At 38.3% G+C, this 71665-nt stretch overlaps 4 protein-coding genes across 6 annotated transcripts in view; 1 reads left to right on the forward strand and 3 right to left on the reverse strand.

Annotated features, from left to right (window-relative positions):
• The window catches only part of ptena (phosphatase and tensin homolog A), a 12181-nt gene extending 7260 nt beyond the window's left edge, over positions 1-4921 (reverse strand). For both annotated transcript variants that reach the window (XM_044137322.1, XM_044137321.1), the window contains exon 1: positions 4043-4921. In XM_044137322.1, the coding sequence (XP_043993257.1) occupies positions 4043-4121 (79 nt within the window). In that variant the 5' untranslated portion in view covers positions 4122-4921. The remainder of the gene's footprint in view (positions 1-4042) is intronic.
• A 4022-nt stretch (positions 4922-8943) lies between these two features.
• LOC122842975 (bifunctional 3'-phosphoadenosine 5'-phosphosulfate synthase 2-like) lies at positions 8944-21927 on the reverse strand. The gene is made up of 12 exons (XM_044137323.1): positions 21728-21927; positions 19783-19897; positions 19459-19694; positions 18677-18815; positions 18443-18561; positions 13834-13947; positions 13554-13665; positions 12828-13033; positions 12122-12257; positions 10573-10841; positions 10253-10482; positions 8944-9747 (listed from the first exon to the last, which is right to left on the reverse strand). Exons 1-12 carry the CDS (start codon positions 21752-21754, stop codon positions 9606-9608), a joined length of 1845 nt encoding a protein of 614 aa, XP_043993258.1. The 5' UTR covers positions 21755-21927; the 3' UTR covers positions 8944-9605.
• Positions 21928-24802: 2875 nt separating this feature from the next.
• minpp1a (multiple inositol-polyphosphate phosphatase 1a) lies at positions 24803-31945 on the reverse strand. The gene is made up of 5 exons (XM_044137324.1): positions 30312-31945; positions 30032-30226; positions 28445-28542; positions 26640-26770; positions 24803-25647 (listed from the first exon to the last, which is right to left on the reverse strand). The coding sequence occupies exons 1-5, from the start codon at positions 30892-30894 to the stop codon at positions 25266-25268; spliced, it is 1389 nt and encodes a 462-aa protein (XP_043993259.1). The 5' UTR covers positions 30895-31945; the 3' UTR covers positions 24803-25265.
• Positions 31946-35395: 3450 nt separating this feature from the next.
• On the forward strand, positions 35396-54232 carry LOC122842978 (phosphatidylcholine:ceramide cholinephosphotransferase 1-like). 2 transcript variants are annotated; one of them, XM_044137325.1, is made up of 6 exons: positions 35396-35530; positions 48248-49097; positions 50176-50293; positions 51781-51934; positions 52906-53072; positions 53491-54232. In XM_044137325.1, the coding sequence occupies exons 2-6, from the start codon at positions 48484-48486 to the stop codon at positions 53665-53667; spliced, it is 1230 nt and encodes a 409-aa protein (XP_043993260.1). In that variant the 5' UTR covers positions 35396-35530; positions 48248-48483; the 3' UTR covers positions 53668-54232. The 2 variants fall into 2 exon arrangements, with proteins under 2 accessions (XP_043993260.1, XP_043993261.1); XM_044137326.1 differs by having other exon boundaries at positions 35412-35530; positions 48251-49097.
• The last annotated feature ends 17433 nt before the right edge of the window (positions 54233-71665 follow it).

The raw sequence follows: 71665 nt of genomic DNA on the forward strand, positions 1-71665 counted from the left end.
AGAAGAAGAAACGCGATTTTTGCACAACAACTGGGAGGTTGCAGCACAGCGACTTGTGGATGTCGTCATGGAGCAAAACGTCGTCATGGAGCAAAACGTCGTCATGGAGCAAAACGTCGTCATGTTGCAGTGGCAAAACAAAACAAAAAAGAGATTCAGTTGCCGTGTGTGTATTTGCGTTATCGAATTTTGACTACTACTCCTACCTGCAACTGAAATCTGCTCGTTGCCATAAGATGCAAGATTTCACACTGTAACCACTAAATTAAAAGAGTGCCATTTCTCACTCTCTACAAGCCGAGGTGTAAAAACAAAAAGAAAAAAAGAAAAATTCAAATTTGATCTTTGGTTTACAAGCCGGTCAGAGAAATTATATACACACACCTGACGGTTTTTACACAATAAGCTGCACATAGACGAGTACCTGCACATGCAAAGACACAAGGACAACCCCTTTTCATGGTACGCTCAGCACGGACACACAGTTCATTGTTCAATCAGCAGACCTGCAGCGAGCCGGAGTCCAGAACGGGAACTCACAGTCAACTGTAAGACGAACAAAAGATTCAAAGTCCTCCATCTGGAACAAACCATAGTAATTTTAATATTTCCAGAAACAGGAAAGTAAACACGGAGTCCTATAAGATTCTTATAAAGTTGTGTAAAAATGCCACATCTTCACAGTTCTCGTTAAAAATACCAAAATAGAAAAGGAATCGTTATTTAAAAAAAGGCTGGAAAACCAACTCTTTCCCCTACGGCTGCAAAAAATATGGCCGTATATTACTTTAATTCTGATACATAAACTTGAGCAAAGACCAGCCACTCCAAATAAAACTGCTCATTGTGGAAACCATCAGAGCTTTTTTGTAATTCTGCTTTCTGCAGAGTAACAACACCTGCAGCTAATACAAGCTAATATGTGTCAGGCTATCTGCCAGGGCAGCCGCCCCGCAGTCAGCGGCTTAACACACACTGCAGCTTGACAGAGGTTTCAAAACAGCGTTACCTTAATGGTGGTGGGTAGTTTCCACCCCGTGACTGTCTGCTTTTGGTTTCCAGAAATACATCCAGACGAATTTACCCTTGCTGTTAGCGAGAAAAAAAAACAAAAAAAAAGTAGAGCAGCCACATTTCAGTCAGCTGATGGCCAGTGCGCAGCCAGACTAAACCCTGGTCACTACTTCTTCTTTCATCTCACTCAGCTCTGGAACGATGTGACACAATGAGCAGTTTTGAAACGGCCCTCTTTCAAAACCTTGATAATTTGCAACCGATAACTGCTTATGATCAGTGGTAGTTTTTGATATGGACAGTTGCCCAGGGCGGCAAAAAGGGTAGGGTGCCCACGAATGAGAAAATAGAATATACTTTATCTGTTTTGCCCTGAGCAAGATTGGTGTTAAGTACTGGGAGACTAAGTTACCAGTTTTCTGCAAAAAAAAAAAAAAAAAAAGAGGTCTAATAATTACTCACATTTTAATAAGTTGAGTGGTGAGGAGGGGACGGGGGTGAAGGGGGCGCTTGATAACCAGGGCATCATTACTGTTACAACCACCTCTGCTTGTGATGTTCGCGTACTTCAAATCCATTTCCATAAAGCACAACAAAGACATCTATGTGTTGACATGCCATAATCTTGTACATTAATAACACAAAGAGCTAATTAAAATCTGAATTCTGCTTCTTTCTTTTTTAACCCAGTTAATGGGCTACTCAAGCCTTCAATGTGAGAAAGAGAGAGAAAAAAAAAGTTCCCAGGAGAGCCTCAGTCCAAGGAATGGGTTGGGGGGCTTGGTTTCTGCAGCTGGGAAGAAATGCATACACAGGACCCCAATGTAAGCTCCAATAAAAAAAAAAAAATAAATAAATAAAAAATCTGCTGCTTTAGGCATGTCTTTTCTTTAAAGTCAGCCTTGCCTGAGCTCCATGCATACACCAAACCCACAACTTCCAGCAAAGAAGTCGAGGAGGGGTGGGTGAAGGGAGAGTTGGAAGCACAGAGCGCTAAGAGGGAGGAGGTGGGGAGGACAGGAAAAGGGGCAAAGCACAAGGAGGAAGAGCTGGAGTGGGAGTAGCAAAAGAAAAAGAGCAAAAAAAAGGAGAGGTGGTGGGTTGAGAGGACCAGAGAGAGAGAGAGAGAGAGAGAGATAGGGGGAGAAAGAAGGAGCGAGCACTCAGACAGCAACGCTGATACAAGATCACCGGCAACTCTATTTTAAGGGCAATTCCCAGAACTGTGATACTGCATTACATAACTGCAGAGAGAGCCCGTATTGTTTTTAGACGCCATGCCAGAAATGATAAAACGAAGCAACTTTAAAGTGCCCACATCTAAACAAAGGGGGTTGGAGGGGGTAGACCTCAAGCAAAAGATAGATGTCCCTTTTTTGAGCAGTGGGGGTCCCGCCCCCTCGTTTTAACACCTGCATCAGGGCGCAGGGAGCCAGACCGCAGCGATTTACCACATTATGAAACCAGGTGATAAAACATCTGACCCGATGCAGCAACGTATGGTGACACAGACGTCACATGGCACGGCCACTTTCCAAATACGGTGGCACGCAGCTGAATCAAGGTGCAAAGAAATCTAATTTCCCATCACACATAAAACTGTAAATACACTCAAGATTTGGCCAATTTCCCCCCCATGAAAGGCCAAATACTGAGAAAGAGTTGAGATTTTAATTTCTTTTCCGTCTATTAAATGCATCAAAACTGAGAACTTGGCATCACTTGATGCACTTTATTTGAGTTGAAGTTAAATCAGATGAAGGCTTTGAAGGATACATGGAGGATCATCTTATAACTCCTTAACGTACCGTTAGATTCAAACCTATTAACTCGCCTAAAGAACCTACTGCACAGTTTGATGGTACTTATGGGAGGAAAATAAATAAATAAAATGCAACTGGCAGGTGAGACCTCACAAAACTCAACATCAACCACGGAAACCCTGACCAGTGCATCTCTAATAAAAGCTTACATCGCTCCTGTGTTCGAGCTAATGACACAATGATGACTTCAACAGCACAGTATGTCCTTAAAAACTGGGGCTTGTTAATTTTTCATCTCTTGCAGCATGAGGCTTTCGTGGGTTTTTTTAACCTGAATTTGCCCAAACACACTTTCCTGGATGCATTTCAGCATCAGATTCAACAAAAACAAAAACTCTCTCAAGAGGATCAAAACAATAAAATTGACCTACATCTTTACAATGATAATTAGAATAAACTTAAATCTGTTTAAAAAACAACAACAACAAAAAACAGATGTGTTTAGCTGCTAGGCGTGCCATCATCAGCTCACTAGTAGCCCAATCTCGTCAGGCCTACAGTTTAATAATAGCCTGCTCTCTGCAATGTCAGACATTAAATTATCAATCTAATTGGCAACACTGCACCAGATCAGCTGTTAATCTAGTTTAATCGCCATCCAAATAAGCAGGAGGGCCATCTTAACAGCGTGATTTTTGAACTCTTTCACAAAGACCAACTACTCATTTAGTGCAACCCGCCATAATAAACCAGAAGAACAAGTAATTCAAAAGATACATGCGTTCTGCAACTGATACCAACTGCCTTGAGCGTCCAATGAGTTAATAAAACGATTAAACACTAATAATAATAATCTGACAACCTTAAAAATCAGCTCACTGCTGGGCAGACTGGTGTTCCAAATAAATTAATAATAATAGTAATAATAATAATAACAATAATAATAATAATAATAAGCCCTGTGCGGATTACAACAGATGCACAACAGTCTTGGTAAAAAATAAAAAAGAGAGGAGGGGGGGGGTCAATTTCCGAGTTAAATATTCTTGTGACATTTCTGTGTTGCTGCTTTGACAGATCCAGCGTCTTTCAAACATGCTGGCTGACAGCAAAGCAGCTAGCCGACAGCTAACGAGGGTAGCAAGGAAGCTCACCAACCTCACGTTCCTCTGCTGACGTTTCTGGCCCCGTTTCTGCAAATAAATACAACAAAGCCCCGCTACAAAGCAATGCAAAGGAACACCGTAGAGAACATGGAAGGATACATGTCAAGTCCAAGTCGAAACCGTCCTCCTGGTATCTCCTTTTGTTCCGACTGACCATTTCTTTTATAATCGCAGCCATTGTAGCAGGTAATAAGAGAGTCTATATGGGGGGGTGCAGGAGGGGGTGAGGGGGGGGTTAAAACAGGTTTATTTAGTATTCTGCGTCTGGTCGCTAACGTCGCAGTCGGTCCTCCTGGTCGCTGGCTGCTGAATTTTGCAGGTCCTCGCACGGAGCAGTGGCTGTCGGTGGGATTAGAAAGGCTTCCTCTGGACCATAAAGACGGGCCTTGCTCCACTCCTCGGCGCAGGCCCGACTTTCCCAATCCTGCGATTCGTCGTACAAACGCTCCCGGATAAAATACATGCAGTTATCCTCGGGTGAAACTTGTAAGATTTCCGACGCGTTCCAGGCGATGAGGTTAGAGAACTCACCGGCTCTCAAAACCAGTATCCAGTCACTGAGACGTAGCCAGCTAGCGCGGCTAATGCTACCTCCTTTTTCGATCCAAAAACCTCCTAACGATTCAACATTGTCATCGACTGATTGCCAAGAACACATTTGAGAAAAAAAAATAAAAAAGTGACAGGCTCCACCTCAGATGTATATAGACTATACAACGATCAGAAATCCGCCCGTACTGATTTGACAGTTTCGTCCCGGGGAATCATCTTCTTTTCTCGCTCCAGCTGAACTCTCAGGCTCCCATCATGGCCTCCAACCGAAGGAAAAAAAGAAGCTAGAGCAGGCTAGGATTTTACAACATGTACTCTGCCGCCGCCACAATATAGTCCCAACAAATAATTAAAACTCAGTCAGCCTAACATTACTGAGTGTTGATTTAAATAATATTACCAGTCTCTGTTAACTAACTATTTACATATGCAAAACAAAAAAACTGTCAAAGAGTTATTTCTTTGTGCGTCTGGCGGAAGGATAAAAGTGTGTCCTAATCGCTCCCTTCTGTCAAAAATGGTCACGTGTGAGTGTAATTAGGGAAGTTTCCAACATAATGTCACTTCTTGCGGTTTTAACTGTCATTTTACACTATAGAAACATGTCATTGTAATTGGTCAGTCAAAAAGACATCCGTTGTGTTTGAACGCTGTAACACTATTTATGTTTTTTCAAGTTAATTATGCCAGAAAATGAAATTTCACAGGTGCTTTTGGAAATATTTAAAACGCAGTTAATTTGTAAAATGAAACCTTTACAGTAATATAGTATTACTACTACATACATGTTTAAAAAAATGTTAGAACGGACTGATCTGAAATTTTGTTTCATAAAAAACATTTAAAACCCCTTATTCCTCTCCCACGCAAGTATCTGCCCCGTCGTCTTGGTAATGATCTCATCAGACACCTGGAACCGGTGCTGATCCAACTGTTGCCACTAGAGGTGACTATAACGTAATGAGTACACACACTCACACACACGCATACACACACATACACACACTAGAGGTGACGGTAACGTAATGAGTACACACACACACACGCACGCACGCACGCCCACACACATATGTATAAGAGAATATATCACCTTGGAAGTAAGAAGTATGTTAACAATTTTTCTAACAATAGTACAATTGTGAATAAATTTCCTTGATCAGGACTAATTCCAAGAAACCTACCCATCTATGTTCAGCATTGATTTAAATTATTGATGTATCTCTTCACTGCAACAAAAATAGGACACTTCGTACAGAAGATATACAGTTAAAAATAACTTACAGTTAAGTTAACCACCCCTACTGGTAGAACTTGTGTTGATAGGACTAATCAGATCAGATTACCTGTCTGAAAAATATTATTATTTTTTTTAAATGGCACATAAGAACTTAACTAATGCATAATTGTGCAGTTAATTTAAATGTCTGAAAATAAGTAACATGCTTTTTGAAACTGAATATAGACTTATTCAGTTTATGTATTTTTGTCATCTTACTCAGCACCATCACTTGTTCAGTGTTGCTACGTGGTTGTCGAGGAAGTGGGATTACTGGAAAGCCAATGACTCAATGCAATCAGATTGGCTTCTTTGGAAAGCTACCATTTTTACCATTTGGCAACTTTGATTATAGAGTTGATATCAGATATTTACATTCCCTACAAAGAAATACACAGTATGGCTGTGTTGCGTCAGTTACAATTGCCAGAATTATTTCTATTTGCTATGTGCCATGATAATATGAAATGATCTTTAAAGAGAATTTGCTATTGCTTTCTACAAACTCAAAAAGTACACAAAGTACCTAGAGAAATTTGGAAAAAGGCCAGAAGACGATGTTGTAGGTTTTAATTCACATTTTTTGAGTTAAATGGTGCCACACCTCTACACAAAGCACCAAGTAACACATCAAACACACTACTTCCTTGTGTAACATCAGTCAACAAGTCTGGAAGAAAATTTGGGACGGTTGCAAATGCACATTAAAGTATGTTAATGCGGAAAAGGACAATGATCTTAATTTTTGAAGACACATCTTGTGGGCTCATTAAACTACAATTGTTGTGTTTTGTCATCATGAGCATTGTTATGTTTAAAGAGGAAAAAAGAGGGGGAAACCTGCAAGATGAGAACACCACCAAGGGTGCAAGGGTGGAAACATCATTTTGTCTAGGTGTTTTGTTGCTGAAAGGAATGGTGCACTTCATAAAATAAATGGAATCATGAGGAAAGAACATAATTAAATATGGAAACAGTATGTCAAGACATCAGCCAAGGAAGTTAGAGCTTGCATGTATAGTGACGATATACAATTAAATTAGTCACAAAGTTTTAGTCTGTTGTTTGTCAATGCTTAAATACACATGCACATTTTCAAGTTTTTTTTTTTTTTTTAAATCAACCAGCTGAACATTCCTTTGGGCCGGATTATGCTATTTTTTTTAACAACTGCACATCATGCTGAAATGTTGTCCTCATTGTACTTTTATTTCCTATTCTGTTTTTACGTAGTTTAAATTCTATATTTGTGTGAATCTTCTTGCTTTGACTACCTGTCACTTTGTAGCTGTTGCACCGTAATTTCAACAGTGTGGACCAATAAAAGGAATTCCTATTCTAAAGGTTTAACGAGAGTCTCAGAAAATTTGTTGATGGAACTGAATAACTGTGTAAAAATCAGGAGGCCAGAACAAGGAGGCTATTGCTTGTGGAAAGCAACTAAAAATTTGACTCAGGCACTTCTACCAAATAATGACTTCAAGATCTGAAGTCACCTAATAAAAAAAAGATGAATGAATTTAGCAAGAAAACTGAAGATTTTACAAAGTTTTGAAGATGCAGCTTAGCAGGTTAATTGGTAAAGGTGATTGGTACATAAATAATGTGATATAATGTAAAGCTATGTAAGAGTAGGACTGTCTTTTAGAGTGGACACCAGTTTTCACTCGAATGAGCGTACCTAACAGCTTAAATGACTGGTGAAAATGATTCAGTGTTTGCCTAGGAGCAAGTGTTTGTTTATTTATTTATTTATTTTTTTTGTGACTCTCCTTAATTTGTCCAGGCAGTGTTTTTCACAACGACAACAAAAAATGAATGCAGACTGCAAGACACCCATGCGTTTGTCTCTTAAAAGCTGCGGCTGAGTGCACTGGTCGAGTTTGAAACCTTCATCAGCAGATGGCAGCATTGCACCTTTTCCTATGCACTGGTCTGAGAATCGTTTAAGAAGAAAATATTTGTGGCACCAGTTGCTCCAGTGCGAATGGACCCAAAATCCACAAAAAATACTTGTGAGAAACAAGGCCGTCTTTCACCGCTGGTGATACTGTATTTGTTACGTAATTGTAACAAATACTGAATGTAAACTTAAGCATTTGAAGAGTTTAATTGTATCTGCTTGCCTCGCAAAGTTCGTTGTGATAAGATGTGTTGTGATTTGTGGTCAGTATGAAACATAACCTAAAATTATGCACCACAAATCTGGAACAACCTTCCAGAAAACTGTAAAACAGCTGAAACACTGACTTCCTTTGAATCTCAACTAAAAACCCACTTGTTTAGAGTTGTATTTGAAACGTAATCAATTACAAATTTATTGACGGAATCTGACTTAATGTTCTGTTTTGATTGTTGATTCTATGTTGCATTGTGTTTTTCTGTTTGATTTCATGTAAAGCACTTTTGCATAGCACATTGCTGCTGAAATGTGCTATGCAAATAAAATTTGATTAATTGATTTTGATTGAAAATTGGGACCTGATGTGGAAATATTTATATGTAAAAAAGGTGTTCTGAAGTGCTGAATCCAGTTCACAAAGTATTGCAGATGAAATTTAACAGGTGAAAGGCGTTGACTGGAAAATAGATTAGATTTAACGTAAAGCTATTTAGGAGTTTGCTAAAGTGGACAGCAGCTTTCCCTTTAGAGGAAAACCCGTCTCGTAGAAATGAGCTTACCTGGCACGTTAATTGACTGGTAAAATAATCAGTCCTTCAAGCTTGCCTAGCAGCAAGTGTTTATTTTTAAGGCGCCGGTGGCTCTCCTTAATCTGCTATAAAGGATTTAGTTAAATCGTTTACAGTCAATGCTGTGTTTCTCACCACAATTATAAATTAGATGCAGCAAAAAAAAAAAAAATAAAAAAAAATTCTATATGCATTTGCATCTCGAAGCTAATGCGAGGAGAGTACTGGGTGAATTTTGAATGTTACAGACTGTGCAGTTTAATTCATGCACCATTCTTCACCAGCAGATGGCAGCATTGCAACACATGCAGGTCTCGAACGTGATTCACTTTGGTCTTGTGCCAACAGCGTGTACTTTGTGCAGACAAACGTCATTGCGAAGCATGTTGCATAACCCGCAGCACACAGACAATTCAATACTGAGGTATGTACTTTAGCTTCATAGTAAAGTACAAAACGTTCCATTATCAGGGATCCGTTGGTGATTCACAGAAACATTTTCGTTTTATTATTCAATGTCAAACACCGGCAGACTTCAGTCATGAATACACATGTCCACTTCATAATGCCTCACAAACCTTCAAAATAAACAACAGATCAACACCAGCAAGAAAGAAAAGTTACAGTTTCTGAATGACATGACAGGGAAAAGGCACTTTTCACATTATCAAAACAGCCATACATGTTAGACAGTTAGGCGTTGTATGCAGTGACAAAACTACATTCAGATCATAACAAATAATCTGGCATAATAGTTATTGTTGCAAATCTAAAATCTACTTTTAAAAAAAAATCATTTTTCCTTCAGATATGTAAATATTAAAACATAATTTCCTGTTCTTGGTACATATTTCTAAGCTTATAAAAAAAAGGAGTAAAAAATAATCCCATGTTAGCTTTAATTTATTAAAATATATAGCTTAAGTTAATATGCATTTAAACACATAATGAATTTATAAACTGTTGCACTTTAAAAGGGATGGAAAAACCATTTAACTTTAAAACATCAAAATGAAACCAAGAATACCCAATCGTTTATAGAAATCCATCCCAGATATAATACCCCGAGAAAAAAGGAGTGTACAATTGTCTATGCCCCACATACGAATAAAATTTGTAATTTGAGCGTGGACTGAGAAGTGATCAGTTGTTCTTCTGAACAGAAGAGTAGTACTCCACCAACACCTTCCAGGCTTTGGGGGCCATGAAGCCGTCGGGCGGGTTCTCTCCGCTCCGAGCCAGGTTCCTCATCTTGGTTCCAGAGATGAACTCAAAATCCGCATGGCTGAGAAATTAAAGAACAACAGAGGGGGGGACACGTCATTAGAACTATTAGATTAGAAATAAAAAACAGAAGGATGGTTTGGCTCGGCTTAAGACAAGGATTTGTGGTTTCCTGCAAAGTAATTCATATCTGCTCAAGTGTTCCATTTTCTGTCTGATAACCAGGAGCTTTTGTACGTTTGTTGAGATTTCATGTGAAGGATTTAAAATACCTGAAAATGAGCCACATGTTTGATTTAGGAGTATTAGGACAGACATGAATCTAACAGTTGCAGGAAAATGACCCTTAAAAGATTGCATGTGATGACACCTTTCCTATAAAGTATTGACTTAGGAAGCTGAATACAACTGCAGGTTGCACCTCTCAATATATTCTTAAAACAAAATCCCAATAAAATGCATTCAATTTCAGCTCTCTTCGTGACAAAATGCAGAAAAGTTCAAGACGGTATGAATTGTTTTGAGCGTCACTGTTCAATAAAGTTAAATAATCTGTCTTTGCGCACCATTCTGGGCTGTAGAAGTCCATGGCCTTCTTGGTCTTGTTGTAAGCAGCGACTCTGAAGGGGATGATCTCCACAGAGGTGAGGCCGGGGGCCATGGTGAGAACCTTTCCTCCGTGCGTGGGGTCATACATATCCTGCTTCGTCACAGGGTGAGGCATGCCGGCTGGGTCGCGGCCAACGATGTAAAAGTTCGCCCCGGCAATCATCCTGGCTCTGCAGTGCCATTGCACCTGGAAGACATCCAGACCGACGAACTCAGCCCCGACACGGATTCACCAGCGACTGGCAATTTAACCTCTGGCTGAACCATTTCTCTTCACCTCTGTGGGTCCAGCGTACATCATGGGCGAGGGGAAGATGGCCACGATGGTGCTGGACGGGTCCAGGACGCCCTCCTCCAGGACAGCGGCGTGCTGCCTCATCCTCCAGCTCAGAGGCACGTCGTCGTCTTTGGTCCAGCCCCCGAGAGGATGGAGCAGGAGGACCGGGTTTTTGTAGCCCCGATCCAGGAGGCGCCGCTTGGTGTCCTGCATGAGGAGGGCGTGACCGTTGTGCACTGGGTTGCGCAGTTGGAACGCAAAAATAGCATCTAAGGAAAAAACAAACAAAAAAATATATATATTTTAAGCATCACCAAAGCATTGCTGCACAACCAGGGACTCAATATATATGAAGATTATTGAGATTATTAATGAAAGTCACAGCAATCATGCTTATCATACTTTTTAAATGAGTCATATAGACTGTGGTGTTAAATTCAGCTTCACACTGCATGGCGGTTAGGGTTAGAGGCCCGCTTTTTATGACTGTAAACAAAATAAAGTAAACACCAGAAATGTTGCTGTCACCGTGGCTTTATTGCTCACTCTAATAAAGCTGTAAAAGGATGCAGTTCAACACGGTGTCGAGGTTAGAAACCATCCAGAGCCTGTGATGGTTTAAATCTTTTGTTGGATGTTTATAAAGAGGGAGAAACGTAAAGAAATACAGAAATGTAAGCCAAGACCAATAAAAACATACTTCCAATTGTATTATTGGATAAATTATTACATTGAACAATTTTCAGCCAGCAGCACATGCCACAGTGGATTCAAACGCAATCCAAAAATACTTTAGTGATCCCAATGGGAAATTACATGTTGTTGCAACTCATATTAATTCAAATTCTTCAAAGAATTATTGTAGAGAAATGAGACGTTCATCTCATCGTTTCTCTTTGATGATGCAGAACCTCAAGCATCAGAGGTGCTCATGCAGGTTTACATTTACTACCATTTCCCTTTTTGATCCGTTCCATTGTTTGTCTGAAAGGAGAGGAAAGAATCCTGGATTTCTAGGAATGAAAGAAGTTGGATGCAAAACCTCCTACTTTTATTGGCCTGTCTGGTTTCGACGTGTCCAAATACTTGAATATTAACTATTCACTTAATGACCCCATGATGCCCGTTTATGATACCTTTTTTAACAAGAAGCTTTGGAGAGTTTTCTAGCCACCCTTATCATCTTGCATACATTCTATTTATTAAGTATGGGAAGTTTGATAACTTCCTTGTGTCCATTTCCCAACTCCCTTTACATGAAAGGCATGTTCTTTGGTTTTTCCCAAAAACCAATTAGAAAAAGAGCACTCTTAGTCATATCACGCTTGCACTAGAAACAAATAGGAAAATCCTTGACAGTGTCAATACTATTCTGTGTCAAACACAACAAAGTATATTGTTTAGGTGTTGAAATTTTTCAAGTACACACTAAGTACATCTTCCCGTCACCTAAACTCAGTTGTGAGCCTAGACTTTGCCGGTACAGGGTTGATTACATGTAATCAGCTCGATGACTTATCCTCCAGAACAATAATTCAGACTTTCCAACCTGCTTGCATGGCTTTGAACTTCTGCTTGAGCTCCTTGGGAGTCAGGCGGTACTGATCCAGTCCATCGTTCCATTTGATCCGCTCCAACACCTCCAGGTCGCCGCCCACTAGCCAGTCGCCTCCTTCCATAACCATCTGCACAATGAAAACAGATTCAAAGTGAAGCACAGCAGAACATTGACCAACCACTAACCCCCTCACTAGGAGGTCTCCCAGTTTGATACCAGAACTTTGAATAGTTTGAATGTTTTCTCTGTGAAAGCCTTCCCAATGTCCAAACGTGTGTATGATCTCTGAATAGGTCATTTTAAATTACTGCTGGAGTATGTGTTCATGAGTTTGTTTCTCTGTAATAATAGACAGGCTGCACATCCGGGAAATTTGTTTTGCATTGCGTGGCTGCAAAACAGCCATGTAAAATGTTTCAGATCATCATATTTTAATAATACATCCTGCTCCCAAAAACAGATAAGAGCTTTGGAGTGATCCTATCAAACTCCAGAGTTAAATAAAATTAGAATGTGTGGCATGATCTTAAACAGGTTCTTCTTTGTTTTTTGTAAAAGGCCGAGACAAACACTTGATGGCAAGGCAAGATTTGCAGAACCAGGTTAGGTTTAGGAGCCAATCCTTTTTCCAACAGGGCCGGGTGGGTTTGAATAGCTTTTTTTTTTTTTCCTTTTAAGATTACTGCTTTCTGATCACCTTAATGTAAGGCTGCTGCGGACACGTGGTTCCCCACTGTCTGGCACAGCGTTCCTCCTTGCGATGTGCGTAGAACTCAGGATTCCTGAGGATGGCCACACGGGAGCCCTGGTACTCCAGAGCTATGGCTACACAACCGTCCAGCTCCTGCTTGGTCTCAGTGCTCACAGGTAGAACAATGGGAACCGACAAGTTGATGGTGCCGCCTGAAACAAAGAAGAAAAATAATAATAATAAAAAAAAGAACAGGTCAGCTACATAATAACCTATTCTCGGCCTCTTTACTCTGAAACCCCTAAATTAAATAAAGTGTAGTGGCCTTGGAGGTGTGTTAGAAGCAATGGGGATAAACACAGAAACCTATCAAAATAAAATAAACCCACAGAAAACAAATACTCAAGACAAATAGTCATTTGTACCCAATTTTGGATAAATGTGGAACCATTACAGAGTTAAGTTGAGAACAGCTTAATGGAAATGTGGAGGTATTTTAAGAAAACCATTGATAGTTATGAGGAAGGGGAAGAATTAGACTCTGTTCCTTACAGTGCTACATGAGGAGACATAAAAAACCCCACATTTCTATTTATGTAATGATTTACACTGTACTTATATTTTTGGCTGCTGACTACCAATGTATTCGTACGCACATGTGAACATCCATGACTGAGGGCTGCGTTAGAGACAGGGAACATTAAGAAGATTGCCAGAGTGGTCATCTCTCACCATCCAACAGGTTGCCAAAGTGCAGGACCTGGAGGAACTCTCTCTCCCTCATGAAGCCCTTTAGAGGACTTGCCCAGCCTTCAGCTAAGACCTGCACCCACTGTAGATCCAGCTGAGGATGGAGAACATCAGCATTACTCAAAGACCCAAACCCCAAACAGTCTGCTGAGAAAAAAAAAAGTTCACTCATTCTCCAAAATAGCTTGAGGGCACCTGGAGGAAAGCAGGAGAAAACTTTGTCAACAGCAACAGAAAATGCCCAAGCACTGTAAATAATCACCTTGGTGATGCTGATGGTGGGCAGAGTGCTTGCGTCTGCGACGGCTAGATGCAACTTGTTTTCCGGGACAAAGAGCTCATTCACCTCCTCCATGATCTCGCTTGGTACGATGTTCTGCAGACAGTGCAGGGAGAAAGAAGAATTGTGAATCAGCAAAAGTTTGTTTCATCACTTGAAACAGTTGTAAGAACATCCGGGGATTTTTTTTTTTGCTTTCAAGAGGATCTCATGAAATGCACGTTGCGGCATTCTTATCTCTTGATCATAAAGACGAGTTCTCAAGTAAGAAGAGCTGACGTGACTTTGATATTTCTGTCTGTCTCCCTTCTCTCCATTAAATATTTGCTTTGAAATTATTTCAGTTCATCAGACCAACAGATACCTACACCAAGCTAAAGAAAATGTGTAATGAAATGCCCAGTGTCATTTTTTAAAAATCGTATCTCTTTCCTACTAATAAACCATCTTGTACATGTTATCTGAATTCTTATCACACTTCAAAAGCCGGCTACGTTAATAATGTAATATTAATAACAATTGTAGATTTGTAGTTTCATAGCTGCTTAACATCCTGTCCAGTTTTAAAACATTAGAAAACATCATTCCTTCCCCAAGCTTTCCGCTGGTTGAGTTAACGACTGGTTCCAACATCTGATTACCTCTGACAGAGAGGTAGCTCACTGCTACGTCTGTCACTGCCGAAAACACCCAGCTAATAGCTTCCATAAACACAACCTGACCTTTCGCTGACATCATTTTCAGCTTTCATGAAGGGCTAAAGTTCAGTTCAAAGGGCTTGCTCCAGAAATGTTTAGCAGGCTTTGCAACTTAAAGAGAATATGTTATTTTATTTGGTTAGTTCAATATGGCAGATAAGTCTTCCACTTTAAAATGTAAGAAAACATGCGTAAATGAGCTATTAATTGGTTTTTTCTTTCTTTGTATAGCTGGTTTCCGTTCCTTTTTTGTGTTCACTTGCAGTGGTACAGATCCTTCAACACTTATTGGGCCTCGAGCTAATTTGTAAAAAGGTCGTAGGATCTATTTGCCATCACTCTCCTTATTCCTGGTTGGGTGTCTCTAACATGTTATTCCCTTTCACAAAACACAGGCAGGAATACTGATATCTTCATGTCTTTTGTGAAATAGAGAGAACATTTCAGGCGAAAGCAACAGTAGCATCCAATGTCATTGTAGCACTGAGAAGTCACCAGGAAAAACACTGGAGATCTCAGTCTATAAGAGCTGAGATCCATTTCTCCTGGATCCGAGCAAGCGAAGGACCGTCAGGCTCCCTGGCAACCACCCAGGTGAACAGGGGTAGGTAGGTAGCTGCAGTGCAGTTGTTACCTAACTAAATATGTTTCAGTATAACTAGGGAAATGGAATAGTAACATGGTCACTACCAGGAAAACCAGAATGTTATGTTTTCTTATGGGAACTGGTATATACCAGTGCATTACCAGAAAGCTCTCTGCAGTGTAATCATCACTTCACAACCTTAGTTGTAATAAGACTGACAAATATTTATACATATTTGCCAACCAAATTTATTTGGTATTAAAACCTTATTAGATATTATAAAGTTGCTGCTTCCTTTTTAAATCTTGCCGTAATTAGACAGAAGACAGCTGCCACTGACATGCGGGTTATTATATTTAAATAAAACTCAAGGAGTTAATCTTCATATCGAGTGTGCAACACTCAACTTGCAGTGTTGTACAACACCGACACCTGATTACTCAAGTCTGTTGAGTTCCAGTTTCTGTCCCCTGGTTCAGACTTTTTAATATGAAAAGTAGCAGGTACAAACACTAGTATTTTCCTACAGCAATTTCTCTTTTTAATGCAGGACAAGGTCAGGGGACTCGGTGATTGTCAGTGTTTGTAGTATCTGTCGGTCGACAGTGATATACACTGCTGCATTCTTCCCATTATATATTATGATTGATATTTTATGTCTTTTTTGTTATGTTTTATTGTTTTTTATTTTATTAATTTTGATACTTTGTCTTTTGATTTTTATACTTGCTGTAACATCAATCGCCCATTTGGGACATGAATAAATTTGAAGGCTGGATTTTAATAGGTTGTGTGAATGCTCGTGTTCAAAGCTGTTAACGTGTAATGGGACTAGCCACATTAATGCCAGATCTCGTTTAACCATTTGCCATGGTAATTTGGCCATGTTCAGAGGTCATGCATGGTCCTCATATTTATATTTATAAATATGAGGTTTCTGTCAGGTTTTAGGTTTATGTAGGTTTTCCCCCATAAACTTACATAGAAAATGTCTATGCTCTGTATAATTATCTGTGTATACTTAACACAGCGAATCGAAAAAGTCACAGTGACTCAACAGAAAATAAAATTCCTATCTCAGAGATATGGCTCTAAAAGTCTCTTGTGTTTACATATTTACCTTATCAGTAACCTATCAACCAGCACAGTTGAGGGCTAGGAAGGAGACTGAGGGTTGACAGTAATAATTCAAACACATGTAAGCACATGTAAGAAATAAAAATCAGCACTTGACAAATTAAAGAAACATCCACATTGTCTTTTACATATTTGGCTTCTCAGAGTTTCATTGTAACAAACATAAACCAATGTGCTAACAACACCAACACTCTTACAGCATCTTATTGTTATGTCCAGATCTATTTTTTCTTGAGTTGCAAGTATTTAAATTAGAAACAATTCCTGGAAGACCCATCCATCCATTTTCTGTTCACCCTTGTCCCTTAATGGGGTCGGAGGGTTGCTGGTGTCTATCTCCAGCCACATTCCGGGCGAGAGGCGGGGTTCACCCTGGACAGGTCGCCAATCTGTCGCAGTCCTGGAAGACCATCTGTGCAAAAAATGTTCTACACAGACATACAAAGTTGTGCAAAAGATTAAAAGCATACATTTGTTTATGTTTTGTTTTTGAGGAGCAAGGATTTCCTGTAATATTTCAGACTGGTCTTGAATAGCAATTATTGTCCTAAAGTCTTGCAACGTTGTTTTCTTTTAACGTTGGTTGTTCTTCTACTCCTTTTTGTTCTGTCATTGAACTTGATGACATGCAGTGAGCTCAAAAATTAAGGAAGTGAAAGAAAGAAAATCAACCAAGGCCAAAATATTTACAGCAAAAATGGGGGGAAAATTGTCCAAATCTGAGACATGCATAATGCTTCAATGGATTTCATATAAAAATATTTTAAGCTAATGAATCAATGAACCAGACAAGAGCTCAAGACAACTTGCATTAAAATAGCAAAAATACTTCAAACTCAAAGCTAAGCCTGTCCTCCAAAGCTCAATCCAGTTGGTGTATGACTTATATAAAGGTGACACTTTTATATCTGGCTTGGAACACGATATCCATGTTTGAGACTCTTATTTTGAAATACCCAAAGACGTAGTTCTTGAGTTAACCTGTTGTGTTGAGAGTTGACTAATGAAGACTTGACTTTGACCTGTCTAACAAGGTCTCTTACCTAACCAATAAAAGAAAAACTCTCAGCATTTTTAAGCTAATGGTTAGTCAGTCACAGCATAAGAATGCTGTGACTGACTAACCATTAGCCATTAGCTAACCATTAGCCATTAGCTAACCATTAGCCGCTAACAGAGCTAAAGTAGGCATCTGCTTCAGAGTTTTGAACTGATGCAAAACTAAACATACCATTTTATATATGTCAAATTATTTTATGTTTGTAATTTTTTAGAGTCAACCAAGAAATGGTGTTTTGAAATAGCGACAAGCTGCTGTTGAGCTAATATCAGATCTAAAATCTATTTGATGCGTCATCACAGCAGGGCTTCAGTGTTTCAGCGTTTTGCCTGTTTTATGTCTGAATGATTCTTAATTTATGTGGCTTAAAAACAGGATAAGCGACTTCTCTACAAATAGCTAAGCAGTGAACTGAAAATGAGTACAAAACCAACTTCAGAAAACATAATGAAATACTGCCTAATTAGCTCATTCTCAAATATAGGCCAGGCAAGTTGCTTGAAAGTGAACACTAAATAGGCAATACTTTCACAAAATAAACACAATGTACTTTGCATTTGAGGAATGTCTAAACCAACACAGCAAAACTAATAAGTCATAAGATTTGGCTTGTTTGTTGAGCTAAATAATGAGTCTTTGGCTCTCCGTATACTTGCCACACCTTGTATTATTTCCACATATCCACTGTTTGTAGCTTAAATACCCAACCACTCATTTTCCTGTTTCAATGTTTTCTCAAACAAGATTATAAAAAGGCTACCACGAAGTTCTCGTCTTTGGTTTAAAACATACAAATGTCGATCTTCCGGGGTCGTCGTGAATGTCTTCATGCCTTAATATTTTTAATTCTTTATTTTTCAAATGTGCCTGGCATAAAGTAGCCCCTCCTTGGTTATATTTAATTTGCTTTGTGACATCCACAAGCACCTGTTTAAACTGGGATATACATTGTTCTTTAATGTACTTATGTGGTTCTTTGGCCACGTCCCATCTGGGAACAATGTGTGCTGACAGTAGCTTTTTTGGAAGATGAAAAAGTAAGCTGATCCTGAAGGAGTACCATACGCTATCCAAAGGTAAAGTGCTCAAGATTCTTGCTCCTCCGCCTACCTGATCCTGGAGCAGCTCCAGCAGCTGATGAATGCACTCGTTCACAGTCAGCTCTCCAGTTTTTAGAACAAGCTCTGGTGACTCTGGTCGCTCATACTCTGAATCAATCCCAGTAAAACCTTGGAAAATATGTCAAACCACAGAAATGGTAGTTTACATAAACAGGGTTATGGGTATTAGCTGTAATAGACAGATTGTAAGGCTAACATCAACAGAAAGTGTTGCTAAACAGACCTTTAATCTCTCCAGCACGGGCCTTCTTGTAAAGCCCTTTCACATCCCGACTCTCACACACTTCAAGAGAAGCATGGACAAAGACTTCCAAAAACTTTAGCCCGGCACTCTCATGCACCTTCCTCGCCTCATTACGGTCCTGTGGATGCAAAGAGCATGTAGTCTCTAATTACACTCAGTTACAAAACATGTTAGTCCTGACTAACATGTTAGTGCTGACTAATATGTTCGTGCTAGTCAGAACATGAATGTGCAGAGCAACTGTTGAAGTGATTTTTAACATTGTCTGTCTGTATCCTCCCAGAAAGAAGATGTTTTCCAGAATGTCCTGTTTACTCTATTGTCACTTTCACAAAACTTAAAGGAATAATTTCTGGAATTTTCCAATAAATGTTGTCCAAAATTAATGAAACTTTCTACGTGGAATACTTCCCCAAAGCCTACAATTTTCCACTTCTAGACCTTCCTGAGTATTTTCAGAAAATGGGGTTTATATGTTGGGACTTATAGCAAGGTATTTTGCCAGAACCTAGTGTTCCACCTTAGTACTGGCAGGGTGAGTTCTGGAATTGACCAGCCTCTTGTTGTTTTTAAATGTGTTCTATTGATAAACTGACTTAAATTGACGTAACCTATCAGGAAATACGGACTGTATTATGTATTGAGATCAGAATGTGCTCTGGGCTCCCCCTTTCTCTTTCATCTATCTTTAAGTTTAGAATAGATCTACAGGTGAGATAACTGCTTTCAGCAAGTGACATTGTTGCAAAATGTCCTCTTACCTTGGTGAAAGGTGAGATGAAACTGGTAATGCAAACAAGTCCGGCGTCAGCAAAAAGTTTTGCCACTTCAGCCACACGTCGTATGTTTTCCTCCCGGTCCTCATCAGAAAAGCCTAAGTTCTTGTTTAGGCCGTGGCGAATGTTGTCACCGTCGAGTGAGTAGCAAGGAATGGCGTGGGATACGAGGTACTCTTCCAAGGCAAAACTAAGAGTCGTCTTGCCAGCGCCAGACAAACCTGATAGGGATTGTTAACAGAATGCACGTTAAGTCAAAGAAAAAGGAAAAAAATAGAGAGCAAAAGGGAAGTCTACACATCAATGAACCTGTGAGCCAGATGGTACAGCCTCTGAAGCCCCCCCGAGTGCCCACAACCTGCCCTCTCTTGTTCCGACTGACGTGGTGAGCCTGGTAGACCACATTGGTTGACCTTGTGAGGTCCTAAGATTGAAAACCAGACACAAAGAGGAAGTTCAATTTGGTTTGGTGGATAGAAACTTTTCAACATTACATTATGACAAAAAAGTGCTGCAAGAAAAATGAAACGGACTCAGTTGGACAGCATTTTTTCCCAAATCTAATGCCAATCAATCCCAGTGCAGTATTTATTCACTTGGAAGTACCAGTTTAATAGCGTTTACCAGTGCTCATCCGTGCCCAATGACAAAGCTGAATGATCGTAGTAAGATTGGTTTTATACGCTCAACTGGAAGATAATAACTGGCTGCCTTAAAGTTTGAATACACCATCCCACTGAGAAGAAGGAGCGACTTCTTCTCAGTGGGTGGCGTAAGGAGGAACAGCTAAAAGCAGGCAGGATGGAGGAAGAAAACTGAGACTGATGACACAATGTGACCAGTGTGCTGCTTTCTGCCCAGAGATGATGTGGCATGGCTTGTGCCCACACAGTCAGGCCGGAGCACCAAGTCTCCCTTCTTTCCTACATACATGGGCCTACAGCCCTTACACCTAGGGCTCAAATAGCCAACCATACTCCACCCTGCTCTTCCCTAACAGGACCTCACTGCTCTTCTGAGGAGATTTCCTAACAGAGTCTCCTTTCACATACAAACACAGAACTGACTCTGAGAGTCCATTCCTCGGACACGTCACACATCCCAGAGTGTTCTTTCTATCAAAGAAAGAACACTCTGGGATGACAGCAGCATTATGAAAATTACTTTTTAAATTACTCTTAATCCCTGCAGTAACTAGTCATTATCTGTCTCATTTACACCGTACATAATAGAAATATATATTTTATTGGGTGAAACTAAGAAGATGGGTTCTTAGACCCCCCCCAAGTCGTCTTTCTAGGCTTCCGTAGCAAGATTTTTTTTTTTTTTCATCAGTCATAGTCAGACTTCAAGGCATGAGGTCCAGATATGAAGATAAATACAAACATGTTTGCGCAATTATCCTATCAGTGTGGTCTTTCTTATCCATTTTACAAATTTAGATTTTGTTGGTTTTTGTTGAGCAAACTGTGAAAATGACCCCGTTGAAGTTTCTGTCCGTTAATGATTCAGAAATGAAATGTGTCACAATTTCCCACGAAAAGTGACTCAGTCAGTTACAGAAGCTACAGCACAAATATACCAGCGCTAATAGATTAAATATCTGTGTCAGATAAGTTTTTAGAAGAAAAGTTATCCCAGCAGTATATTGAAGATCTGTGGATGCATATGGTGCATCAGCGTGCTTTAATTGCATCTGCATGCCTTTCCGACTAAAATCTCAACATAAAGGCATGTTCTCGACGCCGGCAGCATTCCTGTGCTCAGTTCCACAGTGGCTTCTTTCTCTCCCTTCACAAAACACCCAATGTTAGCGGTGGGCCAGACTGACATGGATAAGTTCCTACTACAACTGGCCTATTCAGAGTCAAAGGCAAGGCTGTGACCATCACACCTGGGTATACAGTGAAGGCGCATAGAGAGCGAAAGCTGCTTTGCGGGAGAAAAAAACTAAACTTTAAATGAACAACTAAGTGTTACTGTGAGGCAAGACAACACAAAGAACATTTGCAAACAGGCTATCTTTACGATGATCACACAGACTGCAGACAGAGGACCGGGAAAGGAGGGCATTTCCGATGGTCAGTCTGCGAAGACTGACCAGAAGTTACTTGACGCATATTTTTTACGAGTGCTGGGCGTCTTTACAAGACTTATCCACCCCTGGAAAAAAAAAACATTTATCCTGGTTTCCATGGAAATAAATCGTATTTACACAGAATTTTCTCTCGCCGTTGTCTGCATGTCTACTCACAGTACGGAGCTTTTTCACACTGGACATTTCGTACCACCGACGTACAGCTGGACACCGGGCTCGAACCGCGCAGAAAGACAGCCGCAGGGCCTGGATGGTCGGGGACTTCGTAAAGTTCTTACCACGAAACTTTTTACGGCTGCCTTTAAACCGGAGGAGGGTTTTTTAAAAACCGCTTTCAAGACACGTAGCAATCGACTGGCCCAGCCCCTGGTACCTCCCTCATGCTCCGACGTCTAATATATTAGCATAATTGGCAGCTTTGCAAGAAAAAGCTCACGTAAAGGCGGAGAAAAGTACAGTGATTTGTCACGGTGCTGCTTGTCCAGCTGGATTGTGAAATTTATGAGCTGTTTCCTGGTCAAACAGTAGGCTCACGAGCGACTTATTAAGTTGTAGTTAACAGGTCGTTCACACAAAGTGAAGTTAATAACTGTTGAGGTAGCCTATTTATGAATTAAAGAATAAACTAACCCCTGAAAGGAAGGGAACGTTCTGGCCCATCACCCTTTAACCAAAATGTTCTAAAAACTTTCACTTTTTTATTTATGTATTTTTTTTAATAACTAATCTGAAATAGACAACCAGTTTCATCTTCAGTACGTATAAAATTGCAGAAGTAAAATAAAGCCCTGCAGGATTTGCCTAAAATTGGATCTATGTCAAAACGTTCAAATGCAAATTCAAATCAATATTTGGTTTTCAATTAGATTTCAAATCCATCTTTGATCTCACACTTTATTCACTCATCAGTGTTCAGCAAACAGGTCAGTAGTCTTTTTTCAAACACAAAGCTGCTCATTATGGGATGTGCAACAGGTTCTGCACATCCCAGGTTTCTCGGGAGTTTGTTAAAGAGCTGAGGGGGATAGAAATTTATTTCTGCCTCACCTGGTTTAATTCTGGAGTGGCGAACACTAGGAGTTCTCTGATGACCTCAGGGTTCTGAATGGTTCATATTTACAAAGCAAATTAAAAATATTTTTCAGCCTAAACCAGTATAGAGCTATTGCAGAAAGAAGCAGTGATATAACAACTCTTGCAATAAGATACATTAATTCTTGGTGTTGTTCAGGACTCTTGCAGCAACTTACATTCTACTACCCACTTTATTAGGCACACTTGTTTAATTGTTTTTTACCATAAACAGCAGCTCAGTCATCACAGTTCATAACCTCTGTAAAAAGTTTACCATTAAAAGTGGTAAAGGTGACTTGTTGGAGTTCAGCTTAAGAATGGATCCTTGTGTTTTGGGTTTTGCTTTGAGGGGATTTTTTGTATCTCACGTTTTTGTTGTTTCTCTGTTTTCCGTATTTCCCTTTTGGTGTTTATTTACCCATCCTCTCCCTGTCACCTTCTGACAGTATGCCTGTGAGCTGCATACATACATGTGCCTCCAAGATTACATGATCCTCTTGTGATGTTTCTGCCATGCACACTGGCTGATTCCTATTCTTCCCCCTTTAAGGCTCTTGATGGTTCCTTCTCCACGTTTGATCCCTTTTGCGTCCTTGTTTTTCTTATTTCCCCCTGTTTGTCTTGGATTTACTCCGATTCTGTATTCTACCCCACCCATCCTCCTATTCGCTTTGTTTGAGTCCCCATCAATAAAACATGAAAGGACTTCCACCGTGATGTAATGTTCCTTACATCTTAGAGTGATTGTCTCTTAACAAATGCGGTTCATGTAAATAAATAAAGTGTTCATTACTGCAGTTTGTTAGCAAAAAACTTTGAGCATGAGTCACTTTTACAGTGATCATACAATAATGAAAAAAAGCTTGTGGAATTAATCCAGGAAAATTTCCAAAGCAAATGCTGGTTTTAAGACTGAAATACAAATGAAAGCATAATGTACAGTTGTGTACAAAATGATCACAGTGTATTTCAAAAGGTGAATCTCAAAATCTTGCAATGCGTGTTGCTTTTAATCACAAAAGTGCATCAAGACCACACTTGTATCCCAAAGGAAAACACAATGAAAAAAAAAAAATCCAATTTGTAATAAAGTTACAAGAAGGGAAGAAAAATGGAAAATGCTTTTGCAATGAAATAGCAATGTATGGATCTTTCTTTCCAACCTTAATATAAATATTTAGAATCATATCTAACAATTGCTTCAAAAAAATCATTGTCCCAAATGTTTTACATGGAATCTACCAGCTTCTGGCTCCTTCCATCCATCCTTTTTCTATACTCACATATCTTTGCAAGGTGGTGCCTGTAATTGGATCAGGGCAGATCATTCTGGGTAAGTGGCCAGTTCATCACAGGCTACTGTCAACTTTAAACAATTATTTCAACACAGCATATTCAAAATTTCTTCCACGTTTGACCTCAGAATCACCTTATTCTGATATCAATCCACAAATTTTTGAGTGCAATAAAGTTCGGAGATTATAGGCTTGCCCACTCCAAAATTTTTATTTTGCTTTTCTGTGTGTTTGGAGTCAAACCTATGTTGAAATGTTTATTTTAAAGGCATTTTTGCATTAGGAAGGATGGGTTTTTGATTCATTCAAACTGACATATAAGCCCTGTTTTAAAATATGCTTCAGAAAAAGATCCAGATACAGACAGTCAAACCACGCGGTGGCAGAGCGGTGGTGCCTCACCTTTAGCTGAAATGAATGAATTCTGTTCTTCAGAAGAAAATCTTTAAGAAGAATGCCTGGTGACTTTAAGCTCAAGCACAATTGTGTCAAACAGTGAGACGATGATTCAGTCACACCAGCAACTCCACCTTTGAAGGGCTGAAAAACAATTAACCTTTTGGAGCATCCTAGTCTAAATCTGAACAAATACAAGAGGCTGTGTGTGACACACAGCCCGTTTAAGTTCTTTAAATAGTCCATTGAATCCTCAAATCTCGTCACTGTGACTGGACAGAAAATAGTTTTGCAAAGAATAACAAGCCAAAATGCTAACATAGCAATGTGAAAGACTCATTAAGAGTTACCACTTGAAAGTAGTTGTCGCTGCTCACTTCTCAGGCAATTCTTTTTTTCCCCACATGTGAGGTGGGTAGTTTGAAAATCTCTTTTTTTTTTTCATTTCGCTGAATGAAATCACGACTTTGACAGCTGCTTTATGTACCTTTATTGCACTTTAGCATTTGTTTGATGGCCTGAAACATTTAAGTGCAAGTGAAAACAGAACTGCACACATTTTTTTTTCACAACTCTAAATGCAATAAATTTATTAAACCCTGAATCATGAATCATCTTTAGTCAATCATAAATCACATGAATCCTAAAAAAATTCAACCGGTTTAAACGAAACAACATCCAAGTCACAGAAAAGCCAACTTTGGAAAAGCTTCAGTGAGGTGATCAGCTGTAATACTATATGGTAAAATGATCTAAATTTAATCTCCTAGGCAGGGAACACTTTGTGGCACAAAGACAACAATTAGCCAACAGTGAGGTATTAATGGCTTTCATTTTCAAAGCAATAAAAACAATATGTTGTCATCTGAAACACTGATTTGACTCCATTCTTCAAAGAAAAACATTAAAGCCAATAAAACCTTTGTTCCTTAAGGCTCAGCTGGTTTGAAAAGCTCACACACAGTCTCATAGTCACACCCGTTAAGCAGCTCCGCATACTGTCTTTTGACGTCCTCATAGAGCGGCATGGACTCCTGCCGGTCAGCCAGACCTGGGAAGACGACCGGCTGCTCGTTGACCAGAGGCTGCAGTCTGATGTCCCGTCCTCCGCAGTCGAACAGAACCAGGACCAAATTAGCAGCATACGGTAACATACGGCTGGTGCGGAAGGAGCGCTCTCTCTGTGAGGCGTAGTTGGCGGATGTCAGAGTTTCCCTGTCCTTGAAGAAGCCCAGGAGCGTGAGGAGGGGCAGGAGGGTCTCTGCGTGTCCGACCTGCACCGTCACGGCTTCAGTCACCGCCTGACCAGAACTGGAGCAAACAGAATCATCTGTGATTGAAGATGTCGACATGTTTTCAAGATGTCGATATGTTTTCAAATTGTTTTCAAGATGTCGATATGTTTTCAAATTGTTTTCAAGATGTCGATATGCTTTCAAATTGTTTTCAAGATGTCGATATGTTTTCAAATTGTGCTAGAAATGCCACTGCTGGTACCTTAACTGATCCAAGAGGCATTCTGGAATAAGTTTGATGTTGGCTTGATCAAACCCAATTTACCTTGGTTCAGAGTGCAAGTTGTGAACCAGGAAGACTTACTCGACTGCTCAGTGACCATGACTATTATCCAGAATACAAACTAATAATTTCATAATCTTGTATCTGGGTTGCACCCGGAGTTACAGTGGAAGGGTTTAAACCAAAACACTGACTCAGAAATGCATTTAATGAAAAGGGAAAACGCCCTCATGTTGGCCCCAAAGTCTTTAAGGCATCCCAGCTGGACTAGAGGGAGGGTTCTCAACGCCCCCAGCTTAGAGGAAAGGTTCTGACAGCATTTTTCCCCTTTTGCGCCCAGTGAGACTTGGGTGTAGCAAGTCATCTTGCTACATTTCATTTTCCTGTTGGAGGACTTTAACGCTTACGTTACTGCAAAAAGGGGTGACTGATCGGAACCAGAGATGAACTGTAGCTAGGTTTCAGTAAAAGACGCAGTTTGTCCATAACCAGGCTGATGTTTAAACATAAGGCTGTTCTAAAGGCACCGAATCCAAAGCCCATTACCCCCGGACTGTGATAATAATCATACTGCAAGAGAAGGAAGACTAAATTAACTTCCTCTTAAGATCCTAGGGACTGTATGTTCTTTGGGCAAATTGAAACCTTTAAGGAGATTTTATCTCAAAGTGGAAACAAATGGATTGAATGACTCTAAGCCAGAGGAGTTAGAAATGAAATCATTTTATTTTACTCCTAAATTTAAAAGCAGTTAAGCATGGCAGCCACCATTGTTTCACACTCACTTGTGGTCATGAACTGCTTTGTCCAGGCGACTGAACACGTCGTGGAACAGAATGCAGCTCGACTTGCTGTTGATGTCGTATCCATAGCCTCTTTTCCAGAACTGCTTCAAATCAAGTGCATACTCCATTACCTATTAGACCAGATTAAAAGGAAGAGATTATAAAGAATGAATGTAATAGCTGAATAACAGGGTCAGAGGTGAATATACTAGTGCCTATAATAAAAGCTTGCTAGTTTTTACAATTCTTATAAAAGAGTTTGAGCGATAATTTCTCTACTCTGTTCGTAAACAAATCTATCCTTTCCCCACAGACCCTCCTCATGATAAACATACACTTCAATTTTGAAGGAATTGTTCAATGACATGTTTATCAACCTGAGATACAAATAGTGCAGTGATAGTTCTCGCAATTTATTCATCTTACATGAACAAGTTGGTAAATGCACCAACATTACCAACTTGTTTTGAGGTGTTTCGTCAAAATTATGATATGACAACGATTTGAATGTGTGGTTTAATAACAAATGACTACTCTGCTGTTTGGACCTTCAGTCCCTATGTAAACATGCTTACTAGCCATCGGGTTGTTTCTGAGAAAGATTAAATGCTGTGCAAATTGTCAGAAGTACAAATAAACAAATTTTATTTGTAAGGTAACTGTATTAAATTTTAAGGTTTGCGTTGTTGGGAAATCTCTCGCTGTTACAGACTAAAGCCCAACTTCTTGGACTTCTAGAGACCTTTTGTTAATTTTTGAAATGAATAAATGAATATGTCCATTTATTAATAAACACAGAAACTACTATTGTAACTACTCCTGTCAAACTAAACATACCTAACTTGACGGCATATTTCTAAGTCGTCTAACATAAGAAAGTTGGCACTTTTCTCAAATAACTGTTGTATCCTGTACTTGTCTACTACCCACTAGTTGAAGATCGAAGTAAAAGAGAACTACACTGTTCTTAAAAGAAGATGAGTTTTCATGTGGTACAAAATGATTGTTTTGTGCCACAAAACAATCATTTTTTCTTTACAGGTAAAATAAGCAATTTTTAATAGAGGTATGCAACAAAAATAATTTGGAATTTCAATAAATCATTAACAGTAAAAAAAAAAAACGTTTTACTAAAAATTGTGTGCATTATAATACTTCAATTATTCAGGCATATTGAACCCATCAGTCCATAGGTTTTATTCTTATGGACGAATTTTTGCCATTTGTTTAACATTTACAACCAACATCTATTTGGCTGGGGAATTATAACATATCCATCACTATAAATGTTTACCTTTAACATAAAATATAGTAATCTGGATCAAATAAAAAAATCAAACATTTAAGATTTTGGAAAAGTCTTTTTTTTTATGATGGCAAACTCATAATCTATAATTTTCAAACTATGATTTGTTGTCAGGTTAAACCCAGCGGTGTCAATGGATAACTATGCTTTTATTTGTTTTTTGCCTTATAAATGTTTTTATGGCATGACGTCAAACACTGAAAAACTCCAAAAACGGAAAGTAATAATGAAAATGTTTTCAAAATTGGCAAATTTCAGTGATCCTTCTCTGTTGTGACAAAAAAAAATAAATAAAAAATGCAGAGACGAGTGTGAACCAAATCAGACAAAGGTGGAAACTGACAGGCTGCTCTCCTGGGCACACCTCGCACAGGGCGACGAACTGACCTGAATACTCTGAGCACAGCAAATCAGAGAGAGCACGTGACCTGAATCTTATTTGATGGTTTATAAAAGTCTCCAGCGGTTTGAGGGCATGCAGGTGATGGACAGGTCATACCTGTCCATCGACCTCGTCGAAGAGGCGGCACCACGGGGAGTTCACTGTCTTGATGGCAAACTCATAAGCACATAAGTAGAAGGCAGCCTCCACCATATCTGAGAGATAGAAGAAAATAAATTAATAAAAGAATATATGTGATTCACTGAATGTTTCATGTTGTAGCTCAATGTTAAAAATATCAATTGTTCAATTCAGAATTGTTTTCTGTCAAATTTCATGTTCCATATTTTACTCTGCAACCATCAGGCTCGACCCAATGTGCAATTTTTTTTTTAAACTTAGTTCCCTTTTTCCTCCTTCTTCTGTTATGTTTTTAAATACTGCAATCGTCCTTGGGGTATAGTTATCAATTTGCTGTAAACACAAATTCACAACCCTTCCTTCAGTTCAATACCATTTGGCACAAGCCAAACACAGATGAAAAAAATTTACCTGTAGCAGTTCATATTTGAGCATGTTTACTGCCAGTTCCTCCTACGGGTTTAGAGGTTAAGGGGTTAGAGGTCATCCTAACCCCTTGCAGTTTTACTCAAGAACAGGAGTAAAACTGCAACATACTCATGTAAAAATACTATTACAAACAATATATGATATTATAATATACAATATTATACATACATTAATGCATTATAAAAGGCAGAATCTATAGAGGAAAAAATTCTGTGAGGTTCTCAATGTATACACATAACTTTTGTCTTTGGACTTTTCCCTGTAGCTCATCGTCAGGGATACCTGGATGATTGGTTGTTCAGAGGGGTTGATGCTGCTGGTTTGGACTCTAAACACGCACCTGTATTTTGTTACATTTTTATACAAAAATCTTAATTTACAGGAACTCCTGCAGAAAATGCAATAGAGACGATAAAGGGTTAGAAGAATTAGATTAGGAAACAGCACCACCTACTGTTATTAATTCAGTACATCACGATCTAAAGACCTTCTCAATGTAAAATGTGAAATTAAAGTGGTACCTACTGGAGGATTCCTGCTTTTTTAAATTTAATTTAGTTCAATTTACATAGTACCAATTCACAACCAATGACCAATAGTTTTTTTCACTAAATAACAAAATCCATTAAGTTATAAAGTCATATTATATTCTTGCCTTTAATATTGTGTTGATCTAAAAAGCTAAGGTGCAGTCCTTATTACTTCTGTTGCACATTACTGAATTTAGTAACAAAACAAATATTAAATTGATAAACATAACTTATTGTGCCAAATATGTGTCGCAGATAATCCTTTATTGTGAAGCAGACATGGTGCTTCGGGAATTTTATTTTACATTATATTTAATGTCAGAATGGCTGCTTTCAAAATGAAAAGGTAAGCAAAAGTATTAAAAGTTTTGAGAACAAAAGACATAAATCCTGTTTTCAGACTGAAAATGTGTGCTCTTGGATTATGGCAGGAAAACTTCACCAGAAATGTGTACATCTTAGCTTTGTTTTTAAAATGTGTCCTTAATTAACATTTCACAAACTCAAATGAAAGGCAGAGACAACAGACCAACACAACACACACTTTCTGGTTTTAGAATAACTTACACATTCATTTATGTTTGCCTAAAACCTTACAACTCACCGTATGTGATGAGATGATATGGGACATTCAGACGGTCAGCGATCTTCTTCTGGACCCTCACCATCTCTGGTCCCTGTGTGAACTTGTCCATCTCTGTCAAAGCTGACGGGTTGTTGTCAACTTCCTGCACAAACTTGGTGCACTTGTCAAAGAACCTCATTAGAGCATCGTTCACTGCATGCTCAAACTCCACATCTGAAAAAGGGAAAAATAAGCCACCTGTTACACTGATCCCACAGAAACATCATTCTGTAATTAGTGTGGTTGTCATTGATGCTACCTGTGATGGCCCACGTCTCCATCAGCCCTGCTTTGAAGGACAGCGTGCTGTTCACACATCGGTGCTTGGAGCTGGTTATGAACTTGAAGAGTCCACCTCGAAGTTTCTCCTCAGAGACGATTGTCGGGAAGAGCTTTGACAACCTGACGGCCAGATGCTTCAGATCCTCCACACCTTTCTGGACCAGTCGACCGTCCATGTCCTCAGTGTACCACATCGTCCACTGGGTCAGGATATCTTGCAGCCAGCTCTCATTCCCGCGAGCGCTGCTCTGGACCAGCTTGTAAAGTTTCTGCATCTTCTTCACGTTTTTGCTCGTCGGGTATCGCGTCCCGTGTCTTATGACGGCCGTCAGATGGATTTCGCGACATTGCGGGGACGGAGGCTGCAAACCAGACCTGTTTACAGCGAGTATGTCCCGTATCAGGTAAGGGTTAACTTCCTCGTACCTTCCTTTCGTGCCGAAATACTTGGCGATGACCGGTATGTTTGGGTTTTCCTCTGGACTCGTATCGTTACGAAAACACCAGGAAAAGCCGGCTATGGTGGTAAAGAAGAGGATTTTGGATAGAAAGCTCGTCATGATGTCGCTTTGGTTTGCTCAGAGCCCAAATGCGTGACGTTATTCGTGTGGCATTCATCAGCCAATCAAATTGACGTGACATGCAGAGGCGGTTCTTGCCTTGACGAGACCGTGGGAGATCCCCTTCTTGTGCTAGAGGGGAGCTGGGTAAAGACCGCATGAAGACAAAGCACAAAAAACAAACAAACAAAAAAACCCACTTTAACCTTCGAGAGAGTTAAGCAATGTATTTAAAGCAGACAGATATAAGATAATCCATATCAAAAAGAAAGCAGACCACATGCTTTCTGGTTAGCATTGTCAGCTTGAAAGAAGACCTCTGTTAGGATCTGCTGCTGTTTAGTTGGATTTCAATCTTTTCTGTCCCTTTGTTCCTCTTTTATTTATATCAGTCTTGTTTCTGTATTATTTTAGTTTAGTTCTTCATAGTGTTTGTGGTCATGTGTATTTCTGTTCCTAGTTATTCTTAGTTGCTCTAGTAACAATGTTTGTGTAGCTGTTCTTTAGTATTACATTTTTTCCTAGTCCTCTGTGTTCTCTCCCTCTCTTGCCCCCCCTGTGACACTCTAGTTAATCCAAATTTGAAAAGCATTCTCTGCAATGTCAATATTCTAATCTTCACAAAGCAAACAAATAATATGTTTTCTTTGGTGAGCTCAAGGAGATTACAAACTTTCAAAAACAATATGTTAAATCATTCCAAAAATCCTTAACATTTTTACATTAAAACACAGGTTCTGTGCTTCATCAGATGTTCAGATTGGTAATTATAAAGATGAGATGGACTATTGTAGTTTTTAGCAAAAATTCACGGCTAATTAAATTTGCTAATCTTTGTATTGAGAGGAACAAAAAAGTATGACCTTAATATTGATTGTTCCATTCTTCCTAGTTTGGCTCAGATTAGTTAATTTCAACAGATTTTTATCTTTCTTTTTTTTAAGAAAATGAAAACAGTGCTAAACTTCAGCAGGATCATTGAGGCAGCTTGACTTGCTGTTGATGTCATGACCGTCTTTTTCAGAACACTTTCAGGTCACTTGCATACTCCGTAACCTGTTGAAGCAGAAAAAAGACACATGGAGCAATAATGTGAAGAAAAAGTCTAGAGTTCTTCAAATTATGAATCAGTTTTCTAACCTATGACCTCTTTGAACTTTTTTTTCCCCATTCTGACACATTAAAGGTAGAAACGTCATTGTATTTTCCAAATAAGGGTCTGAAAAGTGTGCTGCCAATTTGTTTTTGGTCAGCTGTAACAGTCTGACGGCCAGATGCTTCAGATCCTCCACACCTTTCTGGACCAGTCGGCCGCCCACGTCCTCAGTTTACCACATCGTCCACTGAGTCAGGATTTCATGCAGCCAGCTCTGCTCCTCTGTGAAATTATTCAGGACGATGTTGTGCAGCTGCTGCATGTCCCTGACGGTTTTGGCCGTTGGATATCTCGCCCCGTGTCTTATGATGGCCGTAAAATGGATTTCCCGACACTGTGACAATGGAGGCTCTAAAGAAGATCTGTTTACAGCGAGTATGTCCTGTCTGAGATATGGGTTCACTTCCTCATACCTCCCTTTGGTGTTGAAATACATAGCAATCCTTAACTGTCACGCGATGACGAACACAGAAAAATATCATAAAGCAGTAAAAAAGACAAAACATCGTTATGCACCTGTTTAGACTTGAAGGTTGCTCTCAGATAACACAAGCATCTGCTTGATGGACTGAGCAAAGTCCAGTTCAGTTTGTTTACTTTTGTTTCCTAACAGTAACCTGGGCAAATATGCTTCGCTCTATTTGGACATTGACAGTGAAGATAAAAAGAAACTTGTATAAATGGGAAATGAAACAACATGCATTAATACGTTGTTTCATACTAACAATATATTTTATGATGCTCTCTATCCATGAAGCTTTTTAATTTAATTATGCATGGCTTATCTTTGGAAAGCCTGTGAATATCATCTTTGCCGAAACAGATAAAGTTCATTTGTCAGATTAAAAGTACCTTTAAAAAATAACATTCAAACAGGTACGAACAGTGTTGGCATAGTTACTTTGAAAAAGTAACTTTAATTGGACTACTGATTACTCCTTGAAAAAGTAACTTAGTTATATTACTGACTACTTGATTTGGAAAGTAACTAAGTTACATTAAAAGTAACTTTTTAGTTACTTTCAGCAGCTGCTAACAACAACGCTCCACCTCCTGTGAAAATCACATTGAGCTTTGTCAATACTTTTTTGTAAGCTATTTTATAATGGTAACATCAGCAATGTGTCTCCACTGATAAGGTTGAACTGAAGAGGAGATTGTAGAAAAATAAAAAACGTGAGTAATTTGTGTGGTCCACTGTTGTCTGGAAAACTCTAAGAAGGATTTTAAAAATTAAAAATTTCTAATCTTAAATGTTTTATTTTCAATAGATGTAAGTGGAAAATCATTAAAATCAATAGAGAATTCTTGAAAACATCAGTCTTTGTGAAATTAATCTATAGAACCAGTTTCATTTTGTGAATTAATGAATGTTTTTTTTTTAAAATAGTTAGTAGTAGTTTAGCAAATGGTTTTGTATATTACATATTACAAATATTTAAAATATTGATTCAAATATGTAAAGTGTAGAGAAATGAAACTACAATATTAAGTTTGTTGTTATTGTTACTATACATTATGTTGCTTCAGACTACAAGATAATAACTTGTGTTCATTTAATAAAGTCATTTATTTATAAATACAACAGTTTGCTATTTTTATATCACTATATTCCCTCCTGAATTATTGTTTGATAAATAAATCCCACAAATACAACATTCCACCTGACCAATTTAAAAAAATAAATTAATAGTAACGCCTGAAATCACTCATTTATGTCTTTCTGCATTACTATACTGTTATAATTGTTAAATCATTCTGCTATGTTAAGTGTGGGTTCTGGGATGTCACATATTACCTAGACAACACAATACAAAAAATAATTCAATATATGTTTCTCACAGGAGTTGTGTATGCTTATTATAAGTCAAAGCTGATAACATTGTTAACATAAACAGTCCACCTATTAATGATGGTGTACCAGTCCAGTTATGTTTTGACAAACTTAATTATTAAGTGGAATTATGTATATACACGCCACATCTGTTTGCTCCCTGCATCAACCAAACTAGACTTTTATCAACATTAGAATTTCTGAAGGATGAAAAAAGGAAGACCAAAGGACAGTCGCATATTTGTTCTTGTACAATCTGTCTTTAAGGAGATCAAAGTTTCAGGTTTTTATTTTTTATTTCTTCATCAAAACGCTGCTGAAACATAGATTTATATTTAAGACAAGTTCTTACCCATTACTCATTCTCTTCTGTCCCAACAAAATCCTGCACAATGTCATGCTGTCATCTCACAGCAACACGGTCCTGGTTTATAAGCTTGCCTGGAGCCTTTCTGTCTGGAGTTTCCATGTTTTTCATGTGGATGTCTGGGTTTTGTCCAAGTACTCTGACTTTGTCTCCAAGTCCATTCATTGGAAATATAGTGACACTAAATTGCCCTGAGTGTGTTTGTTTATGTTAACTGTTTAGGACTGTTTCTAGTATGTCAACTTACTTGAGTAAAGTCTCTGGATACGCAAATCACTGTGAGTATCTTCACTAAATGAAGAACAAACATATTTGAACCAAAAAGGATGTACTTTACCCTGTTCCAACACTCCCTACAGTATTAGGGAGTGTTGGAACTCCCTAATACGTTTTACAAGGAAAAACATAAAATCTGGAAAAGTGTTTCTTCTACTTAAAATTTCTTTTTGTAATAATGTCATTTCAGTTATTTTTTTCATTTAAGCCTTTACAATACCTGAATTTGTACATGACTTTATATTTTTGTCCATCTGATTACACCATTTTAAGATATTAAACCAGATATTATGATCAGTTACAGTATTAAATATTTCCGTTATGAAATATTTTTACTCTTGCTTAAAATTTTTTTTAACTTCTCACTTCTACTTTATCTGTGTTGAAGAAGTGCAACTCATGAGTACAATTTCCAGGTACCGCCTCTGCCATTAAGTTACTTGTAAGAATAATTCTATCAGATACATAAATGTTTAAGTATACCTATGAGAATTTGAGAAATGGAAAAAGAAAGAGAAGTTACAAAATGTTCTTCTATTAGCTAACATTCTGATCAATCTATCTAACCTAAAACTGGAACAGTCCAGTCTTTTTAAAACTGAAATAGTTTGTGTGTAAATATTTAAAACCTGCGCCAACAGGTGGCTCCAGGCAAAGTGAGCCATCGTCATTACCTCCACGTGTAATACACATTAGCGTTCAAGTGAACAAAAGCAAAGAAATATATTGCGGTGTGTAATTTATACTACCGTGTATACTACGGTATACCGTGTATACTTACTTCTTATACTTCGTATTAGAAGTAAATTACGTCGCTGGATTTGACACTAGCTCAATTCTGTAACGGAAGTGGGAAATCCCACATTTCGGCAGGACTTGAACGCAGCAGGAATGACGCCTTCTTCAAACCGCCTACCCATGAAAACAGACTTTGCAGAAGAGGCTCCTTATCACTGTGCGTTGGGAGCCTGGACGTTTTGATAAGCCTCTCAAAATCGCAAAGGTAAGATGATATTAAGCAAAAACCTGCCACCGTCCTTGCCGGAAAGACAAACATTACATTTCCTGTTTGGTTTCTTGGCGTTGTGTGAGGGGGGCTGGTTTAGAAAACAAGTCGCATCGAGGTAGCTGTTAGTTATTGCGGTAACTATTTTATAGCACAAACTTATGGAATAACCATAGCCCGTATTGTGTTAAAGGCTAACCCCTTTATCGTTTACCCACATCAGAGCAATAGGCAATAGGTTTAGAAGGAAGGTACCGCATTAGCTAACCACTGCTCCTCATTGGCCTTGGAATGGAAACATTTCAACAGCTGCCGAAAAAAAACCCATCCCTTCATATCGTTACTAATCCCTATCCAGCCGGATTTAAGAGAGGCCCCAGCCCGAGCTGAACCTCGACTAAACTGACGTTTTCACGATGAAATACGATTTTTGTGGCACTATAGTTAATAGTTTGGTTGCTAGCACAGATACCTCCGACCCCAAATCTCGCTGTGAATCTGGATGGATTGTATTACAGCTAACATGCTAGCTGTGGTCATGAAGACTTGAGCGTTGCTATCTATTTTTAGACGGATGAGACTATAAGCCCTTAAAACCCCACAGTCTTACCACGTCCGATGCGTGAGCGTGAAGTGAATTGCGTTTTACACGCACTCACGTTTCTGCCAACTGTGTTTAGGAATCTTACAGGTGTGAATTCGTGAAAGTGACTGATTGCTGTGAACAAGGCTTACATTGTCTTTTCAGAGAGAGAGAATTATTTGATTGAAGTTCAGATTAAACAGAAGATAAAATAAGATTATCTCCATTTTTATAATTTTTTGCTTCTAATCTTTTTTATTTTATTTTAAACTTAATAAACTACATCGACTGACGTGTACAGAGTGGAAGTCTTGGTGGATGGTAAAGAATGAAGTGTAATGATTGCAACATGCCTGTTTTCAGTCAAGTCAGTTAGTTCATCTCATAAGTGATGCTTGTTTTATCATTTTTATACGTAATTTCTATGACATTTTCAATTGTACACACGCCATGCTTGTTAATTAAAATTGAGAAAAATTGCAGGATTTTCAATGAGAATTTTTGGTGTTACTACCCTAAGAAGAATAGTTATCATAAATACTGGGATAAGTTTTACATTACTAATTGTTTTTTTTTTTGGGGTGGAGTGACACGGCCTTGATGAGGTTTCTCCAAATGTTCTTTAACAAATAATGAAATAAATGCATTTAATTGACTTTAAAAAGACTTTTGTTCCATGCTGCAAGATTTTTTCTTCACAATAGAGAACAAGTAAGCGAAGACCAGCTTTGCTTGCCTTTTTTTTTTTTTTTTTTGTAAGCCAAACTTTTTGAGTATATTCTGAAAGAGGTAATTTTATGAAGTGTTATTTAATTGAGATAGGTTCAGAAACGATGCATGCTTTACTGGTCAATATATAGAATGCAGCATAACTAAGCATTAGTTTTAGCACGTCTAACATGGATACAGGGTTTTTGATCTGCTTAAAAAAAAAATAAGAGCTCGTGTTTTACATGAGCACATATGAAACAAATTGTCCCACATGTAAAAGAAAAACAAAACAGACAGGCCTTGGCTGTTTGCCAAGGTAATTTGTTTGTGGAACTGTAACAGCTATATGCAAAGTAGCCTTTCTTTTAAATGCATATCTAGCCCAACTCTCTGGCTTTCTAATTTTACTTCAGGAAGAAGCCCCAGGACCGGTTTGCAGTGTTGTCTTAAGAAAACATGAAATCTCCATGTTATTTCTTGGTATTGCATCGACATTGATCTGATTCTCATGAACCAAAGTTCTGTAGTTGTGCTGCGTCTTTTTCTCACTATGAGGTTTATGAACTTAGGTCCCAAACTCTAGATCATATTATTCTGTAATGCCGCTCTTCCAAGATATTAACGTCAGTAAAAAAAAACCATCCAACTAAAGTCTAAATGTTTTCTAATGTAAAGCTATGTAAGCACATAAAATTGCAGAATTGGTAGCTTTTTTGAGAAATTGTAAAAGCTGTATTCAAGGTGGAAACTAATATGGATTTTCTTGTAGGTTCCTTGATACATTTTATTTTAAAAAAAAAACTTTTTTGTAATTTGATACTGTTACATTCGCATTGTGTGTTTATTTTGTGTTCCTCTTCTGAGGCGAAAGAGGCAGATGTGTCAAATAAAATAGTTGTTGCATGTTTATTAGAACAACCTGATATCAGTGGCTAATTCCAAGACTCCCCCCGCCCTCACCCACACACCCACACCCACCCACACATGCCTCCACCCAAAACAAATCTCTCACACACAGACTGACAAACACAGATCAGTTGAATGAGGCTGTTATCTGAACTAACAGAGAGATGTCTGTGCAACGGGGAAACTGGCGAGAAAGCAAATCTTCACATTCGCAAACTGTGCGTGTGCGAGTGTGTGAGGCGGACGGTGTCAAAAGGGCAAAATGTTGAAAGGCGGGGTTATTGTTGTCACTGTATCCAGCCTGGAAAGCAGCGTTGCTGGCCCAAATCATGTCAGGCTCGGAGCGAGCGAGGAAGAGAGAGGGTCGCGCCGGACGAGCGCAGCACAGCGGCAGCAGTTTTAGTGGAAACAATGAGTTGTCTGTGTGCTGTGTGATTCAGCTCTGGAAAACTGTGTCAGTTGACAACGGCTGTTTTGACCAAACACTGACTTGGACAGAAAAGGAAGGGGAAGGAGGGAAAGAAAACAAACAAAAAAAAGAAGAACGGCTGTGTTTTTGTTTTTAACAGATCTTCTTTAGTCACCTAGTGTAGTTTCTGACCTCTATTGGTATTCAATCACCTTTATAAATGTATAGTATTTTTGTTTTAAAATTCCTCTTGCTATGTGGTCCATGTCTTGCTTGGTTTACATATTTGTCTGCTTCCCCAGTCTACGTGTTGAAACATCCTTGGGCAAGACATTGATTCTCGCAAATGATTCATGTGCGCGTGCGTGTGTGAGTGTGAGAGTGTAAATCTGTTACAGAAGCAAGTTGAGAGCACGGATTAAATGGTATTATAGCTTTAACCTTTTCTAATGGAAGTTTGTAAGAACAAAACGTGGCGTTGAGATGTCTCCATAATACATGAGAACTGCTAAATTTCGCCAATGTCTGGTCTTGGGTCTGTGTATAATGCACATGTTTTCTATAAATAATGTAGCTTAAATTATCCATAGGTGTTTGTTTTATACTGTATTAGCAGCAGTGGGAACAGTTGTTGCTTTTCTGTTTTGGGTACCAGCTTTCATTTTGAAAGAACAGCATTTCTAATCCAGACCAGATCCTGCTGCTTTTTTTTTCTTTTTTCTTTCTTTCTTTAGGTTGTTTACAGATGGCAAAGTGCTCCATTCTTTTCCTCTAATTAGGTCAGAGTTCAAAACAAATTGACATTTTAAAGCTAATGGGCTCATCTGACTCCAGATGCTTATTTTTTCCAAATTAAAAAAATAATTTTATATCAGCAAGTATGATTGATCCTCTGAACCGAAGCAGCCCTAATGGCTGTGATCTTTCTATGATTTATCACTGACTAGAGATGAGTTGAGCCGGATCCTCCGATGCTTCCTCCTCCATCATTAGAAACACATGTGGCTTTACCGTTAGTCACATGTTGTCCCAGTTTTATTTCTGTTGCCTCCAACTGCTTTTGGAGTGCAAGGCAAATAGGGCTTTGAGGCTTTTATATCAGTTTGCTGAATGAGTTCATGTCAGCATATGGAATTAAATTCAAATAAATGAGTAGGCGAGTCAGCCTGTTGGCTTTACATAGACAGTTGAGTATGAAAAGTAGATAAGCTGCACGTACTTGATGTGTTTAGTACAAAGAGAAAGTGATGTCTGGATGTGAGATTGCTAAAGCTTCTTTAATTCTCTCTAATACGGAGTCTCATTCTGAACTGATGACCGGCTTATTGTTCGTCCAGCTCTGTTGTCTAACCTGTTTGAACCCGAGCTCGGTATTTTCCCATCAAGATTTCAAGTTTGGAATAGTATCGCTCTGCTACACTGCAGCTAGCAGAGCCTGTTGTCAATGCTCAGACCAGTTGGCATGGTCACTGATGACGGCGGATAAGTGGTTTTTCTGTGACGGTGAGCTGTTTCTCTTCCATTAGCACATTTAGCAGTGAGTGCATGAGGTTGATTGACAGCGCCAAGACCCTCTGTCTGGTTCTGATTGGTTGCTTTGGGTCGGGAACGTTGCATTTCTTCGGATGGTAAACTCTGATACAAGTTTGTGTACTTAAGGGATATTTTGTTAAAAAACAATAAACATTTTGAAGCAGATGAATCTTGTCCTTTATCCAGTTTGTGACTTTTATATTGTTATTATTATTATTAACATAGGGATACAACTAGAGCTGCGTTGATCTGCTTTAAGGTCAGACCTGTTTCAGTTTCAGTTTTGATTGATTTTGATTTTAACTTGGAGGACTAAAGTTGTGCAATCTGACTAGTTTGATCAGTGTGCTAATTAAAGAATAATAGGTGCTGATAAAAGGTGTGTGAGGAGAACTTGAAATATTAAAATCTCTGCTTATTTGTCATTAAAGTAAGGACTCCCTGAGTGCACTCTCTTTAATATAATGAACTGTGGTTATGAAGCTTTATGCAATTAATCTGTGTTTGAGACTCTTCCTTTGGAGTGCTGAGTTCCTGCACAGTCCAACAAGTTTTAAAGTTTCTTTCACCATTTGCCAAGTGTGGATGAGTCTGGTGTGGTTAAAATGCCAAGTAACACTCTAAAACTGCTATTTCTCTGTCCACCAGTGAGGTACGTTTTCGAAACTCACGTGATTTGAATCTGCATTTATTGAACCTGCACTCATTGTGCACGGAAGGGACGTAGAAGCTCTTTTATCCCAACCAGATCATCTAATTTTATCTTTCGAAGCGTTTTTTTACAGCTTTTTGGTGATATAAAAGTAAAGTTAACAAATCAAGAATCGGTGATGTTTAACCTCAGAAGGGTGCTTAAGCAGACTTTACCTTTCACCTTTCACTTGAATCATGCAGGGTTGCTCATTTTTACCCAGCACGTGTGCAGATCTGGATTCAACTGGAACTTTCACAATTGAAACATATCGCTTTGTATGGTTTTATTTAAGGACAGCACATTATTTGAGAGCACAGGAAATCAAACAGACAGTTGAAGGAGACCACACCCTGCTTCCGTCCTCTGTGTTGCCGGAGTCAGATCTGTACTGTGGCTACTTTTTAAGGGCTTGTCACAGGAAAACACACTTTGATGTCTTTCCTGCTCGAGTCTGCTGAATGTTTAACTGGCTCCACGCACTCCTTTTGCGAATTTGTGTACTAACATTTCGTGTAAAACACTTGACATTCTCTGAGAATGATTCACGGCCCCGACTTCTGCTGCGTTCATAAAAACCCATTTTTAATAAAGAACACCTGTTCAAGATAATGTGCAGGAAAAGTTTCTCTGTGGTTTTAGTTTTTAGATAGTCGTACATGCGTTTAATAATTTCGACCTTGGTGGATGTTTCATGAAAAAATGGAGAGAGTTAATTATTGTTAAGATAACGGTGAGTGGAAAATTCAAAAAAACATGTAAGCTGCTAAAAGTTTTGAGGTGTTGCAGCACATGTTAATGAATCAGCACTTGATGTTATTTCCTGTTTTGGAACGGAGAGTTCTTGTGCAATTCAAGAATGTGAAAAAGTTATTTGGCTTATTAAGTGTGGTTTATGAAACTCAGAATTAAAAAAATTCTTTAATTAATTATTCGCATGCAAGAGTCAAAACTGAGGACTTTTTCTTTCCTTAAACATTTAATAGACTGTTAAGACTTTGAAGATTTTAATTAAAAATTAGAATCATTAAAGCAAAAAAAAAAAAAATGTATCAAGTGTTGTAGATCTCATAACCGTTAACCAGTTGTGAAAGATTCACTGGGAGCTGAGCTTCATTACAAAGTCACTGTGAAGCTGTCAAGAACAGCCTCTATATTCCACTGTTGTGGGCACTAAATAATCCACTGCTGCCTAATTATTTCCTGCTGATGGGTCCCTTGTGTGCCATCCTAGTTATATTTTCCGACGTCTATAAGCAGCATGCAGCTGAATGTTGTTAGGGGGGGTGGTAGTTTCTTTTAAGTGTCTGATGTTCTTTAAAAGTTTCTGAGAAAGCTGCAGGGGCATTTTTCTCATCAGTAGATGGTCTGGTTGTTTGACATCTTTGTTATGGTGCCTGTTGTGTGTTGAAATGAACAAGTCCTTTATTCTATTAATTAACTAGCATATTGTTTTGCTATAGTGGTTTAGCCTCCATGTGGTTACCTCATTGTACGATACTGGTTTTCTTCATTATGGCAAAAGATAAGAACAGAAGTAATGAAATGGTCAAATAAGATGATGATAAGACGTATATTTCCGCATATACCTTCAACACAGAGGCGAGGGAAAACAACCAGCTTTAACTTTCTGAACAAGGTTCAGCTTTCGTCAAGCCGTTGGTGTAAAAGGTGTAGGACAGCAAAGGAGTTATCCCAGGTTTTGACTCAACTTTTAAAGTTGGGGGGAAAAAAATACCAAAACAATCAGTTTATCTCATGATGATAAATTCTTATGGGATTATTTGTTTTCCAAGATAATGATAAACTTTACAAAACTGTGGCAACCATACTCGAAAATAGCTGGCCAGACATTTTGCATGAAAGAAACCAGATTTTTAGAAATATTTATGTAATATTTATATATTTATATATATATTAGTGAGAACCTGCGACCTTGAAATGTTTGGTGAATTACTAATCTATTGTTACTAATCAAAAGATTAATGGATAATCTTGGGTTATCCGTTACAAGAGCTTCCAGGCGTCCTCTAGGGTTTTTAATCATAACCTTTACCTTGTAGAAATGTGTTTCTCTTTGAGGACATTACTGAGGAGTGTGTAGGTTTTCCACAGAACTGCTCATCAGTTGACCAGTTTCTTAAATCCACATGTAATAAGATAATGTGTGATCTGTTGCTCGAATTAAACCTCAAGCAGCATGCACTTCGATTAAAGATTTCCATTTGCTCAAGAACTGTTCTTTTGTTTGTGTGATTTCTTTTTATAGAAGCCAGTCTTGGCAAATACTGAGGACACTGTGACTTTACAAAACAAGCTTTAACAGTGAATGAGTACCAAGTTTCTGCTTTAAACAGGCCCACGGCTAAATTGTTAAAGAATTGCGAGTCAAGGTGTCAGTTAGTTGCAAATGGTGAACTGGAGCTTCAAAGCCTTCTCAGAAAACACATTTCATCAGTAGATGTTGGATTTCGTCGAACTGGAAATGTGCACCAAAAAACAGAAAATGTGGACACACACTTCACTAGTTGTTGGTGACGTGTAACTGAGGAGCGACAAGTCTTTATAGGTTTATTTAGCTTAAAACTCCTAAATTTAAAGAGAAATGTCACCTGTCATGCAAACAGTCATAGTTTTTTATTTTATTTTCTAAGAAGTGGCTTTAGATGGTGACTTTACATTTTTCTGAATTTCCTTGGTGACTTCCTCAGCTTTTCTGCAGCGACATATTTTCATTCAAAAACTGTAACCGAGCCACTGTGTAAGTCACAGAAAAATACAGTTAATTTGTAACCATATTGTCTTTCACATAAGCCTGGCTGGCCCAGTTATGTCAATATTGACCTCATATTCTCCACGTATGCAGTATTTGTATGCCAAGTGTAAATGGATATAGGTGAGAGCGTCTGATTTACCTTTTGTTGGTGTGACGCAGTGTAAAATAAAAACTGAAAGTGGATACTAGTCAAGAAAAGGCCCAGAGCTCAGAACATGAGGTAGAAAGAGCAGCTGGCCTATTTGTTTTCAGAACAGGTTCATGTTGGAAGGAATATTATACGTGTGTCTTTAACGGGACAGAAATTGATAGTTGATTGTCCATGGTAATGTCTAAATGTCCGATTCAGATAACCACACAAGAATAAGCAAGGGATGGAAGTTTTCAGATGCTATGTATCAAATTGGCCTAATCAGGTGGCTGTTTCAAAGAATAGAGCAGGCATTGATCTCAGTTCAGCTCAGTTTTTAGCTCAACTCAAATCTCAAATGGAAAATGGTTTGCCGCAAATGTCAGAAATACAAAAAGCAGATCTCTGAGAAATGATCTTTGGTAATTACACTAAAGCAGTTTTTTTTTTTTTTTTAAATAAGTTTCTTTTAGAACAATCAAAAAAGCAATAAGTATTGCTTCGGAAATATTTGACGTAGTTTGAGTTTTTTTTGTGCAAGACTTAGTTTGACTTGCACAAAAAAATATAGCGCATAAAAGCAAAATGTTTTAATGGTATTCTTTTGGTTGAGTGCTAAATTCTCAACATATTATGTCTTTGCTCTTCTTTGTTTTATGGAGTCACAAGAGTGTTCACCATTTCCTGCATCCCATGTGTTTTGTATGAATTGTGTGTGTTCTGCAGACTTGAATTCAAACATCTTAAATGCGCTCAAGTTTTGAAAATAAAGGTAAAATGTGGAGATCTTTGTATCAACATGTACAACATTTACAACATTTCTGGATTCCTCTGGGGCGGTCAGTTAGTTGATTTGATAAATTTCTGAAAGGAGATTTTGGAACACTCTACTGTGACTGATGTGCCACTTTGAGCTCAAATTGAGGTCAGGTATTTTAGGAATAAAAGAAGTAGCGCTTGTGGCGGCGCAACTCTTGATTTCAGCCATTTTTATTGACTCTGTGTTGAACTGTAGCGAGGTTGGCCAGTCCCAGTCCATCTACTAAACCTGCAGTGTTTATGTTACTATCAGTTTGACGCATCATCGCACTTAAGTGGGATCCTCTCCTGATGATGTCACGAGTGCGGCTTCCTCTCAGCCCCACCAAACCTTAAGCAGTGGAGAATTTATTGGATAAAGTAGCACACTACTTCTGTTTTTCTCTAACTGTCCCTTAATGATGCTTTCTAGTTATTTCCATCTTGCAATGTTTCCAGCTATGTATTTACAATTATCAAAAGTCCTTAATATGTTTATATTTATAGTGTCAATTGATTAACTGCTCCAATAGTGTTGATATCCTTACTGCCGGTTTTATAAATCCTATTTTAAATCCTAAATAAACTATTAACTTTAAATTATAAGACATAAGACTCATGTGATGCTCTGTCCCAGTTTTGTCAAAATCTTATTTATCTCTTTAGGCACTTACTTTTTTTTTTTTTTTTTTCAAGATTTAAGAAAATCAAGGTTCAAAAAGTTTATTTTCACGAGGACATGAAACACCGTCCTGGACAAGGCAACAAAACTTCATTAGGTTTAGTTGTAGTTCATCAAAACTGCATTCAAACTGAGAATATGAACTACCAACAAATTCTTTTTTATTTTGACTTTTATTTATACATGTTAAAATTTCTTTGAGAAAATAAATGCTCAGACCCATTCAACATTATGTCAAAATATAATCTTTTTGTAAAGAAAAAAAAAAAGGCATTTATTATGTTCTGATTATAAGCTATGTATGGACCTTCATTGTTTGACAACCGATTTTTGGTTTTCAAAGCCCTTGTTCAACTAGTTTTTATTCTTCGTGTTTGCTTTGCTCTGAGGGTTGTACCTTTTTGCGGTGAGGCTGGGTGGAGGGAAAAAAACAGCGATTTCCTTAAGTAGTTTCAGCATCCGGGTCCACGTGAATGATGTCACTGCTGTAAAAAAGAACTTAGTATTCAATGTAAACATATTACAATAGAGCTCTTTCTATGTGTGCTTTAGTTAAACAGCATGTAGTAACAGGCAAAAGATGAGCGCTTCAGCGACTCAGTAACATCTTATTTAAAATGCATCTGTTCCAGATAGTTTGTCTTTAAGCTTTTCTTTCATTGTAGTGAAGGAATTTTCATTGGCGATGGTGATAAATAAAAGCTGTCTTGTGTAACTGAATTCAACAGTATATTATATTAAAATGTTTGGCACCATCTCTCCACCTTTCATACATTTTTCAATATGAATAGTCATAATAATATAAAATTGTATATTTAGCTACAAAGCACAACAACTGTAAATTTGTGGAACACTATACCAAAGTATTTTATTTATTTAATTTCAGGGTTTATTGGTTCAGAATTGGTCTGTTTTCCTATTCCTTTGAAGATTATTTCTGCGCAACATGCGTTAAGCTGATTCATAGACCAAAGGTCGTTCTCACAGCAGACTTGGTGACAACTAATCTATGATGTGGTAACAGTCAGAAGTAATAGATAGCCGTCACTCGTGTTCTTTATCTTCATTGAATACTGTTCACACTTGCTCACATTCCACTGAGTTCAGAGAAGCACCTGGACTAATTATATATATATATTTTTTTTTCTACACGATACTGTGTGATAGTACAGTACAAAGAGGTAATTTTCAATAGATACACACATGGGGACAGAAAGCAATAAGATAACAACTTGGTGTAAGGGTTTAGAAAGATAAACCAGCATAAAATGGGAAAATGTATAGGTAAATATTAGTAACTGTTACTTCTGACTGCCACTTTGATTTTGATTTTATTTAATGACAGTAGGACTCTAAAGTCTCAAGTGTTTAGGGGTAGGAGTTTATAAGTTCTCACTTCTTCCTACCCCATTTTGAGCATGATATGTTAACTGAAACAAAAAATCTGTATTTTCTCTTCGAATATATTTCATTTCATTTCATTTCATACTATATGCTTTATTTTTCCTGAATCCAGGAAGTTGCCACGGACATCACATTCTGTAAACAAATGAATGATATGCAACAGATGTCCTACTTCATCTCTGTGTCCACAGCTGTTGTCTAGAGTTTGGAGTGGGCCAAGCTACACTCTAGTTTCTCCTTTTTTTTTTTACTTTCTTTTCTTATATTTTGACTTTAAAACTGGGTGATTATGAATCAAAAATCAATTTGTTTACAGGCTGAAGAATTTGCAGACTATATTTTATTGTTTAAAATCATTTTAAGTAAATAGTTAATGGTACAGTCTGTAATGGATGTGAACATAATTTATGCTGGAAACCTTGTTTCCTTAAGTTTTATAAGAACTATTTGGGCGGAACTGAAAAGTAAATAGGAAAAATAAAGGACATTTCCTGTTTGAAATCATGAAGCGACTTATTGTGTAAAAAACAAAACAAAAAAAAGTCGACTAAAAGTATTCGATACTGCCACCTACTGAAATAAAGCTTAAGATTGAGTGAAATGGATTTCTTTTTGGTAAACATTATTTAGGATGGAAGCGTTTTTAAGTGGATAGGTTTGATCACATTAAACAGAAATGTGGATGGTTCTGAGTTTTGTTTTGAACCACAAAAGTGCACATGCCTGGCATGGTGAGCTGCTGAAGAAAGACAAAACCACCAAAGATGCCACCACAAATTTGGTTTTGAAGTCTCTGGCTGCACTCTCATTGTAGACATTTTGTCTGTTTACTATATTTTACTCCTTCAAATACTTGGAATTTGCTTGATTTATTGCGACTTGTAATGTGTAGGCTTTGTGCTGACGACCAAATCAACCCACTGTTATCACTGCTTTACTTTATATTGTTTTTTGTAATAATTTTGCTTTAAGAAAAATAATAAAGTAAAGTGATCTTTTTGGGCGTGATTAAAATTAGCTAACAGATTAAATACTAAAAAAGTGAATTGCAGCCAACTTGGCAGCCTTGAGAACACAATGTGATTTACTCTGTAATAAATTTCTACAATAACCGTTTCACTTTCTGAGATGACTGGCAAGAAATATTGCACTGCTTTTGAGATTTACCTTTATGTGTACAACATTAATATTAATGTATGTCCGTTTTGTACCAGTGTGAGTGAATTAGCTTAGCAGTTCATGGCTTCTTAAGTCTGCGTAACATCTATTTAAAAAGTAGTTTAGGAGGTTATTAACCTAATGACACTGACTGTATTATTTTTTTTTAATCTGACTACTTTTTAGTTTAATTAACTAATCTAAACATCCATTTGACCTCCTAATACCAAAAGCAAGTTTTACTTCGTTTACGCTTATTGCACTACATGAAATAAAATTTGAACAAACAATGAACTGAACAAAAAAAAACTGATCTGGATAGAGTGAACTAAATTTGCACCTAAAGCATGCAGGCATTATCTTCTTCAATCTGACATTTGGTGAAGTTATTAATTGAAATTCAATGGAAAATGTGGCAGACCACAAAACCATACAGAGAATCCAAACCCTTCATATGGAAGTACACCCATACTTTAGATCTTTTGGCCTTTGAAAATACTGGGAACCTTTTACAATCGGGCTTCTTTGACGCTGACTCTTGGTCTACCGTGTTGGTTTTGGAAATCAGACGGAGCCGACCGATGAAGATGGCTGACCTTTGCAGCTCACAAAGGCTCAAGAGCACCGCTGCAGATGCAGCAGGGGTACATTGCTAACGCACAGTAGTTTTAGGAAATTGGAATATCCCAGTTTCTGCACAAAAATATATTTCTCTATAACCTGTCTGACTTCTAATGAACTCAGGAAAATCACACAAGGGGGGCATTGGTACTGTTAATGTGTTTAATGAATATGTCAAACTGATTTTGCCTTTCTTTTTTTCCAGTATCTGAAATGAAAAAAATAGCTGGATTATTTGTTGATATTTATTAGTGAATTAAAGCTACTACTTTCAATCACTAAAATCTAACACGCACACGTTTGTCCTTTTAGCAGAGCTGCTTTGAAGAAGCTGCTGAGGTGAAGAAAGCCGTCTGTTCCTGAGAGTCCTGGCTGCCTTCCTTCTCTTTCAGACGTCAAGAGGAACCTGGACTCCCTCTGGATAAAGACGCACCATGTGTCAGAACTGCAGATGTCTTGCTACTGCCTCATAGACGGCCGCTCCTACAATAAACCTTTCCCTCTAATCTGAGGACTTTTCTAATCCTCACCGTTGTCCACTGTTCAAAATGAAGAAGGTGGCGGCATGGTCGACTAAAGATGTTTCTGATTGGCTGAGCAAAGAGGGTTTGCCAGAGTACACCGATGCCCTCCGTCAGACAGACGGCCCTGCTCTGCTCAGGCTCACCAAGGAAGATTTCAAGATGCCTCCTCTCTCGAGGGTGTCACCTGACGGCGGGAGTCGGCTGTTGGAGCAGATGGAGATCCTCCGGATAGAGACCCACATCGAGGATCATAAAAACGGTCACGCAAACGGCCACGTAGCGGGAATACCCAACGGAACTAGTAAGCCTCAGAGAAATGGCACGCTGGGGAGGAAAGACTTTGAGCAGGAGATGATCCACATTCCTATGCCAACAGTAGAACCTACTCGCTCCTCATTCCCTACAGAGTGGGGGAAGACAGGCATAGCATTCATCTATGCTGTGGTGTGCTTCGTCACCACCAGTGTCGTCATTTCAGTGGTCCACGAACGAGTTCCTCCGAAGGAGCACACTCCGCCGCTGCCTGATAAGTTCTTCGACCTGTTCGACAGGCGTGAGTGGGCTTTCTCCATCTGCGAGATTAACGGTATGCTGCTGGTGTTCCTGTGGCTGATACAGTGGATGCTTCTCAAGCACAGGTACAGACCGTCATGTTGCATCTCAGCATGTCCTTTATTCCTCCAAAATAGGCCTGGGTCTGTCAAAAGCCCACAGCTTCATGGTGCTTGCACAAAAATAAAAACATAGTCTTGTTGCTGTTATTTAAAATATTATATCTACAAGCCATTACCTGTTGTTTTTGACCTTAGTGCAGTTATATTAGTTACTGCAGTCCTTTTTCCTCTTTTCTACTGAAAAGAGGAAAATATATATATATTTTTGCCTTGAAGTATAAGAAAGTGAAAACTGAGTGTCAGACTTTATTCCTCATTACCTTATTTATGCTAAAAAAGTGAAATTATAAAGAATGGCTAATTTATATTTAGATGATGTCCTTTATCTTTGTTTTACCACCAGTTACTGATTACTACTATTTATTTTTTGACTGATCCATTACTGACACAAAAATGTGCAACGTCAGTATTTTTTTGACCTGTTGACCCATTTAAATCAGATCTTGAAACTGGACTTAAATTGAGTCTGGTTATTTAGTGCCAAACAATTCATTGGCACTAAATACATAACAGATCATAGAGTTGGTGAGACATCTTAAAAACTGTAGTTTTTTGGATTAGAGATCAAATTTTATGTGTTTTTGTATCAATACAAAAGTCAAATAAAATCTGTGAAATAATCCTTTATTGGAAGGCAGGCTTATACATGTTTTTTTTTTATTTTTTTATTTTTTTATTTTTTTTACTGCAACATACAAATGATGGTGCCCAACTCGGTAAATGTTTTCTAAATGTTCAGAATATGTTGGAAAACCTGTGAATTTTAAAATGGAAAAGTTTGAAATGTTGGGATTTTTACCTGCTTATGGAATTCAAAGTTTGAAAACACTATTACATTGAAGAGAGGAATGTGTGTGCGTTTCCATATTATGATTCTCCACATTTTTTCCTGTAGGAAATATTTTTTGATTCAGCCCAGTTTGTCTTTTTTTTGTAAAGATGTAGTTAAAGGTCATGAGCCTTTGTTGCGGTTTTGCTGTTGTGACTTCAGTACCTTTAATACTACTTGATTGTGATCATTTTTTTTCCTTTTTCTTCACAGATCAATTGTAGGCAGAAGGTTCTTCTTCATTGTAGGAACTCTCTATCTCTACCGATGTATTACAATGTATATCACTACTCTTCCAGTTCCCGGGATGCACTTTAAGTGCTCACCAAAGGTAGAATGTTTGTTTTGTGTCTCAAATTAAAATGTAAATGGCTTTAGCAACTTAAGGAAAAAAAATATTTTAGAAATATTTGTTCACAGTTCCCTTTTAAACATTTTTAAGTCATGCCCAGCTTCGGGGGCATAAACCTTTGAGCTGTTGCTTCACGAGGTTTTGATTATACAACAGGTTTAATTGCTCCTAGCTACCTGTATGGGTTTCTGTTTGCTTGATTGCACATATTTACTGTTTTAAAGAGTATTATTTACATAACACCTTGGAGCAATGTTCATACCTTTGAACCCTGTCACCTTTTGTCACGTTACACCTATAAACTGCTGTTTTTTTGTTGTTGTTTTTTTACTGAAGAAAGATAAACAAGATAAACAAAAAGCAGTGCATAACTGTGAAATTTTGGTTTTATTTATTTTTTTATCAAGTAAAAAGCTTAAAATTGAGGTGTGCATTTATTTTTAGACCTGTGGCCTCTAGTTAGAGGTCTTTTGGTGTAGATACGTCTGTAGACTAAATCTGGTTCCTATTCTTCTGTGAAAAATGGCTCAAACTCTATCAGACTGGATGGAAAACAATTTCAGGGTTTCCTACCTATTGTCAATTGAATTTATGTCTTCACATATGCTCTTATCTAAACGCACAGGTTGCCTTTTTAAATTTTATTGATCAGATTAAAAGGAGCTGAATGCAAATACAGGTCAGCTCAGATGATGATTTTTTTTTTTTTGCTCTAAAATTAACAGGAAGTCATTATCAATTCATTCAGCTTCATAGTTATGCAGTATTTTGTGTTGCTTTATTAGAAACAATCCCATTTAAAACAGTGGTGTGTGATTGTAACCTGAAGAAATCTAAAAAAAAATATTAATACGAAAATACTTTTCTAAGGAACTGTAGAATGTTGCTATGAAATGAGAAAAAAGTTTTCTTAAGATGCATTTACTTTACATGGTCATGTTAAATCTGAGTTTAAGGCATCGTCTATTTGGGATGAGGAACATGAAACTAAAGTGGAAATGCTACTAAGGTTCAGTTCCTGGTTAAGGGTGAAGATTTGAACCAGATATTTTAGCACTGAAATCAAATGCTTCCTTTTTATTTGTCCCATTTCATTGTTTTCTGCTTTTAAGAAGATTGTGCAACTTTGTTCTTTATAGAAGATGTTAGGAGGTCAATCTCAAGAAAAAACCCCCACTTCTTTTTGTCCGGCAACGTTTTAAGTGCAGCATTAACTTGATTTTTTTCATCTTAGTTTTGATTGTATTGCATTGTCAGGAATAACATCTATTGTAAGGGCACACATAGGAGAAATCCCATAGCTCTTACTGAAAAAGATGCTTTTGAAATTGAGATGTTGTCATTTAACCCATAGAAAATGAAATCAAACATCCTTATTTTGAATTGTTATGTCTTCATAGTCTTTATCTGTTTTTTTTTTTCCTCTCTTTGAATAACATTCTATTGTGTGACTTTGTGTGTTTCAGCTTCTCGGGAACTGGGAGGCACAGATGAGGAGAATAATGAAAATGATTGCCGGCGGGGGCCTCTCCATCACAGGCTCCCACACCATGTGTGGAGATTATCTATATAGCGGCCACACTGTCATGTTAACGCTCACGTTCCTCTTCATCAAGGAGTGTAAGCTGCTTTGTGTCTATGTATTTGTCAGGACTGATGAGATGGAGGACATTTAGCTTCTCAGTCATCTTTGACCTCTGTGTACTTGCATACAGCTTGGTTTAGAAATACTTCATCACAATCTAGCTGTTGGACTTTTTTGTGTTTTAAATATTTTAGCACATGAAGTTTAATAGGCTGGTGTTTGTCCTTTTTTTTTTTTTTTTTTTTAAAGTACTTTCACTGCCACAAGTGATGCTCATGGTTTCAGTTTGACTTTGCTTTAGCAACAGATTTCACGAGGAAGTGTAGATGTAGCAAAGATAGAGAGGAAACGTTGCGCCACCAACATACTGTCCTTCCTGAATTGGTTTCGGTGTGTCAGGATTGCACTTTTTCTGTAACCACACATCAAGCCGACACACTTTGTCGTTCCTCGTCAGACCTTTTTCAGTGTGCAGTGCTGTGGGGGTTTGGTCTGCTCTGTCTCTTTACTTCAGTCCGTCTTCGTGAAAGAAAGCTTCAGCATTTGAAGCTTCTTGATATTTTAGATTATCATGTTTCACCTTCATTTGTGATGTTGAACGCCGTCCTTTTTTCACTTTTTCACAGGTTTTATTGAAAGGAGGTCAAGTAGTCAAGCACGAGTGTCCATAAATCTAGTTGATGCAGGTCTGACATCTAGTGGTTAAAAAGTAGAACAACTTTTAAGTCATGTTGCCGTTGTGGCACTATACAAGCTGAACTTTTGGTATAATTTATTCACTTATTATTTATTTATTACTTCATTTTGAGCCATAAAAGGATAAAAAAATGCATTTTATAGTCTTTAGTAGGTTAAAAAAGGAACAAGCAAGGAAAATATATCCACTTACACACAAATGTGTACAGCAGTATACATAGCGTAAGAACAATTAATTAGTAATCGTATTAGTATTCCATTGCTGAATAAAATTCCTCTTCTGTGTGCGTTTGATCCGTGTCCCTTTCAGATTCCCCCCGGCGCTTTTGGTTGTACCACTGGGCCTGCCTGGCACTGAGCGCCATTGGGATTTTCTGCATCCTCCTGGCCCACGACCACTACACTGTGGATGTGGTCGTGGCGTACTTCATCACTACCCGCCTCTTCTGGTGGTACCACACGATAGCCAACCAGCAGGTGAGTTCACAGGGTGACTCCTGATCAGTTTGAGTTGGTCGTGATGAGCCTTCAAACCTTTTTGCCACAGTTTTATTTTTTATTTTAAAATTTACTGCTATTGTTTTTTGTTTTTTTTACAAAGCCGCAGTATATTTCTGATTTGTCATTCACAGACATAAATGTATCTCTAATATTCACAATAAAATTTAATGCGACACAACTCAGCTTCCAGAAGATGGAACGTGTGCGTAATTTCATGTCGTTCAGTGAAGGTTGAGAAGTTTGTTAGAGACCAGAGCGCCCTCTGTCAGTCCTACGCTGTAACAGCTGAGGAAGAGTTAAACTGTGACATATCGGCTAATTTGTCAAAGATCAAATCCACATCAGAGATTTTGTGACTCCATTGACGGCCTTCGTGTTTGTCCGTGTGTTTCAGTCGCTGAAGGAGACGTCACAGAGCAACCTGTTGTCACGGGTATGGTGGTACAAACTCTTCCAGTATTTCGAAGAGAACGTGAACGGCACAGTTCCTCGGAATTACCAGCTGCCCCACGCAGTGCGGGCAATGCACTGGAACCGTGGTGTGAAGTACAGCCGACTGGACACGCAGTGACCCCCGTGGAGCTGAAGCATGCAAGGACTGTGACTTAAACAAGTGCTATGTTTGTTTTGTTTTTTTTGAATCTGTGGAAGATGACACCGTTCCATGTAGAGCTGTCCTTTTCACCCTTACTAACAGGAGTCTCCCGGTCTAAATGGGTAGCACTGTGACCGTCTAGACATTTTGTTTTTTCTTCTGTTGTACCTTTTTCCATTTCTGTTTTTGTAAGCACACTAATTTATTTGATTTTACTTCAGTGGGAATGGGTCACAAACATTTCTGCTAGTGTTAGCAGATGTATCATTTTAATAAACTTGTAAAGCTCAATTTTTTTTTTCCCTCAGCACAAAAGCATCAACAGTTTTCTGTTTCTAGACTTTCTAGTTCAGTCGGTGTCAAACAGATGCTTATTTGAGAACCAAAATGCCATAAGTTTTACTTTCTTTTTTTTTTTTTTTTTTTATAGCTGCTTGCTTTTGGTAAACTCTCCTTGCTGAAATGAATCAAAGGTGCAGATGATATTTTTTCTAAATATGTCAAACTTTATTTTTCAATAGCAAAATGATCTCTAGCTAAAGAAAAAAAAACAACAAACTTTTTTAGATTTTTATCTTTTTCAAGTTGGATAGTGGATGGATGGAGCGTAAGAGTCTCATGTGGTATAACACAAACCCAGTGCCTTCCTCAGCCTGATTGTCAAACGGTTTAACTGCAACATGTGTTGTTGTCCTGACCCCGTCGCGGTCCCCTGACCCCCCACACCCCCTGTAACTGCAAGTCCTGTTCTTATGAATGTATAAAAACCAGATGACGCTTAGCCTTATCAGAAGATTGATCTTCCCAAATATAAGTGCAGTGATTTCCGTGTTCTGATGCTTTATCACACCCATTTAACAGAAGAAAAAAAAAAAAAAAAAGGACTGTTAATTGTATTTTGAGTTTAGAACATGTCTTCTGTTTTTGTTTTTAACCAGTCAGTCTTGAACCAGCAGGAGCCTTGTTAGAAAGCCGGATCGCGGATGCTAATTTTAACTTTCTTTCTCAGACGAGCTTATCTGAAAATCACCACTTCCTAATTGGCCATCTGATGAGAGATGATCTCCCAGGTGCCAGAGATAAGAGTTGTTGTCCTGGAGCCGGACATGTCTTGTGCGTCCTTGCAGCGGAGCCCCTCCTCCACTCCCCAGTCGGAGTTTCAAAGCAGATCATTGACGTGCAGAAGCCGAACGCTTTTAAAGCGACGCGAAACAATGGAGCTTGGAGAAAAGTTTCTAAATGTATCCATGTAAATTTTGAGCTTAGTTTATATGCATCTGTCTTCTTTTCGATTTTTGTGCATCAACAATCCTCTGGAGTTTATTTGTGGGGAACAATCTTAAACTGCTGCTGCATAGAACTGATCATTTATTTAATCATAAATGTCTAACGTGTTTTTTTTTTTGTTTTTTTCCTCAATGTGAAAATGTGTCCATATCCATCCAAATCATGTATTGTTGTTTGTTTTTCTTTGCTTAACAGACTGAATTGTAAAAGTATTACGTTTTTCTGCGTAGGGGAAGACTTGACTCATGCTGCAGAACTTTAATTTCACATTTTATTCAGTGGCTTTTAAGACAACGATGTGCACTAATCTTTAGATGAGGCAAATATTTAAATGAATATGAATAACAATTTGTACGAGTTCTTGTTGAACTAAATGCCCCTTGTTTTTAAAAGTGAAACCAGCAGGAGTATTATTGTTTCAGAGTCCGAGTCATTTCAATTTCACTTTTATTGAGAAGATTCTCTCAGCTTTTAAAGAGAACCAGCACCTTCCCCTCTAACCCCCTCACATGATAGCCATACTTTTAACTTCAGATGCCATTTAATCCAAACAGCTCTCCGATTTAGGTTGAATGTCTGGACTAAGATGAAAGCTATATTTAATTTGCCAGTCAAGTTTTTTTATTTTTTTTTTATGTTTTTGTCTCAAAGAAAAGTTAGTTGTTTGCATTTTTCTCTGTTCTCACCCACTTTATATCATTGTTTTTTTTTGTTTTTTTTTTTGTTTTTTTTTTTTGTGCAAGCCACATATTTGTAAAATATGTTAAGGTAAAGGAATCTACTCAGAATGTTTTTGAATAAAACATTTTACAATAAAGTATTTGTTTTATTATCAGCGTACTGTCAGGTTTTTGTTACATGACTTTTTTTTGTTGCTGTTTCGAAATGGATTTAATTGAAATTAGTTTGAAAAACAAAAGGGAATGTAGGTTTGTCACAAAAGATAGTCAATGTATAACTTGACTGTCTTTACATTAAATAATTGTTTCTGGGGGATGAAGTACAAATGCTGAACAATTTCTGCATTTCTTGTTTTTCAGGTTGACAGTTTCATCTAGTGTAGAAATCCCAAACATGAGGTGAGCCAACACATTTCTACTCATGCATACATAATTCAGAGTACAATGTATAATATAAACACAAATCTATATTATAATACATTTTCCAAAGGTCAAATTATGTCCGAGACATTTACTGGTTTCCATTTAGTAAGTTGTAAATTTTCTGGAACAGATTATCTCAATAATAGGATCTGAGAAAGTATGGATGGCGTCCCATGCATTTTACAATACAGCTATATTGTAAAATCAGTGATCTCTAAAATGTCAGTGCTCTTCACTGACTTTTCAGATTTATTTCCAGTTGCAAATAGAGCCAACCATTTTAATTCTAGCTGAAGTTGAAGGTTGTCAGGTTCTGATGAGAATGAATGAGTTCCTCTGGGATTACACCTGCAACCACAGTAAATTATTCAAGTAGAATTGTAAAAGTTGCATTTTGATGAAAATTTGTTTGGTACTTCATTTAGCAAAATGTTGAACTACATACCACATCCCTCTATACATTTATTGCCAAAATAGTAAATGCTTTGTTTGTGACGATGACATCATAACAGATCTACAAAACGCCAGTAGATGGGGACATTGAGTCACTTCAGTTACATGAGCTAATTCGGTAGAGTCGGCCGAGTGACATTGTTTGCTCTCTAGACCTCTTGGCATGTATTCTCGTAACATCCTCAGTGAACACATTTCAAATCCAATAATTTGTTGCAGTAAAGGTGGATTATCTTTTCTTTAAATTTTTTTATGATCATTGTACAGTACTATGAGGCTAGTAGATGTTTGTTCAGCTAAATGCATCACATAGCTTGCTGCTGTCGGAATGTGACTCCTGTTTGTTGTCAAAAATGCACAGGAATATTTGGATGCTGTTGCTGCCCTTCCAGAAGGTTACTTATTTTGATTGCCAACTCCCTAAGCGATGCATAAACTAAAAGTCAATTCTCTGAGCTACACTGAATCAGTATAAGGACTTTTAAACTGAAGTGATGGGCTCTACTTTCCTAGCTTTAGTGAAAATGTGGGCAGCAGTGTCCTGGATCAGCTGTAGCTGTCTGATTGATCCATGGGAGAGTCCCGAGGCCAAAACCACTGCTGAGCAAAAAGAACAGAAAAGCCCGTCTGCTATCTTATGTGGCTAACCATAATGACACTAGTGTAATTCTGCTCGCTTCTAGAAAATTGTGAAGGAGAACGATCAGCAGTTTATGATCTTAAACCTTAAGCTCACTTGAGTAACACAGCAGGCCAATGATGCAAAGCACACCAGCAAATGCTCCTCTGAATAGTTAAAAAAGATCAAATTCAATATTAAACTGGATTAATGTGGTATAACATTAAACAGGCTGTACATACTGGAAAGGAGCCTAAAGAACCAGGGATACATTTAAGCAATTCTTCTAAAAAGAGTTGGTCACAGTAAAGGAAAAAGCTAATTGCCAGTTATCACCAACTGTTTTTGCTTAGTAAATGAAATCATCATTTGGCAACTAGTTTTTGTATTTACTTGATTTGTTTGATGATAAAAGTTGTTTGATCGTCATATCTAATCAAATTTTTATCCTTCTCTGCACTCCACTTTTGAATAGACTCCTTTCATCGTCTGAACTATACCTATGTGCGTATTAAATTTATAATTGGAAAATATGAAAATGGAATAAAAAACAGCATATTGCACGGAAAGGTCAAAACTTCAACATATATACTGTGCAGTTATTAAAAAATATTCTACTCATCTCCAAAGGAATGCATAACTGAGTAGATACCAGAAGAAATGTTATTCAAAGTGAGTAAAACCGTGCAAATACCTGCATGTATGCAAACAGAGAGAGATGCCATTCTTGCCATATTTCCATTTAGCAAGGAGTACAAAAATGTGTCAGAAGAACTTTTTTTTTTTTTTAAAAGAAGCAGGTAATAAATATAAATAGAGCTGCTGGCCAGTAGAGTTGGATTCTGGAGGGGAAAAAATTTAAAAGGAGAAAAGATGATACAGAAGGACGATGTTTGTCATTTTTTTAGGAAGGGTTTTCAATAACAAATTCATATTTCCTTAAGTGGAAAATATTAGGCATCAAACAAAGTTTTCCTTTAATTTGGCCTGTTTTTTTTTTGTGGTCAAAGACAGACTTGGGTTCACTGATTCAACAAATTCTCCTAAATACATTGAGGATTTCTGAAGAAATTCTCATTTTAGTTGCTTGGAGTTGACAAAAAAAAAAAAGTAAATCAAACCAAAAGAAAAGGAAACATTTCACCCCAAAAATGAAAGAGGAAAAGTTAAAGACTTTTTACTCTGTTGAAAGAGTGGAAGTCTTAAACTTTTTGTCCGGTGTACAATGGTTTGTTCCTTTCTACTTTGTTCCATTAAAATATTGTTTGTTTTATTTATTGCTGCACAGCAAAAAAGAAAGAAAACAGGTTTCAATAAAATTATTTTTCAATTTTCTATTGGATAAAAAGTAATAGTGTCAGCAGGGTGTGCAGTAACATTTGGATGTCACTGGACTTCATAATGAAAACCTTATTTATGTGATTAAGTTGCTTTTCTTTTGCTTCAATGTTTCTATGTGCTGCTTTGATTCCTAATGTGACATATGGATGATTACACGTTCGTTATTTGAGGCTGAAATAAACAAACAAACGCCCAACATGAAACAACAAGAACTCAAAATGTGTACATTTAATCTTAGAGAAAGGAAGAATCAACACGACATGTTTTTAACAATTCGCTAAACTCTGACTGATCTGGTGAAAATCTGTTTCCTTGTCATTTATTCCAAAGTCAAAAGCTACTCCAGTTTCACTCAGCCAATGTTTTTGAACTTTCAAACTGTCACAGTTTGACCTGTTGCTGAGTGATCTTTGTGAATCCGGACCGTGGCGGCCTCCCTAAATAAAAACTAATTAGAGCCTGACCTCGGCCGATGAGGAAAGTTTCACTTGAAGCTTTAAGTGGGGGATTGTGCAGATGCCTGCCAAAGGAGAAAGAAGTCCTGATGATGTCTTGGTTGAAAGGGGGCACATATTTATTTTGAGCTGGCTCCGCGGCCCACTGGAGATTTAGCTGGCAGCCCAGAGAGACAGGGCTGGCCTGTCCAGCCAAACTCCCACACACTACTACTGTACAAACTGAAACGAGGGAGGAGGACGTTTGTGCCGTGTACATCTTCATGCTTTAGCCGACTTCTTTAAGTAGGCCAAAGGCTTTTACGCTCACTGCATCTATCAGTTGCATATGGTAGTTTATAGTGCTGACTTACATCTCGGGGAGTTTACAGTTTAAATTTTAAGCTGTAAATCTCTTAAAAAAATAAAAAAAAATCGAGTAGTGTGATAACATGAGAAAGAATGCAACGCTCTGGCATCCGGACTGCAGCAGCATGTTCTCCAATCTGGCTACTCTGGGCGCTCCATCAGTCATATTACTAAAGAAAACCTCTACTTACGGCCCGTCGGTGTGTGTGAAAATTATTTTTCACGTTAACATGACAGTGTCATGTTCCACTATCTTTCAGTTAAGAGTAACCCTTCCTCTTTCGGTGCAACTCAGCGCCAGAAGCAACATCTGTCTGATTCATGGGCTGCAGAGGAAAATTCTCTTCTATTCTCAGCGGTGCTGTGGTCCTTCACCCCACTACCATACTTAGTCGGGGGAGATAATGTTGTTGGAGTGCAAATAGAGTTTTCTCTATTAATGGATAGCTCAGAAAGTGGGTGGTATGAGAAAGAGGGATTTGGCTAATTAAACTGCCACCGTGTGCACAATATTGTGTTACACGGCAAAGTTTTTGTCCGTGACAGCCAAGAGACAAACGCACATGGCTGCTACGTAAGGTTAAAGTGCAAGTGTCTTTGTATTTTGGAGGCAGAAAACATGCAAATCTGGAAAGCGTTAAACCTACATAAATCATATTCAGATGCTTCACAGCTCTCTCGAAAGATTTGAACGCCTCGTTTTGTGCAACAAGAAAAGGGTGTTTTGAGTCATGTTCACCAAAACTACACGATAGATGTGTGATAACAAAGCATCTGCAAAAGCACGCTCTGGAAATCTCTCACTGTAATGACAGAACAGACAAAAAAAAAAAAAAAAAGAGTGGAAAAAGCACTCTTTTATGTCCATTGGGTGAGAAGACAGAGAACGAAGCATGGAGTGAATATCTTTGCCACAACAGTCTTTTATGTAGGAAACATGTGAGAGCTACATGAAGGTGAAGGGGACATTTCATTTCTTGTCAAAACAAACAAAAAACAGTCTCTCTGGTAGGTACTTGTTTTTCCTCAGGAATATAAAATAATTGGAATCTTGGATTTAACAAGACACAAAAGGAACAACCCAAGCCTGAGGAAAGAAAAAAACAACGCAGTTTATGCTAAAACTACAGCAGACAGCTTATGCTGCAGGCGCACAGCCAAACCTGTCAGGCTTTCTTTAACAGCAGTACTTATATTTTTAACTTTCAGTGCCAAATGTCTGCTAATGTCGGCATGTCGCACGTAATAAACAGCTGCTTTCTTCAAACTTGTCCTCAGTGCTTAAATGTGTGCATGAGTGGGAAGAACTTATGTCTTTGTAATGTGTCTCTGAGTATCCTGAAAAGCACTAAATATGAGTGTGATGTCATTTCATTTCATTTTATTTACATGTTTAGCCACAATGCTTAGCTGCGGTTGAAATTTTTTGTTCAAATGCAACCAGTTATGTATTATTATCTATCAATAATAAGCAATCTCATGAGTAACAGAGGGTCAGATAGTAGAAAATTAAGATTCGTACAACTACAGCATTTCTAACTCATATCAAGGCTGTTCAATTGACATATATTTTGGAAGGAATGTGCTAATGTCTGCCTGAGGATATCAGAAGCAGAGCACAAAGGGCAACATCAGGACATTATCTGGACACTACTTTTCAATCCCTGTATGGGGTGCTGGTTTGGTAGGTTTCCAATTTATTCCTCTCAGACAAAATTTCTACTATCCTCCTTGTTGCTGAATAAATCAGCACACAGATCTGAATTTTATTAAATCAAATTAATGAAATAGTCAAATATGATCTGATGCTACTTTTGACATTTTGTTATGCACTGATTCCCCACTTTGAGTGTTGAACCATAAATGGGATTTTTTCTTTCCCGTTATTTATCCATTTCTGTCATGGAAACAAATTTAACTACCACGAGCTATGAGCCTGAACACACTAGGAAAGGAAAAGTTGTAGAAATCCCTCTAAACATGAGCTGCTTAACCCGACTTTGTGTTGTGCATCCAAATTTCAGTTCCCAGGCCTCAGGCAGCATGGAGGCTTTTACCCTCTTGCACTTTCATTTCGAGCTTCCCTCCCCCCTAGAGATGAGACATAATCGAAGTACTCAAAGTTCTGAATGAATGCGAGCGCAGGGGCTGAAGCCAATCGCAGCTGTAATGATAGCAGTTATTTTCATCACACGCATCGTTATCAGTGACAGTAAGATGCAATGCTTCACCACGAGGCTTTCACCGCTTCTCCAGAGGTCACGAAATGATTGAGACTTAAAGAGGTGGCTGCATCGCTGGCCGCCCACCTTGCCTGCCAACCCGTTGGGTTTGTCCTCCCTCCAGAGCTCGCTCATCTCGCCACGCTCTGTCAGTTGTGCCAGCACTTCCACCCTGAAGGCTCCGGCTGCTTGGAATTGCACAGCAGTTTTCACTGTAGCTAACACCAGAGAGGTGACTCAGTGACTCGCAGCCACTACTGCCAATATCACAAGGCGGTGATTTTCAGTGTGTGTGTGAGGGGGGAGGGTCTTTGTTCAAACCTGATTACACTGGTCTCTGCTGGTAAGTTGAGGAACTCTTTATTCTCATCCTAACCCCACCATCAGTGATCTTGCATTGCTTTTTTTTTTTTTTTTTTCCCTCCAAGCAGCAGTTGCCTCAAAGAATGACATGTTCTGTGATGTAACATGTCAAAATGTCAGCTCACACAAACTGAGGGGACAGTCTGATGACTGATGGAAATAGTTTCTGTGCCATCTGTCGACACCAGTGCTGGCAAAGCTGACATTGCAGTCATGCTGTCACTCCACCTTGAAGCATGAATTTGATGCGTCGCACTTGAACAAGCACATTGATCTCTGGCTCCCGAGCCAAAATCAACCCCAGCTCGTGGATAAGGCTGCAATTATTCAGATGAAGGAGTCGTAAATTTATGTGGTGCGTTTGCAACAACAAACAAACTCCTAGCCTACTACTAACAGAGTCTATATCTGTATGGCGTCTAGTGAGACAGCAAGAGAGAGGGAGATCTGAGCTAAAACAAAACTCTTTCCCCAACAATATTTTGCCCTTGAAGACATTTCACGAATATAAACATTATGCAGGATACCAGCAGCTTCCAACCTAAGATGCTGACATGATGAGCATTTTTTTACTGAGCCAATTTCAAGCTCATGAAAGCACATTACTTTGAGAAACTAACTTGTTATTTTGTTAAATGAATGATCAAGAGTCGACACTCATCTTCAAGAAACTGCTGATCAGGCCTGAAATCTGGATGTAGCGATGATGGACTCAAACCTGAACATTCAGAGACACATAAAGACATTTACAAAGTTGGCCTTCTATCACCAGACGAACATGTCCAGGATTAAAGGACCTCTGTCCCAACAATATCTTGAGAATCTCATCCCCATATTTATCGTTGGTCGATCTGATTACTGCAACAGTGTCTTTAGGGGCCTGCCTCAAAAATCAAACAGCTGTAGCTGATCCAGAATGCTGCTGTCTGTATTTTCACTAAAACTACCAAAAATATAGCATATCATCTATTTCTAACATCCTTCAAAATACTTTGGTTAGTTTATAAATCACTGAATGGCTTAGCACCACAATACATGAAAGACTTGTTGTCATAGTATCCACCTTCCAGACCACCCAGGTCTTGTTTTAAAAAAAATCTGTTCTACAGCCACAGAATCTGATCCAAACATGGAGATACAACCTTCTGTTTCTATGTTTCTCTGATCTGGAACAAACTTTCAGAAAATTGCAACATTGCTAAAACACAGAGTTCCTTCAGATCAAGGCTGAAAACCCATTTGTTTAGAGTTGCCTTTCCTAACTGGAACATAGATTAATTCTAGTCTGGATTACAGCATTTAGTTACTTCTCTCATTTCACCCCTGCAATGTAATGTTTTTGTTGATTGTGTTCACTTTGGCTGGACTAAGGGATTATTTTGTCTACATCATAAAAGTCAACTGACTGGCTAAAGTAGGCTGGAGTAAAAAAAAATAAAAAATACCTGTGCTGTTCAGTTATAAGTACAAAAAGTAAGAAGCAAAGCCCTTTTCTTTAGCATCAAATTAGTTTTAATTTGCTTTAAGCTCTCCTTTTACTCTCCACAACTTATGATTTGTGAATATGCTTCGTGTTTATTACCTGTTTGCTTTGTTTACTGTGTGGAGACATAGGGTACAGATTGATGGAGCTTTTCCATTGACAACATTCACCTGTTGTGGTTTGCCACTGTGCTGTACGTGCTGGAGGCGACCCAGTTCCAGGTGTTAAAATGTTCTGTTCTTTTTCAAAGGTGCAAAAAGCAGCCAACCAGGTTCCCCTGAAACCCGCTAATGAACACCTTAACACTCAGTGTTATATTTGTGCAGAAATCCGAGAGTGAGTGTAGGGGTGTTATGTTCAAACCTGTTTCACTATTCCTGTATTCATCCACTATATATAAAGCTGACATTTCTATGTAGGATTGTAACTTGTGCATTGACCCACTTTATAATTTAAGGCTTCATTGATTTCTCAGTGCAAAATGTATTGTTTATGTTTTCTAAAACAAATATTCTTGTTTCCAGGTGTGTTGAGTCCGAGCCTAAATAAATGTCTCTCATAATGGCAGCACCTCCCGCTTTGATTTCCCCCAGATGTGGTGATGCTCTGCAGCAGCTTTTGTTTTGTGATGCTTTACATTCCGCCTCACTCCTACACGTGGCTCATTTTCAGGCTCCAAAAGACTTTAACAGCCGCAGAGGGAGGGAATTCGTCTTTGAACTAAGACAACGATGGGGCTTTTTTTTTTTTTATCTATGGGATGGCATTTGGAGTGAATGCAGGTGAACAGGGAAAATGTCAGCAAAGAGCAGAGACTCTTATGCAACCCTGTGTGTGTGACTGTCATGTTTGTTTGGTGAGCTGCAAAATTACTCAAGACAAAATAATGACCAAATATAGCGAGTGCAGCTGAGCCTGTTACAGCGAGCAGCGATCCCACCCTGCATGTTTGGTCCCTCAGCAAATCACTAGATAACGCCCAGCTTTATAGAATAGAGTTAATAGCAAAACCCTTCTGAGGAGATTTTATTACTTCAAATGATCTTCAAGTTGTCCAACATTTAAAAATCAATTACTTGTTTATGCGTTTTTCACGAGCGGACTATTATGCAGCATTTTCTCGCATTTGTTTTTCGTGGGCAAAGAGAGAAACATGTGCTAGACCTACTTAAATCACTCAGTAATTCTACTTGCCTTAATGGCTCCGGAAAGGTTAAGGTGTTGTCACTTTGGAGGTCTTACCGTCTGATTTCACGTGCAAGTGAATAACGTAATCACACCTGGAACATGAAGACTTGGAGCATTTCCCAGCAGCCACACCTGACTTTCAGCCAGATTTCTCCCAAAGGTCTTTCAGGCTGAGTCATCCTCCAGTGTTTCATCTCCTTCACTTGTAAATGCTGATAAGCTCTCATCCATCAAACATGGTTGGAGTTTTGCGTTGCGTGTGCGCACTTTTTTCTTACCTGACTAAAGATTGCAGCGCATATAGTGGAGGGAATAGTTCTGTAACCCTCAGTGATTCTTGAGAAGAGGGACAAAACAGGTCCTATTGATAAAGCACAGAATTGTAATAAAATATACACAAAATATAATTTTTTCAAGTCGTCATGTCATGGACCTGATGAGCTACAATATGGCCAGAATAACATCAAATAAATTGAGGTAGTTTGGCGTTTTGTCAGCTTTGTCAGTTTTTAACGGACAGTCTGACTCTTTCAGTGATTGAGTTGACAAATCTCACTTAAATGTGCACTTAGTTCATTTTAATGTATTTTACTTAAATGGCATAACTTCACATGTATCAAGTATTTATTTTTACTCCCTAGTTTGTCACCACCTTCAGTGACCTCCGTCATGCACTGTCAACTCCATCAGATGGACTTTATCTTGTATTTTGCTTTAATTTATTCTTTTGTTTCTTGAGAAGCACTTGTCTTTAAAACCGAGTAAAAATTTTACTAATGGGTTCATTAAAAAATAATTTTATATTTATTTTTGTCAGATATTGATGACAAAGTTCTGGGTCAGGTCCATTAAAAATTTAATTTTCAAAAAAATGTTGCAACTGGGAGCCTGCACCATGGCTTCTTTACATTTCCAAAACATTATTTGTCACATTATCATTCTAGTTTGTCCCAGGTTTTCTAAATCAAAAATAAAAAGATTTTTGAGTCTGTGCTTGCACAAGAATGTCAAAGTATGTCATGTACAAAGTATGTCATGGTGGAGCATCTCCATTCCCTCTAGTAGTGGAGTAGGGCATATTTTGCAGGGGTTATTGGGTGTATATGTGTTGCACACAATGTAATCAGTCAGTTAGTCAATCCACAACAGGTGGGGATGTTCTCAATGCTTAATGTTTTCTGTCTACACATTCTGTCTACAGAATACGTTTCTTCATTTGCGACCTCTCCACTGACATGAGTAAGACCAAAAGGATCTCAGAAGACATTAGGGACAAGATAGTAAAGTGCTATACTTGGAGCCTATTTTCTCCTAATGTCCTCCCCCTGTGGTTTCAGTACGACGCTCAGTAGGAGTGCGGCAAATGTCACGGTCAGACAGCGGGAAGTGGAGACACACACACACAAAAACTCGTAACAAGTCGTATGGGGTCAGCATGACCACACAATAAAAAATTTGTGACTCCATCTTTTAAGACCGCAGGAAAGTTAAATCTACTGGCCGGCTTCCCCATATTCACTATATTAAAAAATATGCTTTTCATCCATATTTGATTGGTTGACGTCAAAAGTTAACACTGATATCTTTCCATCTTAGCATTCTGTTAACACAGACACAAATACCCCAGACCTGCAAATTGTGAAAATCTTGGATGTAAACCTTTTTCACTCAGATGATGATGATGAGTCATGGATGAGCCTCCCTGGATGACAGAGGCAATAAAGAGGTAAACGAAGAAAAAGTAGCAGCCTAGCCAGTCTCCAGTCCTCAGTCGAATACAGGAAATCTGTGCAGACACTTCAAACTGCCTCAGAGGTTCTAAAGGACTCAGAAAGGTAAGAAAAAAAATCTCCCCTGGGGTTTTACACAAACATGTTACGTCATGTTTTGATTTGGTATCATGTGTTTTTTACTCAATAAGATTTAAACTTTTGTGTTCTTCATTTTTAGGTTGATTTTCAGATTCCACATTAAATAGAAATAACCATAAAAAATGTTGCCTACTTATTTGAAAGTGAAAAAACTTTTTTTTTAAATAAGCGCAAAATCAAATACTATTCTTATTTTCAGTTTTTTCAAGTGACCTTGTCTCATATTATTTGACTCTTTTTCAATGATCTTCATTTGTTTTATAAGAGCTTGTGTTTTAGATATTCATCAGGGAAATAATGCCTCTCTGTTTCCGTTATTATATCTTACATAAGCAAGCGCTTTATCCAGAGATGGCCAGTTGAGTTGGTATAATTAATTTATTAAGGAGCTCCCAATGGAGGCCCGGCCAGTCAGTCCCGTTGGCGCCATGCGACGTTGATCGTAAATGATTCCCGAAGAAGGAGCTGACTCCGGCTACCAGGCAACTGCAACTGCAACCCAAATCGACAACAAACCCAAGAGGAGCAGCTCATAAGATCTAGCACTGCTGTCTTTGATATGCAAATCTTTAAATTATATTTGCACAGAATCAACAGTGAGAGAGCTCCTTCCGGCTGAAGGATGGATTCTTAAATCAAACATCAAAGGAGATTGTATTCAAACTAAATTAATGATGTTTTTTTATCAGTCATTCAGTGTTTTTCAGACAGAACTTAAGAAAGCACTCGAGCTTTCAATGGCCACCACACTCCGACTTAAGCTAATCTAAGTAAGAGAGAGACAAAGCCCCGGAGAAAAACAAAAGAGTTTCTGATGGGTTTATAAAAATAGCAGATGTGACAAAAGCCTCGGTGTGGGCATATTTTCCACACTGTGCAGCCTCAGAAAGTGACAGATGAAGACAGGACACCAGGCTTCTCTTTTCCTACTGCTAGCACACACACACACACACACACGCACCCACACCCACACGCACACAGTCACTCATCACAGCCATGGGCTAAAATCAGGCAGACACATCTGTCTCTCATTTGCTGCTTTAACATATCTTCCAGATTTCTCAATATCTGCTATACTATTAGGTATTTAATACAGTTGGTTCTTTTTAGTTTGATGTCAGATTTTTCATTTTAATCACATCTTTAAAGAACAGTTTTCTTTGCCTCTGCTGTTTCTTTCATTTATGACCTGACAGTATTTAATAACAGGTCTCATAAGAGAGTCTGAGTCTTGCTTTTACCGCACCTTCCAGTTCAGGGTGACTTTAACTGGTTTTGCGTCGAAGAGGCCTGGGGGTTGGTAACCTGCCGAGTGCGTTGACATGTGCTGCAAGTGGTGGCCTGTAGAATGTCCAGCTGCGTCAGGAATGTACAGAGGCCTTTTAGGTGCAGGATCATGTTGGAAGGAGGGTTTTTTTTTAAATTATTATAATTTATTTTTATTTTTATGAAAAGTACTTTTTAACCAACGGCTGCTCAGAAAATCAAATAAGTAACCGCAGAAATCTGAAGTGAAAAGCCATACTCTGGAAGCAGGTCTTCAGGTCACGGTATCTTGGGAGGAGTTGTTCTCAGCTAAGGCTAAAGAGCAGCAGAGCTGCAGGAAGCTGAACTACAGCACCTCTTGACCCTTTCTCTCCAAGTGTTCGCCATCATTTCTATTTACTGCAGTTCATATCACAGCCTCTGTCTATATTTAGATGCTTTCGCAAGAGCTACTGTTGTCCCAAGCTGGCTCCAGACACTTTTTGTTATCTTTCCCTCCTTGTTGTGTCAAAGCTTGCTTTTAGTTTGCTGAGAATCCTGCGTACACACAGGCATGTGGCAAAAGTCCGTCTGTAATTGCACATAGGGTGCTTCGCAAAAGTCTTCAAACTCATTGAACCTTTACACGTTTTGCAGAACCACTTTCCACTTTGGATCATGTTTGTCTATTTTTGTTCATTCTTCTTTGCAAAGTCATATCTGATCTATGATGATTGCATGGAAAGTGGCTGTGAACATCACTTTTCACGTTTTGACACACGTTTTCAATTCAGAGTTTGACTGGGTCATATTTGACTGTAGCTCATTCTATTGGAGCTCTGGTTGTATTTTTGGGATCGTAGCCCCTCTGGAAGAAGTTTTCTTCTATAACCTTCCCATAACTCATAATGTACGACGACAGTTTTGAAACAACAGCGTTTCTCTGACCTCACCCACTGATCATCATCCTCACACTCACTGTAATATTAATAACTGAACAGGAGTCTCTGCACCATTTTTCATTCCTCCAGCTACATCTGTTGCCAGTGAATGAATTCATTGAGGAAAAGCAGGGAGGGCTCCAGGGTGCGAGACGGATGTTTCATTCCATAACTTGTGATAAAAATAATACAATGGTAAATATATACAGGACTGATTTATTCATCTAAATTAGTTATTCATTGTTCAGTCATTCATTGTTTCATATTTGCTTTTTTTTTTTTCTTTGGCATAAACTGTCTTTGCTGTAAGTAAACGTGGAAGAACCAGATTACTAATGTGATGATGAAGGAGACGTTTGCTTTCAAGACCAAGCCAGGTTTGGATTACCAGATACTCAGAGAATGCACTCAACGCGTCCCAGAGAGCTTTGAAGTAACACAGGAACGTTTCCAGAGCGACGTATGGAGAGCAGAGGGAACCTTTTATCTCGCTGAAGGCCTGTGATGACCTCTGTCTGACATGGCCATTAGCCTAAATCTCAGCTCACCTCCAGCTCATCCATAATGCACACTGGCCAGTGCAGGACAGCTTAACCCGTTTGTGTTCGCATGGTGAAAGGGAACAGTCATGTTTCTCAGATGTTGTTTAACTTTTCTTTTTAAAGCATAGCAAGAATTTTGTGTCTGTGTAGATACATAATCGTTTTCTATAATTTCTGCAATTTTTCTTTACTTTGCTTTGAGGCGTATCATTGATGGGGTGGTATCTAATTAGTTTTAAAAGGCAAAAACGGAAATTATTTATATGCCTGGCTTTGTTCCTCAGGAGTCAGCTATTTTTGGATGTGCTTTTATTTCTCCACAGATTACGTTGGAATTTTATTTTGTGTGCAGCATTAAATCACATTTGCATGAGCAGTTTTACATATAAAAGTGCTGACGAATTAATTAGACTGACAGTTAGATTTATATTAGTCTGACTGCTGACAAGGATGTTTTGCTGTCATTTTGGAATATTTTTAGTGACTTACTGACTTAATTCAAAATAGTAAAAATACTTTACAAAAGGACAAGCTAACTACATAAATAGTCAAAGACTAAATTGCCATATTACTGACCTGATTTATTTGACGGTTGCTCTTGTGTCACATTGTAGGTGGAGAAAGTATTCAAAGAGTTTACTATGGTTTTATTTGCCACATCACAAAACCGCTTTTAAAAATGTATGCACTTCCAAAGTCCACAGTATTTAGAAAGGACACACCTGCCTGGTTTTAACACCATATTTTTTGCCTTCTGAGACTCAATGTCCCATTAACAAAAAGGATGTAGTATTGTTTTAAATGGAGTTTGGTTGAGAGACAACCTTTGCTATGTTGCTTTATTTTAAAAATCCAGACCTCCATTCTCTTTGGATTTAAAGTAGCTAAGCTGTTAACGAATAAATCTAAATACATTCAAAGAGAAATCATTCTAGGCTCAAACAGCATGCGACTGACAATCGATGTGTTGTGCTGAGAGTCTGCCTGCTGTTGAGTTCGTTCAACTCCGATTTGCTTGATTGCCTTGAATCCCTCAGCAGAATAAGCAGCCTGTGTTGATGTTTTGTGCCCATGGCCCCAGATTTCTCCCAGAAGAACCCTTTAATTCTTTGGCCTGAAACCCTGACATATAGCCTCCATATGGCTCAGGCCCAAGGATGTGTGTGCTCTGCCTCCAACAAGTCTCCATTAAACACATTCTTCCCAAACAGTCTGATAATAGCATGTTAGTTGGTCCCAGCTCTTTGATAAAGTGACTCACCACTCAGGTGTGTTTCCAGCTTATCGCACAAGAACAAATGGCCACAAACCAGCTTACTTCACAATAGGTTTTCTAATTCTAGGGGAAAATATTCACTTCTACACTTATCTGACTGTTTTTGACATAAAATGTGTTGCACAGAGCAACTTTTTCAAACATATTAGGACCTACACAAACACTTTGGTTGAAATGACGAGAGAATATTTGTTTATGTGCTAATAATAGCTGATGTTGACAGGGCCATAAGATTTCACAAAGAACTAGTTTTACATCCCACTTTTATCATAAATTACTTTGTTGCTTTAGTGCAGCAGTTTACAGAGGGAGGCAGGAGGATTCTCCACACCTTACGTAATGCTTTAAACTCACCGCAGTCGAGTCAGTGCCCATTAATAAATATGTCTAAACAAACCAAAAAGAATTTAGTCCTTTCTTAAACACATTTACAAGAGCAACAGGCATTTAATTACACTTGCGAACACAACCTGTAAGCAACCTCTGCAATAGTTTAAAATGAAACGCAGGCAGAAGTCTAAAAAGAAAGTTGTTAATTTATTTCAGCAATCATAACATCACCACTGTTTTCCCAGCGGTTCCTGATGATGCTGAGCCAGACACTCCAGTGTGAAGACATGCCGTTGTTGTGCCTGAGAACATGAAGAATGAGGATACACTCCTGCTCCACAAGTAAGCACAGAAAGACAGACTGTATTTTTTTTTTTCCACAGCAGCAAGAAGCTGACAGAGTTCAGAGTCTTCTCGAGTGGCTTCAGAGTAATGACAGGGTGAGGGACAAGGACCCATGACAATAGCTGCCTGTCTACTTTAATGTCCTCTTCAATTAGAGTGTGTCTTCTCTTACATTCCATCAGCCATTGAGGCTCTTTATTGACGAAGACACGTTAGCAATCCAGGTAAATTATTTTGCATAATGTAATGTAGATCATTCTTTAAGTGTTACAGTACTTTGTGCTTTCAGCTGCAGGGTTTTGTGGATACGTCTCTACCAGACTTGCACATCTCTGGTAAAACATTTTTAGCATATTTTTTGGATGGAGAGCATTTTTGAGCAGCAAGTTTCAAGTCGTTTGTTGGTTCTGAAGTGGATTTAGGTCTGGACGTTCACCTGGCCATTCTAACAGATCAATGTCATTAATGACATCGATAGTGACATAGTGACATTTATGTGTTTTGATCTTAGGGTTAGGTGTTTTGATCTTAATAATTCAAATGTATCTCTGGCTATATTGAA

The sequence above is a fragment of the Gambusia affinis genome, linkage group LG13 (assembly GCF_019740435.1).
Source record: "Gambusia affinis linkage group LG13, SWU_Gaff_1.0, whole genome shotgun sequence".
NCBI lineage: Eukaryota > Metazoa > Chordata > Actinopteri > Cyprinodontiformes > Poeciliidae > Gambusia > Gambusia affinis.

Excerpts from the sequence above, each read along its gene's own strand:
- LOC122842975 (XM_044137323.1), bottom strand. The coding sequence starts at position 21,754 with ATGTCCAGTGTGAAAAAGCTCCGTACT. Across the intron at positions 19,898-21,727 it reads GTGTGAAAAAGCTCCGTACT|GACCTCACAAGGTCAACCAA; the intron begins GTGAGTAGACAT and ends TTTCAATCTTAG. Across the intron at positions 13,034-13,553 it reads CTTTGGCAACCTGTTGGATG|GCGGCACCATCAACTTGTCG; the intron begins GTGAGAGATGAC and ends TCTTTGTTTCAG.
- minpp1a (XM_044137324.1), bottom strand. The coding sequence starts at position 30,894 with ATGACGAGCTTTCTATCCAAAATCCTCTTCTTTACCACCATAGCCGGC. Across the intron at positions 28,543-30,031 it reads ATATCATCTCATCACATACG|ATATGGTGGAGGCTGCCTTC; the intron begins GTGAGTTGTAAG and ends TCTATCTCTCAG. Across the intron at positions 26,771-28,444 it reads TCGACGAGGTCGATGGACAG|GTAATGGAGTATGCACTTGA; the intron begins GTATGACCTGTC and ends CTGGTCTAATAG.
- LOC122842978 (XM_044137325.1), top strand. The coding sequence starts at position 48,484 with ATGAAGAAGGTGGCGGCATGGTCGACTAAAGATGTTTCTGATTGGCTG. Across the intron at positions 50,294-51,780 it reads ACTTTAAGTGCTCACCAAAG|CTTCTCGGGAACTGGGAGGC; the intron begins GTAGAATGTTTG and ends TGTGTGTTTCAG. Across the intron at positions 51,935-52,905 it reads GTTCCTCTTCATCAAGGAGT|ATTCCCCCCGGCGCTTTTGG; the intron begins GTAAGCTGCTTT and ends TGTCCCTTTCAG.